This window comes from Ixodes scapularis, unplaced genomic scaffold, assembly GCF_016920785.2.
Source record: "Ixodes scapularis isolate PalLabHiFi unplaced genomic scaffold, ASM1692078v2 PGA_scaffold8__174_contigs__length_109621045, whole genome shotgun sequence".
Taxonomy (NCBI): Eukaryota; Metazoa; Arthropoda; class Arachnida; order Ixodida; family Ixodidae; genus Ixodes; species Ixodes scapularis.
In genome coordinates, this window is record NW_024609883.1 from 98,380,183 (window position 1) to 98,452,271 (window position 72,089).

Here is a 72,089-nt window from a genome sequence, read left to right on the forward strand (position 1 = left end):
GTTCATCTGAAATGCGCAACGAAGGCAAAGCATCGTCACTGCGCACGTCTGTTGGCGTTTAATATCACCGAATAAACAAATCGCGCACATAAAAACAAAGCAACAAATTACGGCGCTTTTTTTTTGTTTTTTTTTTTTTGTTCCTGGCTGCGGTCGGTTTCCATCCGTGACGTCACGACCTTCGGGGATGGGCTCTCCTGTGACGTCACGAGATGTGGTCCTGGCTACTTTATGCGAACGATCATTTTGATAACGTGTTGATTAGGAAGCACGGTGGAGGCTCGGAGACATCGAGCGTTCGTGAACGCAAAACCGTCGAAGGTCGGTCGTCTGACGTTACTCTTATTTCCATCGATGAAAGCGAAATAAGTTAGACAAAATTAGATCGCAGTGAGCTATTAGCCAATCGCGGTGGTCATTCTAGCTCGTAAACTACGTTGGTGGGCTAGTTGGCGCATGTTTAGGTTCACTGTGAAATGGCGCCTGCCCCGTGTACTCTCTTGGCCTTTTTGTCTCTTTTCAGCTATCTTTTTTCTTATAATTCTTTCTTGTTTTTGCGGAGAAAAACAAAAATAAAAACACTTTAAAACTAAAGGTTCGAAAGCGCCCTCGTCCACGTCTCAACACTTCGGATAGTTTTTTTTTTTCTTTTTTACATTTGTTTTAATAAGGAACCGAAGCCTTATTAAATAGCACTTACGCGAGCTAACAACCTGACTTCAGTGAAAGGTGGATTCATTGCTCTACGTATTTAACCTTATATGCTTCCGCAATCAGCGTATGACATTCGATCTCAAGCCAAATAAACAGATGAGTTAACCGATGAGTCGTTTCCTAATAAAGGGACCATGAAATGAATTTTCGGGTGGGATCAATTGGGATCTTACTAATCGGACATCGCTTAGTGCGCCGGAATCAAACCAGTGCACGAGCGTAGAAAGCCTAAAGCCTGCTTTTCGGTACGAAAATTTTAAAATAGAGCTGACTATATCGTACCTCCTTTTCTTCGAAACTCTTCTGGCTTAACGCCTCCGGCGCCCAAACATGTCATGACCATGTGATTTCTGGTTTCGCTTTTGAGTTGAGGATTAAAGCTAAGGAGGAAGGATCATGAAACTAATTTTATGGTCCCTTTAAAGCGTGTACAGGTCGTGCTTCGCTAAAGGCTATGGATAAATCCCAGCCAGTGTGTTATCTAAGCGTAGAATACGATGTGTTCATACAGTGTCGCAGTAGCTTTAACGGTTCGTAATTAACCGATCGAGTAACCTAGCAAAGGCGACGCACCACCTAAATGGCGACGCCGTAGCGCTTAATTTCATGCGTCACGCACTTAGGGCCATCACGGGTCGCAGACTGGACGCACACTAGTGCTACATCATGAGATCGCTTCACTCAAGAAGTGATTCTAATTTTTGCTTGATTGTTTTGTGTGTTTTTTACTTGTTGGTGCGTTTAATTAACGGCATTCGCTGATTTGTGATCTGTTCATGTTCCACAAACGAGTTATTTTTTTTCCTTTATTAACAATAAGTTGCAGTGTCGAGACCGGTTGTAGTGAAGTCAACGGGAATCGGGAATCACTTCGCTATATCTGCGATTTCGTTATAACCGGCTTCGTTATAACCGATCTCCACAGTACCTTCTATAACGCTTCTGCGTCGCAGGTTCCTCTCTTTATAGATAAACGAAGATTGACGTAGCACTCGCGTTCCATCTGTGACCGGCGCTGGCCCTCGCTGGGGATGCGGTAGCGAATTGGGCAGAACAGTCCCGGTCATCCCTGTGGGGTTGCCTCGTTCACGAGGATGACGAATCTCCGCGGGACGACGAGGCCTCGTTCGACACTTTCGGGTGACGCACGGGCTTCACATAGGTTCGCCCTGAGGTCGCCGTACAAACCGGGGGCGCCGAAAGGACCCGGACGTCGAGTTCAGACGAGGCGGACTCATAACCCGCGTTAACTCCCCTCTCGGATAACCCCCAAATAGACCCTCGTAGATAGACCCGAGGACAGCGGGAGTCAGGAGCCTGGTGGTCCCCTCTTTTACAGACATTCTTGGAGGGGGGGAATTCTTGTGGGGGTGAACATTCCTGACCGACAAGCTGCGCACGAACACGTGTTTGGAAGGATAATACAATCGCAAGGACTGACAAAAGTGGGGAGGAAAAATAAGATCTGCTTCTAAAAGTGGTTTGCTGGAATGTTCTTAAGATTACGGCTCGCTGATTTTGACTGGTTCTGTGGCATCTTTTTTTCTGTCTATCTCTCTCGACTCCCGATCGATGCATTTTGGGTGTAGTGTGTCGAGAAACGAGATGTATATGTACACTGCCGAAATGTTGGTGCTGTCTTGCTCGTTGTTGTTCATTATTTGTTGCTTTCTACTCCCACAAGGGATTAAAATGACCCGTAATATCCTCCATTTTAGTCAATAAAATAAGCGTGAACTTCGACGCCGTGCGAAGCGTTTGTGGGTCTTGACGTCACGAACGCGCGTCTAAACGTTTCCGACGTTCACGAAAAGCGTTTGTGCGTAGTGACGTCACGAACGCGCGTTTAAAACGCACTTGGTGCGTTTTGGCATCTGTGTAAACAGTCTCGACAAAAGCGTTTTTTTTTTTGTCGGGAAATTACGTGTTACGTAATTTAATTGATTTATTCTGCGAGTTAAAAAGAAAAGGTTCTGAGTTAAATTTTATCTGGATAACGCTGTTGTAATTTATTCACTTTTATGTGGATGACGTCATTGTTTGTTGTTGTTTTTGTTTGTTCCGAAAGAGCAGTGTTGGCGGCGACTTACGTTTTTGAGCAAAATAATATAAATGCTTACATCCGGGGGAACTGCCCCAACACCCGGTCAAAGCTCCGCAATCGTAGGGCTCGAAACTATGCGTAAAAGTCGCCGTAATTTTGTTTTTGTTTTTTTTCGGCGAAGGAGTTGTGTATTTATACGCCTCCGCAAACAGTGGGGGTGTAACAATAGGAAGTTTTCGTAGACGGCGTTTTCCCCTCCACTAAGCACTCCGCAACGAAGATGCCGCTACTGCGCCTGCGTGCTGCTAGCCTTGACTGAAGAAACCCGAATCTTGTAGCGGGTGGCGCGGAGCGTTGCGGGACGGTGTGGAAACGATCTACGAAAACTCCCCATGTCGTCACGAACACGCAAGAAGCGACAAATGTGAAGTGAAAAGTAATCAATTTTTATTTTCGCACCGTGTGCGAAACTGTGTGAAATGATTTTGCTTGTTTCAGCTTCTCTGTGCAGTTAAAAGAGACGCGATTTGTGGCTGACATGCCGTAAGGAATACGCGTCAAAACGCGATGGTGTGCTATAGCCCCGAAAACGGGGAACGCTGATGGTTCGGGATATCCGATCAAAATAGTCCCGGTCAAAATGGCGTCGATCAAAATGTGCAGGTCAAGAGATGCTTGGCCCCGAGAAAGTACTACAAAACGTTACATTATGCAAAAATATATATATATATATTTGGGACCACTTTGTTTGGGCTCGCAGCTGGAAGATATTTGTCGAGGAGGTTCCTCTTCTTCTCCCCAGCCTCCCTAGTGCTTGCCCTTTCTCCCTCCGCCCAGCGTTGCTTTCGTGGCGTAAAAAGAAAAAAAAAGAAAAGAAAAGAAACGCTGGCAAGTTTTCTTTGGATTTGTTCGACGGCGCTCTTTTGGTACCTTCCTGGTCAAAAACGCCAGATACATCCCGATGGCCCTTTGAGATGCTGTGGCCTAGATGTAGCTCCCCTAAATATGGCTTTTCTCCCCATGGTGGACTATCTTTGGCTTTCAAGTTGGTGCGAAGAAGCCATCTTCCCTCTCTGCTCGGCCAGCAGAAAGAGAAGCAGGGAATCATATTCATTTACTGCCCAACCCATATTTCTGAAAAAAAAAAGTATATATATAGTGATTTCGGTCAAAATAGTAAATAATTGGCTAATTATTCACAATGTATTGTTAGCCGGCAACGGTGTTCCCGCATCTCTTGTGATTTCCGCTATTTTCTTGTTTTCTTAATTCTGACGTTTGTTGGCGTTTTATTTTTATTTTTTATTTTTTTTTTTTTGCTTTTGAAGTTGTGTTTATATTCCGCGACTTCTCAAAAAAACCTCGGGGCGTTTTGTTTTTCCTTGTTTTTATTAGTTCGCTTTTTTTTAAATTAGTAGTATGGTATCCGCGGTGGCTTTGTAAGGCGGAAAATGACGGAACAAGATGATGGCGAACAGAATAACTGTCGACCACAATAGATCGTAGTACGCACGAAATGACCAAAAACTTGTAATTAAAAACTCGGGACTTCCTGGATGCTGAAAAAAATATTATTAGGCAAACCGGCCCTTCTTCCTGGCAGAGCATTGACCGTGGCTTGTTCTGTTGTTTTTTCTTCTTTTTTATCGATGAGTGAAACGAAAATAATGGGCGTCCGAAAACCCGAAGCTAAGAAGACTCTACGACGTCGTTGAATTGTAGAAAGGAATAGTGGAAATGAGTGGAAATAATAATACTCGATTCAATCGCGAATACGCCCCGAAAAAAACAAAATAAGCAGGAAACGAAAAAACACGGTTGCGCTGCTTTTTAATCATCCGATGAAGTATAACGGGAAGTTTCTACGATGGTGGTCGCGCGGTCTTCCAAGTCCCGTCGGCATCAGCCCCGTGAAAAGCTGACAGCGGAAGCGAAAGTGTCGTACTTGCGGAACCAATCAGACGCGTGCTTGGGTCGCCCACGTCACCGTAAAACCGGCGAGCACGTGATGAGCAGTCGAGCCGTTGATTGGCCGAGAGAGTTCGCTAACTTCCAGTCTACTGTCGTCCGGAGAAGATAGTAGGATGGAGTTTGCGGCGACGCGACTCGAATTGACCGGAAAGGGATTAAAAATGGCGGACTCCGTAATTAGTCCGTTCTCGTGTTTTTTGTTTCGTTGTTTCTTTGTTTTGCTTTTTGTAACTTTTTGAGTTGCTCTTAACGGCCGGTTTTTTGTTTTGTTTTGTTCAGCAATAAGCGTCAACTGGCACTAAAGCCGGCTCGGCGTTGTCAGAGAGTCGGATTTTATTTTTCCCGTAATCGAAGAGTTGTTGTTGTTGCCCTGGTCGGCTTTTTTTTTGCGGATCGCTGCTTGTTGTTGTTCGACGACTATTTGAGGCAATGAACGTGTTATTTTCGGAAATAGATTAAATGAGCCCATTTCACGGATGCTTCAGAGAGTAGAAAAAATGAATAAATAAAGGCCCTGCTTAATGAAAAGGCTCGCAGCTACAGGTCGTAGTCATCGCAGATCGCGAAAATTTGAGCGCGTTCTTTGTTATTTTTTTTCTCTCGTCGCGTGAGCACGAGTTTGTTTCATATCATCTGCTCTAAGAAAGGGGAACAAAACAAAAAGAAATAAGTCGACAGTCCCTTGCGTGCCTAAAGTCACCGGGAACCTGGGAAAGTAGCGCCGAGCTCACCGTATGGTTCCATCTTGGTCCGTGAAATGAGCAATTAGTCCTTGACTTCTCCGTTCTTGGTGAGCCGATCTAGATTCGCTGGTGACAGGTTATGACGACGTTTCTTGTTTACCGAGAGTTTGGTATCCACACAACAGCGAAACAAGCGTACATCTTCGTAGCACCAGCACAAGCTGTATCGGTGCTTGGACGCACTGACAAATAATTTGACTGTTTCGAAATACGCAAAAAGAACAATGTAATACAGTAAGTGATTCATAGAGATCGGCATGATTGACAATTTGATTGCAAAGACAGTGCCGAAGACGCTTATATTGGCGAGAAACGCTTCCAGTGCGATGATGCTCCATGGTGATCTTGGCGCGACTGGTTTAGAACGACCCTCTGGAAGATTCGAAGGCTTGAATGGACCGAGATGGCGATTTCCATGGCAACGTAGACAGATTAGCCAAACACCATACGAGGTTTTCGTCGTGTGTATCTTAGTATGCGTTGTGTCCGGCTAGCAGGTAGGGAAGGCAATGGCGATGCTTTTAAAAGATCCAGCGACTTTATACAGACCAACTCTCTGTTTGCAAACTGTGGACAAGCGCGGACTTGTCTGCAAACAGTGAGTTGTTGTTGGCACTTTGAAGCGTTTTCGTAGATGTTGGTGGCACTTTGAAGCACAAGGTATAAATGTTTCGGGGAGTTTTCGTAGATTGTTTCTCAAGCTCTACTGCGCATGCCCGCTGCTAGTCTTGTCTGCAAAGCTCCGAATCTCACAGCGGGAGGCGGAGATTGCTGTTGGATGACGGAAACGATCTACGAAAACTCCCCGTCGGGGAGTTGTAGCATTCCGTTATACAGCAGGCTACCCTATATACAGAACGGTATTGCTGCAGGGAGCTCGCTCGCGCTCTGACTTCGAGGCATGCTCTTCAGCGCGCGCCAGGGGTCAGAGTTTTGTTCAAGGTAAGAGCGAGTGCGTTCCCGGCTACTGATTGGATGAGCCGCCACAACTCGCGCAGAATCAACCGATTTTTGTCCCGTCCGCGGGTTTACAGTCGGGTAATATTTTGCCGAGAACGCCTCACCAACGCAGCGAGAGAGGTCTCGCGGCTTTTGATGTCCTTGCCATGAGTATCCACCAGTCGATGTCAGCCTGTGTACGGCAGCAGAAAAACTCGAGCTATGGAAGCTAGGTGCGAGTTGTCAATGGCTTCGAACGTGAAATAGCAGACGATCACAACGCTCGCTTCGTAGCAGACCATAAACCTTTTTTTGTTTCTATGAGCAGACACTGTACGGTGTTCATTTCCGTCTGCGAATGGCGCTTCGTAGCAGACGAACCGTCTACGAACGCCATCTTGGGCTCGCTTTGCGAGAATGGCAAATTAGATATCGCGAGGCCGTCTATCTTGCGTCGGCATCGTCGACAGAGCTTCTTGCAGCGTCTCACAACGATCGGGACGTTCGCGCGCTGCGATGCCAAGATCGTCGCGTCTTCCACCCTGCGGCGTCTCGTTTGGCGTCTGCTTCTTCACAGGGGGCGGCAGTGACGTCACCACGACGCCGAGCGCTGATTGGTTTTGATTGGAAGGATAGGGGGTAGACCTCAATGCTAGATGCCTTAAGGTCTACCTTCCTTCCGTCCGCCAGAAATGGAAGGAAACAAGAACAGCCGGCAAAATAGGAAAAGCGATATTGCCGGAGCTTTCTGAAACTGTATTCAAAGCTCAACATAAAAAGCGTATTCTGCATTTCAAACATTTTGGAAATTGCTCCTATACGCCAACATGTGTGGCGCTATGTATCTTACGTACACAGCGACTCATGTATGCGAGGTTACGCTAACGCAATCCGCGCATGTGCACGAGCTTCCCTCCTAATATATATATAGCACCTTCTCTTTTGTGCGTGCGTGCGCGTACATGTGTGTGTGCGTGTGTGTTCGTGCGTACATGTGTGTGCGTGCGTGTGTGTGTGCGTGCGTGTGCGTATGCGTGCGTGTGTGCTTGCGCGTGTGTGTGTGCATGGGTCTGTGTGTGTTTGTTTGTTAAGCGCAGGACATGGTGCCGCAAAGAATATAGTTTCCCGGTGAATGAGGATGATGGAGGATGTCCGATTATGGGCGGAAAAAGCTTCTTTAATCAGCGACCGCGCACAATTACTTTTACTTTTTTTCTTCTTTTTTTTTTGTTCTTTCTCAAACAATGTGCTGCTATTTATGTGCGCCGCACGCGCGTTTGGCCGTAACTGGTTCTTTTACGTGGTCCGTCGTATTTTTAACGAGGTTTCGTATCCACGGGGGCGATAGCTTGGCCCTGGCGTTCTTTCTTTCTTGAATGTTATTTTAATACGTTGTTTTACGTTAAACATTGAATGGGTAAGAAAAATAGGCGGGCCTGCCGAAATCTAAAAAAAACAAACAAAGAACTAACTAAACGCGGGAATTCTACCTGCCGGGCGCAGGTAGGTAGCGATGACGGCGAATTTACGTATGGCCGTCGTTGTCGCTACCACCGTCACCACCATCGCTATTGGGCGCTTTGTAAAACGACCACCGGAAGTCAGACGGTGGCATCACCGGCGGCCATTGCTTCCCTTGGCACCGGGCAATATGCAAGTCAATGGGAGGAATGAATGAAAATATTTGAGCCTCTGTAAGGTGTCTTCTGAAGAAACTGTTTTGAGGTTTCGCAGATATAGTTATACAGAATTTGTGATCGTCAGTAACGAGTGAGAATGTTATTAAATCACACAAACAGCGTGGCAATCTCTGTCGTCTGCTGCTATCGACGGAATTCGTCCGCTCGGCTGCTCCGCCATCGTTGTCGTCATCGTTCAAGAACCCCGGTTTTTTGTTTGTTTGTTTTTATTTTGCTGGAAATGATTTGCAACACGAACAGTTTCTCGAGAAGTTACTTTGGCTAGATTTGTCATCAGACATCGTCTGCTTTGATTTGGAAACAAAGACGTTGCCTCAAACGCGACCCGCTACTCTTCCTAAGTAAGAACACAGAAACAAACATGGCACCGAAGCAAACCTTCCTGGCTGCTTGCACGACGACGTGGTTCCCATGCCGCTCGTGGCACCCGTGGAGGAAGTCAAAGTAGGATATCAAATCATTTTTTCCCCTACAACTTTAGTGTAAGGAAGTGTTGACATCACAAAAACGCACAAAAAGAATTTCCTACCATTCCTAGAAAACTTTATCCAAAACATAACACGAATGCGAAGATTTAGGCTAGGTGGCGCAAGTTACCGCCCGTTACAAAGGGTATAGCCATTAGCATCCATCCATCCATCCGTCCGTCCACAACAAGATTTTAAATGGCGAAGCGGCAGACGCGCCGACGATTCGACTGCCGCTTTGCGGAGCGCCCCGTCGAGCTGCAAGGCAAACCTCGTCTTCCAGGTGATATTTATTAAACGCATAGGGTAGTGACCTCCGGTTAGTGTGACACCTACCATTAAAGCGTTTTATTAGATGGCTTTAGTGTTCCGATAACGATAGCGATAGGAGGACGCGTGGGCAACGCGAAGGCGCCGGATCAGTATCGCTGGTCGTTATCGGAATGGGAAGAAAAACGGATCTTCTGAAGCTCCCTAATTATGGCCCCGAAGGCTGGGTTGTCACTGTTTTCAGTTGGAATGGCTCTGTAGCTAAAGCATCCACGACGCCTCCGGGTGGATTAAAAACCCGCGAGATCTGCCAGGGTGGCACTTCTTTTGTCCTCTTATCCGTTCCTAATCCTCCAACCGTCAAATGAACGTGGGGGGAGCGAGGAATCCGCGTCCTTGGACAAGGAAGCCCGGTGATGCCAACCTTGGCTTTCCTTTTTACTTTGTCTAAGCCCACCTCGGCTGAGTTTGGGCCACCTGTGCCCATTGTTGAAAATATGCAGGGTCCCGAAGTGATAAAGGGTGTTGGCTTGGCTTTGAAAATGCAACAACATACAAAGCGAAATAAGCGAAGGAAATATATTAGTAAGAAGTTACACGCCCAAGTAGAAGCGGGTGATAAGCACCAAACTCGAGTCTTCTGGATAAGTGTGACCGCTTTGGCTTCGTTTTTCGTGGCAATCCGCCATATTAGAAGTAACTGGCGCCACCTGGCAGAGAATGGTGTTCGAGGATTCCGAGGATGAAACAATGCGCGGATTAGGAAGGAGCTTCTTGACACGAACATGAGGTCGAAACGCTAAGCCACGGTGGGCACAAAAAAAAGACTTTGGTGGAGCCCAATCTAAGATTTTGCTTCCTCAATCGAGGAGGAGTGGCCGCCCTCGCTTGAGCACGTTCATACGTGTTTTCATACCGGCGATTAGTGACCTTGAGCGACCTTTGAGTTAGGCTCGGCAAGTCGTCGTTAGAGCAGCTTGTCCGAAAAATCCGCGAACTCTTACGGGAGTGTCTTGGCTTTGTATCACGTAGTGAGCATTGTATCCTGTTCCTAAGAACTCGCAATGTTTTCTTTCTTTCTTTTTTTTCGATGTGTTTGGAAGACCTCTTTGTTGCCCACATCCTGTTGGGTTATTCAGGGTTGGGTCGATTCTATTATTCATATTCCTCTACAGCGAAGCCCCCATTCCGGGAATTCAAGATATGTCTCGAACTCTTCATTGTAACAATGGAGAGTTCGAGACCCGCATCCTTTTAGCCCTTAGATTTTTTTTTTTTTTTTTCAGTTTCAGTTTTTGTGTTATTAATGTATATCAGCCAAGTTGCCCGGTTTCTTTTTTTTTTTTCTTTTCTAAGTTTTTTTTTTTTTTTTTTTTTTAAACAGCTTTTCTTTGGTGAAGATATGGCTGCTGTTGATCTCGATCGCTTCGGAATGCGATGGCTACAATGGCGACAACATGCGTTAATGATCTACAGTGCCCGATCAAGAACAACGAAACGCGGATTTTCGGTCCCCAAAAAGAAACAATGCATCGCAGAAATTTGAAACTCCCTTGAGGACGTGACACTGACGATAGTTACAAAAATGCGGAACAATTTTTTTTTTACTTTTTTCCCAGCCGACGTTTATTAATGCCCAGTATCCATCAAGCCAACGGGGAGGAGCATCAGCAGGTTCCACAAGTCAAACACACAGCCGGCGAGAACAATAGACCCCTTTCGAAAGTTCGCACTGAAAAACATTTAGCGGCAAAGCGAAAACCGCGTTCGGGCATTTCATCGAACGCCGTTTCACCGAAGCCGCTTCATCAAAGGACATTTTATCGAAAGTGATTTCATCGAAGCCGTTTGATCGCACACCACCAAGCAATAAGCAGTAGAAATTTTGGATCTAGGGTCTTTTAAAACCAAAAAGAATAGCGGACCTTTATTTTGCTACAGAGAGGAAAACTAATAATAAGAAATTTTATTTCTTCCGCTACACCTATTTTTCTTCTTCTCATAGTAACTAATGACTTGTGCTGCGAATGTAGCCAATAATAAACGGGAACACAGCCTTGACATTTTATGAAACCTGCGGTTATCGGGTGCAGCGACGAAAGTACGTCTCTTCAAGGTCCTAACCACGTCCTAGAGGAGACGTGTTCTGTCTCAAGAGCAAATTCGTCCTTCAAGCAATTACACGTATCTATGTGGCATTTAACGAAAGAAAAAAAAAAAAGGTGTCTTTCTTTGTTTATTTTTCGTTATCGACAGAACCGTGGACTTACCGGAGTTTTGAACTTTTGTGCTTAGAAGCTATTCTCCTAGGATAGAATGAAAACTCGAGCAAATAGATAAATAAAAAAGGCGCGGAGAAGAATAGTTATACGTAGTCCTTTCCGGATCTACCTTTTTGTGTGAACAAATAACAAACAGAAAACACTCATTACTGAGCAGCATTCAAGTTATGTTCTATGATTCAGCAACCAAACTTTTGGTGAAATAGTGACCAGGGTAGTAATTTTATTCCTGGTGATTCGACAGCAGCGTGGAAACAACTGAGACGAGAGAGTAAATAAGCTAAAACGCGCAATAATTCTCCAAAATTCGATGAAATAAAATTATATGAAACGGCGTCAAGATATTCGTTCGATGAAATGGCGTGCGATGAAAGAGTGTTCGATGAAACGGCGTTCGATGAAACGGCATTCGATGAAACGGCGTTCGATGAAATGTCCGGTACCCGTTGATGTCTTTTATTTTTTTAGGACCTTAACAGTTGATTTTATTGGGTACCAGACATTTCATCGAATGCCGTTTCATCGAACATGGTGGCACAACAGTTAGCGTGAATCGAACGTACCGGCGTGTTTCGGCCATTCCAAAGTTTAAAGCGATTTCGAATCGCTTTAACAAATGTCCAGCAGGACGAACAAGAAATATTAAGTAGAGATAGAGAAAAAAAATAAATTACGGTCTCGGAGAGGTTGGAGATATTATAGATAAAGCGAGTAGGCAGAAGAGCTGGTTGATGTTACACATTTTTGAAAAACCGGAGACGACGGACGAAAAAGGGGACAACACACAGAACGTCTCCGGTTTTTCAAACGTGTGGAGATATTATACTTCGTTGAATCGGGTAAAGCCGACGCTACGAGCTAATGGAACCAATTTCGGTTTGCAAATGAACGATGAAATGTAAATAACCCCACGACCAAGAGGCTACATGGTCGCTCCAGCATCTTTGACAGCGTTATGTGCCAATGAAGTGTGTTCACAGTCCTTTCCTTCGATATTGTGCGCTGGCCGGTCGAATCTACGCTGATAATCGTAAAATGAGTCAGAAGCCTGCTGCACAGTATCCGCTCCAATTGACCCGCACTGACGCCTTCCAGATTAGGGTTCGTCATTGACGCCTGCCGGATTCGGCGTTTGAGTCATCGGCAGCTCGCCGCGCGCGCGCTTCTTTCGACGAAAATGTCCTCAATTTTCTGCGCCAGCATGACACGAACGACGAGATTGTGGCGCATGTATCTTCGACGAACTCATTTTTGAGTTAAATAAAATCGCGGTCTATCGACAATCACGACGTTGGAGATTTCTCGCGAGCGCTTGAGTGAACCCGTTAATCATCGTGTAATCACAAACATGAGACGAGGTTTGACGAGCCAAATACGTGAAGGGTGACAGGTTCGGGATACCTTAGTGAAGACATAAATGTCGAGGAATAATGCGATAAACCGACGTACTACACGAGACGTGAAAACAAATTCACAACTCTGCCTTAAAAGTATCGCAAGGTTTCAGACGAAACGACTCGCTAACCTCGTGGCGCGCGACGCCCCGCGTCGCTCCTCCTCGCAATATGCTCGCCAAGAGCAAGAAAACAAAAAAAAAAAAAAAAAACAAAAAAAAACATCATCAAGGGCTTTGATTTTTGTACGACGACGGGCGTAACCCGCGGACCGTTACTCCACCGTCGCTGTACAACAACAACGTCGTTCCCTCCTGGCGTCCTTCACAAGGCAAACTGGCGCTTCGGCGCGACTAGACGTCGCAGCAGCTCCTCCAAGGATATTATCCGCGAGGCCAGCGGTGTTTCCACGTCGCTAGCAAACGGTACAAGTAGCAACGCTTCGTCCAGCGTTGCCGGCCGTACCGCGTAATGCCGGAGATTCGCGCCGCTAATAATTACATCGTACGAAAGTCGGTCTGTGTCGACGCTCTCTGCGGGCGTCTTCGTCGTATGCCGGTATATCGGAACGCCGAAAGTCGAAACGCCGATTCCCCTTTCGAAGGGCCGCCATGTTTTGGAGGTGCATGTGGAACATGACAGCGCACAAAGGACGAGGACAAACGAAAGGAACACGGGAGACACGCAAGGCACGCGAGCGCCGACTCGGAACTGTAATATAATACGCGTAAAAGAACGAAAGAAAGAGCGTGGACGTGCACTTTGAGCACGCTATAATAGAGCCACCGAATAAGCTAAGCTTCGGAGTCAACGACGCTTCGTCCATCTTCTTGCTGCTCTAGAGTTGCTCAAAGCAGTCCGCTACGGAGAACAAAGGGTAGCCGAGTTTCCTCGGCGGCCGCTTGTGCAGTGCACTATGGGCACCAATATGGCGGCGCCCGGCCCCCCTAAAGGCGCATTCACACCGGCGATGTAAGCGTCCGGCGCGTAAACGCGGATCCAGATTTTTTTTTTTTTTTTTTGTGAGGATGTGTTGACGTTGCTTTTCTAATCCCTCTAATCCAATCGAACGCAGAAGGCGCACCGTGACGCTGCAGTTTTAGTTTTGTGCAGGGATTCCACACCTGCTCTCCAACAGGAGAAATCAGACCTTCCAAGCGCCTGCCCGTAGACAAGTTCAGCTAATCTTTTTCAAGGCAGCGAGATCGTCCAGCTTGCAGTCGGATAAGCCACACGGGCACTCAAGATGCCATCAAACCGTTAAAAAAAAAAAAAAATAGAAAACAAACAAGTGCAGCAGATCCAACAAATGCAAAGCTTTGGAAGCTGTAAGCACCTCCTTCAAGCAAGCACGTGTCTTGAGCGTGGTATGGCAGGACGACAGATGTGCACTTAGCAGATAAAGCGAAAAAAGAAAGACCGCAGTATAAGGAAGGAGGACAGGTAGACTAACCTCTTCACTGCACGTGCACTGCGAGTGTTCGTCGTGGTTTCCGCAGTGGGTTTATTTCATTGTTTGCCGTAACTGAGTGTCGCCTCTGTGGCACACGCGACGTGCAATGTAAAGTTGTTGTTGAGAGAGTTTTTTCTTTTTTTTTCCTCCCCTGTTTCCAATTTTTGGAGCTTAGTATGATCATTGCTGCCGGCGTAACCAACGCACACTTGGCACGTTTCGACGTTGATATGTAATACAAGTGTGCCGGAAAACGGATGTTTTTTTTTTTTACTGTAATTTTTTTTGACGTTTGAAGTTTATTAACGATTGCCGCCGTTTGAGCAAACGGGCAATTGCTGCGTGGAATTGTTTGTTCAAAGTCCCCGTCCTGTGTCGGGACATAGTGACGTTCGTGGTCTAGAGGTAATCGTGTGTTGACATGGTTTTTATGGAGATTGTGAGAGATAAGCAGGGCACCGTGTTTTGGGGGGTTTCTTCTTCTTCGAAACGGGAAGCTTGTTTTTCCGGGGCTTAGATTTTTTTTTCTTTTTGGTTTTGGTTCGGTGTTTTTTAATCTCCATTTTCAATGTCGAAAAAAAAAAAAAAATCTCGGTGTTTATGTTGAATAAACAGGGACACGGGCGTCCACTTTTCGTTTTTTTTTTCTTTTTGGAAACATACGCTTGGAAGAAACATACAAAACAAAAACTTGAGTATTATTAAAAGTAGGAGTCGAGGAAGGGGGCGTGGTTCCCAAAGACGCTTAGAATCTCGGTTTATCGGCTTTCCCCCGAGCTTGATAAAACCGGCTGTTCGGGGTTTATCTGTAGCTACCGATAAAACGACGGAACCCTCACTGGTCAGCTATGGTGTGGAATGGGCGTTTTTCGCGCCAAAAAACAAAAAAACTGCAGCAATTTTTCTCACCCGGACGCGCGAGTTCATGCCTTGAACTTCGGAGCGCTCCGGCGACGAAGAGGTTATAAAAGGAAGTTATGTATATAAAAGAAAAAAAGGAAATAACGACATAAAAAGACCTTTCTCTCCATTTCGGGAAAGGGGTATGTCGCATTCTTCGGCGAAAAAGAGGGGTGAGGGGAATTCCGTAGACGCAGAAGCATTCGCGCCGAGAAAACGAGTTCACGGAAAAAGATGCTCGGACGCCGCGAACTGCTGGGAGCCGCTCAGTCAGCTCAGTGACCTTCCCGCGCGCGCGCAAACGGACCGACCCTAGCGCCACATTGCGCCGCCGGGGAGAAGCGCGGGAAATGAACGAAGGAACGAAAGAATACACGAGGAGAAAAAAAAAAAAGAAATAAAAAAGCCCGCGCGCGCGGAGTGCACATAGCGTACATTCCGCAAAGAAGCCCGGCGCGTGAGAGCGCTCCAACGCGCGCCTTTTTCCTACTACGTCACTGTGCGCGGGTTTTTTTGTGTACACCCTCTCCCACCTCTCCATTGGTCGCCGCGACGCGCGCTCCCATTGGCGCCTCGGTGTCGCCGACGTCACGAAGCGCGTGACGTCGCGTTTCCCCGCCAGCCGCAGCACGCAGGCGCTGCTTCCGCGGCGCGTCGCGCGCGCACTTGCTGAAAAGTAGTGCCGACTTTTCATACTTCGCGTTGGGTTCTCCAAGTTAGAAAACGTGTCGACTCAATTCAAAATGGGGAAAGTATTTTGATAATAATAAATTCAACCAGTTATTTGTAGTTTAGACGAGGATAGCGCGTTGTTTCTGCGACGCTTGTCGCTGAAATTCCACACTGGCGTCAGGAGGCGCGGAGGGATACCAGAGCACGAGCCAGACGCCCTTCTCCGTTGATATTTATCAGAAGAGCGCGGGACGCTCACGATTCATAGTGGGCTGCGTTGCGAGTGATGGTGGTTCGTTGCGCTTGCTTCCGCTAAGTCAAAACAAACCCGTCGCTGGTACGCGCGCCCCAAACCTCGCAAGAGGTCGTGTGTGGTGTGGTGTGTTCTCCGCGCACTCGCTTGGATTACCGTCAGCTACCACGGATCTCCGTGCTGTGTTGTGTCCCAGTCAGGATTACACTGCTATGGTCGGACGACGCATAGCCATGCTGCTGGAACGCCATGGTAAATACAACGGCCGCCTCTTTGCGCGCGCTGTTTTTGTCCGGTGCTACGTTCGCTCGAGAACAAGCTGCTTTCCCACGATCCCTGGATGCTTATCGTGGACTTGCTACGCGTTTACGCAGGCCACGCAGGCACAGAGAAGTCCAACTCCTTCGAGAAGAACTATCGGGTCGGAGCGCTCTTGGGCAAGGGCGGCTTCGGTACCGTCTACGCTGGGACGCGAAACAGAGACAATTTGGCGGTGAGTTTTTCTCTTCCCTCTCAAGCCAAGTTTTGTTCTTCGGAGAGAATTTTAGTTCCTTTTCGACGAACAATCAAGTTCGTTGGCGTGTATCTTTGGGGCAGCGAGCCCAAACACAATTCGTGAGAGCTCTTCCTTCCCGTAGCGACGCGCTCGGAGCTCGCCCCGCTCTCCGGGCCGAAGCGGAACTGGCGTCGGTTGGGGGAAGGAGGGGCTCTGTTTTGAAAGTGCGGAATTCGACCGTTGCTGGTCGGGGCCGTTCACCCGTCTGATCTTTTCGGGGGTTGCCCCTGTTTTTGTCTTTGCAGGTCGCCATCAAACACGTCTCTCGGGAGAAGGTGACCGAATGGGCCACGGTGAGTTTTCATTCCGATCGTATATTTCGCGAACGGTTCCCTGTTTTGGCGGCGCGTCTGTGTTTTGGAAGCGAGCTCTACTTTCCGTTGTAGCAGACGACGGAGCGTGAGATTGTTTTGGTTTCGCCGCGCTGGCCGACCAATAGCGTCGGCCCGTAGCAGACTATGCTGGAGCGCGCAGAAAAAGCAGACGACGAGGCGAGCGGCGCGTTGTGTTGCGAGGGTAAAGACTCCGCATAAAAACAAAACGAAAAAAAGCGCATGAGAAGAAAAAAAAAAATGTCGGCGGTCGGTCGGTTTTGTCGGGTCGACGAAGTTCCCGGGCGTCCGTTGGCTTCGCCGTGGAATGCCGCCGACCTGGTTAGAGGCGCCCGTTCTTTTTGGGGGAGGAAGGCTGGAGAAGGCCGTCGCCGGCGCTAAAGCGGCGACGGCTTCCTTTTATTATACATCTTTTCTCTATGCCTTCTCTCCCGCTACGCTCTCTGCAGCAACCTAGATGCACTCTCCGACTCTCTGCGTGCCGCCATGTTGTGCCGCCGCCGCCACCACCGCGTCCTTTTTTTTTTTCTCCGCGTCCCCTCCGTCCGCGCACGCGGCGTTATGTCGGGGTTCGCTACGAATGGCTTCCCAATCGTGGACGGGCTGTGCGTTGCGAGCGCGCGAGGAGGGCGCGCATTGTTCGTTTGCTCGGCAGAAAAAAAGACGTCTGTTCAAGGGCCGCCGTAGCGGCGCCTCCGTTGCGGCCGATTGTCTAGGAGGACGCCACTGGAATCGATGCGTACTCTAACGTCTGATGCCCGCGCGCGCCTTGTGCGTTGTTTCCGCGCAATACGTCGCGCGACGGCGGAACCAAAACAATGACGTATTGTGTCTTCCTGTGTGTGCGCAGCTGAACGGTCAGCGGGTGCCGCTCGAGATCAACCTGCTGCTCAAGGTGTCCCACGTACCCGGCGTCATCCGTCTCCTCGACTGGTACGAGCGGCCCGATTCCTTTATCCTCATCATGGAGCGGCCAGAGTCCGTCAAGGACCTTTTCGACTACATCACCGAGAAGGGAGTGCTCGAGGAGACGCTGTCCAGGCTCTTCTTCAAACAAATCGTTGAGTGCGTGCTGGCCTGTCACGAAGCCGGAGTCATCCACCGCGACATCAAGGACGAGAACATTCTCGTGAACCTCAAGACTCTCTCCGTGAACCTGATCGACTTCGGCTCCGGTCACTACCTCCGCGACGGGCTCTACACAGACTTTGACGGTGAGTCTTCTCGCAGTTCTCTCTCTGGCGTCCGTGTGAACTGTAACCGCTCCGTATCGTGTTGTCATTTCGTTCCGCCAGTCTTCGCTGACGTCGGTGTTCCGCCTAGAGGTTTTTGCGCCAGATTCAAACGTTACCCGTTGGAGGCTCGGGTGGTGACTTTCTGTGGAATGCATCGCAGCCGCCGCGCTATGACATTCACTATGAATGCCAGCTTCGGGTCGATCTATTATCGATTCGTCGGCGTTTACGGAAATGTGCTCGCTTGTTTGGCGTTTTAAGGTGCGGGTTTTCTGGACAAGAGCTAGTTATTGGTGTGAGACCGAAAAAAAAAAATGCGCCTGGTATTGAACTCATTTCCAGTGGAGCACTCTACCACCTGAGCCACCAGTCTAAGAAAAGGGGAAAAGCTTGCAATTTTAAGGTTATGGAGGGCTGTTCGCGCCTGTGTGTAATCTGTTTTTAACTTGCCGAAACGTGCTTTTTTTCACAAATACAAGAAAGGTCTTCCACGTGGTTTCGAACGCACGTGGTACGCCTCCTGGCATGGGTGCATTTTCTTTTTTCTTTGTTTGAGGTGACGCAATCTGGAAGGAGCGTCCCGCATTTTAAACGGGACGATTGCGCAAGGCGAGACGAGCACCACGCCGTTTTCCTTCCACGTGTTCCCGGATATTCGGAACTTTTCACGGTAGCGTCGCCTGTAACTTCGCCTGTCTCACGCTATATTCACTGAATGAATGGAGGATGCTAACGGCTATACCCTCATAACGGACAATAGCTGGTGCCAAAAATCTGAAGAACAAAAAAAAATACCGACAGTATGGGAACTGCGGAAGGGTCCATTGGGTCCGCCTCCAGCGCTGGCTTCGCGCCTTCATAACGCATTATGTAACCAGCACGAATCTTGTTTATATAAATACATTGAAGTATTATCACAGCAGATAGCGACCATTATCTCGGAATTTTCAAAAGGGACAACCTGCTGTTGTCAGGAGTGGTAACCTTTATGCGTTAGTATATGGTTGCGAATTAATATGTCGGTGGTGTAATTCATCCCTATGTAATTGCAAAGGATGCTAAGGAGCGAATCGTGTTTTAGTCGAAATTGCGAGCTTTTCCCGCAGTGACAGCACTACTCTTGACAGACGATAGTGGTGAAAGTAACAGCAGACGACGGAAATTAAGCAAGAAGGGTGAATTTTCCGTTTTGGCGAGGACTCTCGTCTGCTGTTCACGAAAACCATAGCAGACGGCTGTTACAAATTTTGTGTTTCGGCAATTGTTGCTACAACGGCAGACGACGGAACTTACCTGGCAGACAAGCTATTGTTAGGACACATTGCAAAAGGTAGAAAGTTAAAACATTTAGGTTTCGGCTTCTATGTTTTCCAGCTCAGACAATCGCAGACGACGCAAGTTGCCGGAGACGCCGACTCTTGCTTTAGACACATTTCAGAAAGTAGGGGGTTCTTTGTTTTCAGCTACTACAATAGATTGCAGCTTAGAAACGGTAGCAGACGGCACAAGTTGCCGACCGAGCCTGTCAACATTTCCAGAAGTGGGCTAAGCACGAGTTTAGCGGCCATGAGAGTCGTCTGCTTACAGGGACAATAGCAGACGACACAAGTTGCCGAGAGTCGTCTGCTATGCTTTAGACGCAATCTTTTTACAAAGGGGATGTAAAAGAAAAGCCCCTTGTTTTGAGCTCCGGTTGATGCCGGCCGGGCGACCTCTGTGCCCGCCGCGGGTCGGTTGACGACGCCGGCATGTCGGGGACTATTTGGAGGGTCGCGCGGAGCCGTCTGCCGCCGCTCCGGCCGGAGAGTCACCCGAAATAGCGGGGGAATCTCGGCGCCAGTCTCCGGTACGGCTGGGTGACTCGCGGCTTCACTTGTACCAGAAGGAGGAGGTTCCGTTATCCGACCCGCATTCCCCTCCATGCTGACTTGGAAAGCAAAACAGTTGGAAAAAGCGTCGGCGTCTTCTTTCTCGAAAACTTGTGATTTCAATTACCGAATCGGGGGAAACCACTGCTATAGTAACAAATTGGTCGCAATTTTTTTGTTTTTACCCATGTATGCAGCCTGTAGTGTGATAACCAATATGGCTGGGTAATAGATCTTTCGGTTTCTGACGAACGGTGTGGCGTTTTGTGTGCAGGCACCCGCGTGTACAGTCCTCCGGAATGGATCCAGCGCAGCCGTTACAACGGCCGTGCCGCCACAGTCTGGTCCCTTGGCATCCTCCTGTACGACATGGTGTGCGGAGATATCCCCTTCGAGCGCGACGAGCAGATCCTCCGTGCTGAGGTCCACTTCCGCCGGAAGCTCTCGCCCAGTGAGTACACTCTCTACCCCCTTTTGTAGAGCCTCTGTACAACCGTACGCACGTAGGATGGACTTGTATTGTTGGGGGATCCCAGATCTGGTGTCTACGGCTGTGCGAGACTAGCAGTTGTGCCCCTTCATACCTTTTTCTACAACAAGGCGAATGGGGTTGTGCACAGTGCCTGAACGGTTTCCCCCCTCTCGCCCCGCAGTGTGCGAGGACCTGATCCGCCGGTGCCTGTCGCTTTCGCCGTCTGCGCGCCCCACCCTGGAGGAGATCCTCGAGCACGAGTGGATGCTTGCGGACGACCTCAAGAGCACGGTTTCGGACGGCATCCCCGTACGGTGCGCCCGCGGGGAGCAGACCTCGGTGGACCAGAACTCCACAGGAAGCCACGACAGCATTTGATGATCACGCCCCCCTAGAAGCACCAATTTTTTCATCCACTCCTCCCCCGCCTCACCATTTCATCGAGAGAGAGAACCATTTGCCCGGGACCGCACGGCTGCCGGGCGCCAAACACCCGGCAACGCCTTTCCAAACGTCTGAATGTGTCTTCTCGTCGGTCGGCGGACTCGGGCCTGTGTCGGTGGTGCAGACACGACGCAACAGTCTTCCCCGACGGATGCTGCAGCACAACCACTACCACGAAGCCATCAATGCAACTTTCTTAGAATCTCTTTTTTTTTTATTATTACACAAAGTGTGTGTGGACAGACTGACGTTGAAAGGAACCGCGGAACACTGGGAAACTTTTCGACGATGGACGAGGAGCGAGGAGGCAAAGCAACCCCCTTGCCGAGGACTGCCTCTCGTAGCTGTGATATGACGAACGTGTCTGAAAATACCAGCCTGCCCGTGTTGCTGCTTCCGGCGAGTGTCTTCTCCCGCGTTTGCCGTGCGGTCTCTCGTTCCCGTGTATTTATTTCTCTGCATGTACATAGGTTTCCCCACCCACCCTCGAACTCTGCCCTTATCCCCCAACATCCCACCATTACGAGCATTTGAAGTGCCAGCATTTTGCCGGGAACGGCCACATTCAGTGTACATAGCAGTGGCATCATTTGCATTCGTTCTGTTCGACGGAGGCCATTAGTTTTGCGTGTGCGTGCGATTTCATTGCCCTCACACATACGTATGCACACGTGCAAGCTTTTGGAAGGTATTTACAGAGGGGTGTCTTCTCTTAAGTTATTGTTCCACCAAGGTGGCTAGAACCACCGCTGGGTAAACTTTCCAAACCCCCTTCTCTCATATGTGGCCGCGATGTTTTCCTAATTTATGTTTTTGCGTTGGCATCATTTTTTTTTTTCAAAGTCTTGTGTTTTTTTAGTGTTTTAATGTTCTTTTTTTAGTTTTGAAGTGTACATTGCTTGTACAGTCAGTCACACCAGAGAAGAGGTATTTTTATATAAAAAAGATTTAAAATAAAATCTTGTACTGGCAATTTCACTTGTGTGTTTCCTGCTTTGGCCTGCCCAGGCCTTGGCTACACTTCAGTTTTGCAAGTCCAAACATTGGAAAGTTGCAGCCCTTGAATTAGTCATTTAGGGGGTTGTGTACCGGGCCACCTTCTTATATAAGCAGCTGTGGTGCAGTTTATTTTATTGGTTTCACAGATGCAAAAGTGAATGGATAAATGCATTCTTCCAGAGGTTCGTCCTTGAAGAAAAGGTCATAGTCCCATTTTCACAGGGACAAAGCTTTTAGGTGCTGGGGCAATACCTCCAGATCCTAGTGTTAATTCTGCCGATAATGTGTCGAGTGCGATCACTTCTAGCTGCTAAGCTAATCCAAGGTAAAGGGCAGGAAGAAAAAAAGTGCACAACACTTTTCCTGAGCAAGCACGGCACCGCCAGTGCACCGTTTCCCTACCTTGCAGATATTTATCCGCAGCCAAGTTTTTGGTAGCAACGCCATCTGCAAAAGTGCGCTATCCGGAAATACTAGACAGCAGAAGGTCAATCTCGGGTTTTCGAAGCCCCGGACAGGAAGGGAGCGAAAGGGAATAAAGCCATGGGCGCCATGAAACCGAGACGACAGATCGATAATGCCCGGTGGTAGGGGGGAGCGCCCACCGCGCATGCGCGCCGCTCTCCTCCTCTCCCCTTCGGTTTCGTCTGCTACCGGTCTGCCGTGTCGGGGGTTGGTGGCGACCCTGGCGGCGGCGTCCTCAACGACGGACGGACGGCGAGGCGTGGCATACCTTCTTCGCAGACCATAGCCGCCTCTGCGGCACGGCTGGTCGCATTCGCCCGGGCGAGAAGCGACGGCGTACGGTTACCGCTCATTCACACTGTAAGCGGATCCGCGTTCGCAAAGCGGTTGCGATCGCGGATCCGCTTCCAGTGCGAATGAACGGTTAGACGTGCAATATGCGAGCTGCTTTCATGAAGCGCGCCACCGAAGAATGGGCCGACGTTCCTGAAGCGCCTTTCGCATCGAGGCAGTCTACAGGGCATTTCTGAGCGGTATTCTGGCCTAAAAAGTTTACTATCAATAAACCGATGAAGTGAGTGAGATCAAACTCTTCAGAAAGGTGTCTAGGAGGTGCATTTACCAAACCAAAACTTTATAAATTTAAACTGAAGAAAAAGAAAAACCGTCTGGTTGACGCAGTTACAGATGGCACAACACTAGGCAAAAATGTGAAAGCTTCTTTGAGATTAACAGTCGAAAACAGATCCAGTAGATCCGAGCGTGGGTGGTTCCATCTGTGCGTAGCAACATTCATCCAGAGCGCGTTTGCCGTTTTGCTCCTCGTACAGAGTAAAAAAAAAGAAAAGTATTTTTGAGGCTTAATATTGTTCCCCTGAAATTCACACTTATGAAATTTGAGTATGATAAACTCACCACTTACGGTCACCTTTGTGAAAAGTTTCGATGCGCTTCGTTCATCTTTTTATTTATACGACCTTTTTTTACGGCCGAACAGCGCTCGGAAACACACTGTCGGTTGTAGGGTGTGCACACATATGCAACGCTGTACAAATAGGGGAGGGCCGTACGTCGAGGGGTACGTAGTTAAGTTGTAAAACTGTAATGATGAACCGCACTTTTGGCCAGCAGTCTCGTTATTTAATGATGCTGAAGGGCCCTTGCCACCGATAGTCTAAACTGCGTTCATCGCCTGCGGATGCAGGTGCAAAGGGTAGCGCCCCGGGAGGCAGTTTGAATTCTTCCGGCCGACTCCGCCGGTAAAAAGCAGCTGACACTGCCAACGTAGGGGTCTATAACCGCTCGAGAATCCTCTTCTAGAGAAGACTCGCATCGCTGTAAGGTCTAAGCAGTCCTGGCATGCCAGAAGGAGAAGGGGGGATGGTGCCAAGCAACCTTCTTCCGAAATCTCCGGTCTCAAGTGTTTGGGCAGAGAACGTGCGTGGACACTATGGAGGCTGGCACGAGCCCATCGCTCGAGAGCCTGCTATGGTTTCCAGTATGTTCATTATGACTTCAGAACCTCTGGAAACTAGGGTGCCTCAATGACCTTCTGTTTAGAGTGATGCCACCCTTTGTAGTACCCGATGCCGACAGCACGCGCTCACGGGGAAAATACAAAGAAATCGACGAAAACAAAATGTCGCCATAGCACAGTCAGCGCCACAGACGCGTGCAGGGACACGCTCTTTCACGCGCTTCTGAACAAAAAATAAATGTAAAAGTGGGAACAAAATGGCGAGATGTCTCCACCCTAAGCAAAGCGCACATGAAGGCACCCTACTGGAAACATGGTTTCGAGAAGAGGCGGAGTAGATATGCTTGTTTTGTTCTTGCTGAGCTGACGATGTTGCTCGTGCGGATGGTCGAGGAGGTGTCGAGTTGGAGGAGCGTGATGGACGCTTCGTGATACCAACAGTGCAAACTGTTCATTTACAGCGAAGTATGCACACGAATACTTTACTACAAGCGATGCATTTGATTCTCTATGTACGAAGCAAGGGGTTTCCCGGTGGACTCGTTTCGGGGTCAAGATCCCAGCCGTAAAGACGCCCTTTCTCGCCTTCCTCTGCTTTCCCCTAACGACACTTTTTCATTGTTGTCAGTAGATACTTTTACCTTAAAAAACAAAATAACCCCCCCCCCCCCTAAAAAAAAAAAAAAAAAGATTAAAGCTGTTTAAAACTTCCTATAAAGCGCGAGACAAATGGACGGCAGAATCGTCCGATCCGACCTCCGATCCGACAGTCTGAACGCCGCTCCGAATCGCCACACGCGACAGTTTGAGACACGCTTCCGACCTTGCATGCGACACGACGATCCGTTCGGCTCCGCCCAGGAGATCCAAGCACTCCAGCGGAGGTCCGCGTTCACAGATCTCTGGTCCCAGATTGACGGTTAAGCGCCGTTCACACTCTTTCAACCGAGTACGACCGAGAGAGACGAGACCGGTTTTTAATCCTCTTGCGACTTCTTAGGACCAGCTCCGCAGCAGCGCGAACGGTCCTAAGAAGTCGCAAGAGGATTAAAAACCGGTCTGGTCTCTCTCGGTCGTACTCGGTCGCAAGAGTGTGAACGGGCCTTGAGGCTCACACGAGCGAAGTTAGAAGCTCGTTCGCGTTAGCGCGTCCATTCTTTGCCGGGGCCATCTTTCTCGAATGGGTCAGCGGGATCCACGCGTCCGGCTTCCCGTCGCCCGTCCCGTCTTGTTCGTCCCGACAGACCCGGTACGTCATCATGACGTTCGCGCTAGCTGTGCTGTCATTGGCTGGACGCATCCGACAATCCGTCCGCCGTGCGAAACTATCTGGCGCGTTGGACGCACGTCGGATCGCCGATCCGACGTCTGAAGCGACCAAATTTTTCGGATCAGGCAGTCGTACTGCCGGATCGGACGTCGGATCGGATGGTTTTTACGCGCATGTGTCTCGCGCTTAACGCCGAATTAGAGCGCAGCTCTTGAGGAGGAGGAGGAGAAGGTACGGAGAGGGGGCTATGCCCCTCCTGCTCGCCCCCATTTAGAGAAAAATTTTAATCTAAAATTAGCGGAAAATTTTTCGCTAAATTTAGCGGGGAAAATTTTCCGCTAGATTTAGCGGGAAAAATTCCGCTAGAGGAAATTTTTCCGCTAAATTTGGCGGGGAAAATTTCCGATAAATTTAGCGGGGAAATTTACCCATCACGCACCGCGCGGCTACGCCGATGCCGCTCAAGCCGGAAACGGGCGCCTAGGAGCTGCTCTCTAAAATTAATTCATTAACCTCGGAAAAGAATATATATTTTGGCCAAATATTTGGGTTACTATTTCAGCGGCGTTCGTTGGTGTGTTTAGCAAATTTCCAGGCAAATCGGGGACTATGAAGGAAACGCCGGAGTACACGTTAAAGTTTGATTTGTTTCCCGGGAGGTGATATCAGAAAGATCGCTGAGAAGCATGAAATGTCTGTGCCGAGGACAGGGTGAATTATTTCTTTTCCTCGGCGTCTCGCTTGAGTCGGTAGTAGATGTACGCTGTCACTTTAATATATCTAGTGGTTCTCCGTGTCTACCGACAAAAAGAAACAGCTAACCAACTAAAACAATAAGAACTAAGCCCTGGATGGATGGATGTTATTGGCTATACCCTTTGTAGCGGGCGGTAGCTTGCGCCACCTACCAGCGTACCCGCCAACGTTGTCCCTGGATGCTTACGAAAGAAGGCGTCTACGCGGCAAAAGACATTAGGGGCAAAATGAGGCGGAGAATCACGGCTCACGTTGTGTACAGACTTTCACGTACATATTTTAACGGCTTCTATATAATTTTAAACGATACTGCGTTTCACGCAGGACTTTAAAGATAAAGATCTCTGCCAACTTTCTTTAAAATGCTGTTTGCGATTGCACTTTTTTCCATGTTGTCCTTTTAGTACGCACGGCCACGCGACTCTATCGCAAGGGTCAGCGACGTCGGCCAGCATGATGCAGCGTCTCGCGCTGCGATGCGTCAACCTCCCAGCGAGCACGGGACCGCGGTGGCGCGTCGGAGGGGGGCCCATTTTCGCGATTCCCGCGTCACGCGCCCACAGCCGTATCCGTCGCTCCGCGGGTCGCCTCTCTCCGTTCGGCGACAAGTCACCCAAGACCCGGCGCCGGCGGCGGCCTCCGCACGCGTTGACGCCGCCAACGAGTCTCTTTGGACCCGGGCCTACTTGGCACCGCGCAGACCTGTCTGTCTCGAAAACGAGAACGGGAAGAGGAGGGGGGGGGACAAGTGCACGATGGCCTCCCTCCCCGCTTCCTCCTCCCTTGGAGTCCCTGACACTGGCTCAGCACTTGTACACTCTGCTCTGCAGGGCGTCCTTCTTTCGACGAGCGCGGGAGAGCCGGCTAACCTTTGTTCCACTCGGTCTTTAACACATTGGGAGTCCTTGAGGACTCAAACGCAGTTCTACTCTCCGACCGGTGGTGCTCAAGACTGGAGCAGTGACTCCCTTTGGGTGCAGGTTAAGGCGATGACCATTGTCCCTTTTGCATAGACGCTTTACACACGCGCCAAATTACAGCCGCCATTGCTGACCTTCTCTTGTCTTACCGAGATGCCGAGCAACTGAAAGGGTAGTTGACGATCCTCTAGAAAGGCCGATGCTTTGGAAAAGGACACAGTTGAATCTAATGTGGCAATAACCTGGCCTGCTATGGTAAAGATGAAGTGAAATAAACGAAATAAGAGGAAACAAAAACGGAAGGTCAGTTATGGCGGCGTCCATACACAGCTGCTGCAAAGCGTCTATAGGTCTACCGGGCCTGGCGTCTTCTCCATGTTGCTTGTGGTGTCTCGTCTATTTTAGCGCTGTTACGATTTTTTTTATCATTGAAACATCTGTAGCAAGTTGTAGGTACGGCACTGGTAATAAAGGAACTATTTATTTACATTAGTTACAGTAGCTATGAATGAACGTTGTCACCTTCGCTGGGACGCCACCAGACGAGAATCAAGCGCGCCGCTTCTCCTTGTTCTTCATCCGTGGTTGCTGCGGTTGCCACACAAAGGGCATTCGTCGACTAATTACGCGGACAACGTTCGCTAAACGACAGTTACCACACGATACTCGAGGACAGCTGAACCAGAAGAGGTGAAGAGCGCGCGTGCGCAGGTTTGATGGGCGTTCAAGATGCACACGTGCGCTTTGACCTGACAGCCACAGAAACTTGTCCAAAGGTGAGTGTGGTAAATGTGGCTGCAGTTAAGCCTGCTCGTGTAACGATGCTATATTGGTTTTCTGGCAGCCACAGAAGAACTTAATTCTCGAGACTTTGATAATTTTATAAATATAGTGTCGAGAGATGTTGTATAGACATGTCGATGCCACTGTCTGCAAAACTCTCGCTGAGTAATCGTTACAGGTCTTTAGAAAGTTTCAGTATATCGTTCCGATCACACACTATCGACGCCTTTGCGCATGCACCGTGTACTCATCGGATATCGTAATCGGAAGTAGGTATCGGAGCGATCTGCTAAAACACTATTTTGTTAGAATAAAACGTTCGAAGGCAGTATACCGTTACGCATGGGTTGAAGCTCCATTTGGAACTGCACTCTCTGCCGGTTGCCTCAGCTAACGTCAGTAGGGGAGCTTTTTGGGGACGTGTAACATATATGCTAGCAACATGGCTTAGTATACAGGGTGTTCTTTTTAAGCTTTACAGATTTGTTAAGGAAAAAGCCGTGAAAACTACACTTATGTGGTTTGTGCAGGTGAGTTATATACGGCCAGGTGGACATAGTATAGGAGGCTAATCGTAATGATCAGTCGGCTAATTAAGAAAAATTTGTTCATTAACTTTTTAATCAGTGAAAATAGACATATGGTTTCAATTAAAAGCTGGATGAGTCATCGAACACCATTGAATCAGCTCTTCTTAGAAGGATATGGCAGATGCAGCATTTTACGGCGTTCTGGAAAAAACGCTCACTTTGGCCGCGGTTCTAGGTTTCGGTTTCTTATCGGAGCGCATCTTTGCGCCCGCGGTCCTGCTCCCTGGTGGTTGCGGCGCGAGCCACACCCCTACCTCCCTCGTAGGATGGAGGGAAGTAGGGCACACGTATTTGCGTGTTGCGCGTCTCGGCCACTGGGGAGAAGGACTGCGGGCGCAGAGCACGTGTCGTAGAGATGCGCTCCGATACGAAACCGAAACTTCAAAACCGGTCCAAGTTGCGCGTTTTTACGGAACGCCGTAAAATGCTGCCCCTGCTGCCTTATATCCTTCTAACAAGGGTTGATTAAGTAGTTTTCGATTACACCCAGCAAGTTTCTAATTGGAGCCTTATGTCTTTTTTCACAAATAAAAAGTTAACGAAGAAATAATACTTAATTAGTCGACTGATCGTTGTGATTAGCCCTTCTACTATGTCCCCTTGGCCGTATAACTCACCTGCACAAACCGCATGTATGTAGCTTTCATATCTCTTACTAAACAAATCTGTTAAGATAAAAAAAAATAGCCAGTATATTGCCGCTTATTTGATACTGTGGTTACATATCTCATCATCGTTGAAGTTATACGCGCTTGAACCGACATACAGGTGAATACCAGCGTCGCGCCATTTCTTTCTGTCTTGCGCAACCGTGCGATTTTGCAGCTTTTCATCGGAATCTGGGTTGGGCCGCACAACATTGCAGACATCAAATGGCCGTGTTATCAACCGCGGGTACACAATGCGGGGAGCAAGTCGTCTGCTTCCTGCGCAAAAGTCGCGGTGAGGCCAGTACGACGCCAAGCTTTGAATGGTGTTGATTGAAAGGATAGCGGGTAGACAACAAAGCAGACGCCTTGAGGTAGCTACTCACAATTTTTTTTTCTTTAATCAGCCAATCAGAGCTTAGCGTTGTGACGTCATCGCATCCCCTGTGCAGGAAGCAGACGCAGACGACACAAGGTGCCGTCTGCTGAAAGCAGACAGCAGACGACACAAGGTGCCGTCTGCTGAAAGAAGACAGCAGACGACACAAGGTGCCGTCTGCTGAAAGAAGACAGCAGACGACACAAGGTGCCGTCTGCTGTCTGCTTTTAGCTCGAGCACAGCGTTTGCTCGAGCTAAAAGCATTGATCTCTTTTGTAATAGGTTGGATAGCGTATCGGGAGTCCGACGGTGACACTGCCGGCGGCCATTGCTTGACACCATGTAAAGGCCCGACCACACTAGCGCGAACGGCGCCGCCGGGCGGCGCCGCCGGGCGGCACCGCCGTCCGGCGTCCCAACGCGAGGAGTCCACATTGGCCTCCGTTTTGCAGGCGTCACGTGACAGCACTAGATCCCGCGATCGCGCCTCCCGTCGGATTTCCCGCTCTTTCGTCGTCTGCTCTTCGTTAGATTCTTCCGTTCCGCACTCGCTGTCTAGACGGTAGGAGTTCATAATGACCTGGTGATCAGCGTGAATGTGATTATCCTAGCCTGCTCGTTGATCTTGCGACGTCGCCGCGCTCTGAAGGGAAGGAGGTGCAGGTTTAGGGTCCGGCCGAGTTGGTTCTACCGAAGGACAGTACAGGTCTGGCGCGCCGACGTGGCTTTGCTGCCCCGGAGGCGCGCCAGAGATGAAGGCTACTCTCGAAAGCGTCACCAAATCAACACGACATCCGTCACAACAGAGACGACATGCAACAAGTGCCACGGAGAAACTCACTTGTAATTCCGAATTCCTCTCCTATAATTTCCCAGCGGTTAGTTTCAAGGAACCGCTCCGTTGGGGAAGGCATCGGGGGGAAATAGGGGGAGCAGACGACACGAAACACGTCCTTCGCTTCGAGACGCGCCGAGGACCGGCTTGAGCGTTGCCATGGCATCGCGACGTCACTATCTACGCCACATCCCATTGGCTCCTCGCTTCTGCGGCGTGCGGCGTTCAGCTCTGAACCGCGCAAGGAGCGGTTGGGTGTGCGGCGCCGCACGTCGTGACGTTGAAGCCGAAAACTGGTTTCCGCCGGCAACCGGCAGCGACGACCGTCGCGCCGCAGGCCTCCGAAACGCCAATGTGGTCGTGCCTTAAGACATGGAAGTCTATGGAAGGAATGAACAAAAATGAACATTTTGAAGTTCTTGTGAAGTTTATCATAGAGAAACTTTTGAGGTTTCCCAGAAATAGTAAGACAGAATTTGTGATCGTCAGTAACTCTTGAGAATGTCATTAAATTACACAAACAGCTTACTAATCTCTGTTGTCTGCTGCCTTTGACGGAATTCGTCTGCTCCACTGTTTCCCATCGTTGTCGTCATGCTTCGAAACCCCCGTTTTTGCTTAAGATGACTCGGAACAGGAACACGGGTTCTTATGAGAATATTCTAAATATGCGGAGGGCAAGTTCGTCTGTTTCTTGCGCAGGGGGTAGCGGTGACGTCAGAACGCCGAGCCCTGATTGGCTGATCGCGACCCCCTATCTGAGCGTCGTCTGCTCCTTTGCAACGTCGTCTGCTCGCAACGTCGTCTAAGTCTGTCTCACCTTTCCTGCGACTTTCGGAAGTGCAGAGACCAGAGGCCAGATTCTCAAAGCGAACTTACGACGAAAAAAATGCGTACGACAAATTTGAGAGAAAATCCGTATTCTCGAAACGAAATTGTCGTAACTTTTGCGCAGGTTACGGCAAAATCCTACGACAGCTCCGAAGCTGTCTTACGCACTTTCTACGATCAAATTAACATGGCCGACAACGTCGCTCGGTCGCGACGACCCAATGGACATTTATTTTTCTACCTGCTCTTCTTGCGCGTCCCGACTTCAAGCAGCAAGAAAAAAATGAAGAAGTACTTGAAACCGACCACGACGAACATGAACGCTGGATCCACAGACACCCGAAAAAGGCAACAAAGGCGACTATCCCACCGACCAAGCGAGCTCGGCAGAATATATAGGCCTAGCAGGCACTCCGACCCGTTCCGGCGCAGCATTGCTCAGACGGTCCTTGGCCAAGACCGTCTGCCCACGACCGGCTGGCTTGCTGAATGGAATATGCCCGCGCGACCCTTGTGGACCCTCCCCGTATGAATAGTTTGATAGCTGAACTAAATTTCAGAGGTCAACCGATTCCCCTTATCATCACGATCACCTTGTTTTCCCAGGCAGCGGTGACGAACGCTGTCGTCGAAAAGGGACTCCTCGATTCTATCTCCTTGTTTTGTGTGATATAGAGCTCGAATAAACGCCGTAAGGATTACCTTCGGAACACGGTATGTACACTTTGTTATTAGTATGCCATTTTTAACTGTCGAGCTGTGTCAGTTTGTGGGAGCTACGCGATGCCGGTCCAACCTTTCTTTGCCGAGTGTCACGTTAGTATCGAGTTGCAATCGTAGAAGATCGGTCCCGAAGCGCTCACCAAAACGCAGTCTGAATCCAGCACTTCGATCAAACGCACGCGTCCGCTCCGAGTGTGAACAGGTATTTACGCGACTCTTGCTGACACTCTCGTAGTTCAAACGTATCTTTTTTAACGTAGGCTCACTCCTGCATTTCCGAGGCCGCGAGAAACGCCGCGGCGGTTTGTTTCCTTCTACGTCGCTTTGCAAACGACTGGCACGGGGCTTTTACCAACGATGATAGTTGTGTTGACTTCGTAGCGATCGAGTTTGTAGCAGTCAACGAAGCGTTTAAATCGTGTTAGCGTCAATATACCACTGCACGGACACGAACCCCAGACAAGCGGTGGTGGAAAGGTCGCCCGTGTTTATGAGAATCAGCTTGAACACTACACATTTACACACAGACAGGACAGGACATACACAGAGCTGTCTGTCAACGAGACGTTAGCCTGTGTTTGTTATTAAATATCCACGTGCTCCGAACTATATGCCTAGCTCTCTAATTGGTTGTTCGTTCTGCCGAAGACGCCGTTGGCATAGCAACAGCACCGGAAGTCATCGTTTCTCCGTAAGGAGTCGTAACTTTCCTCCTCTCACTTAAGAACGCGTTTGTGAATACCGTTTTCGCCTCATCTTACGATGATCGTAACTTTACGAACTTCTTAGTTAAGTTGTCGTAGGTAAGAGGTTTTTTATGAATCTGGCCTCAGATTCACAAAACAATCTTACGCCAAAAATGTGCGTAAGACAAAACTTAAGAACAAATTTGTATTCACGAAACGAAATTTTCGTAAGTTTCGCGCAGGTTACGACGAAATCCTACGGCAGCTCCGAAGCTGTCTTTGATCAAATCAGCATGGCCGACAGCGTCGCGGTCGCGACGACCCACGGACGTTTATTTTTCTACCTGCGCTTCTGACGCGTCCCGACTTCAAGCAGCAACAAAAAATTAAGAAGTACTTGAAACAGACCACGACGAACAAGAACGCTGGATCCACACACACCCGGGAAAAGCTCCAACGACCACGATTCCACCGAACGCGACCAAACGAGCTGGGCAGTTAGGCCTAGCAGGCACTCCGCGACTCGGCGACCGTCTACCCACGACCGGCTGGCGTGCTGAATGGAATATGCCCGCGCGACCCTTGTGAACCTTTCCCGTATTATACTTTGATCGCTAACCTCAATTTTAGATTAAGAGGTCAATTTCTACCTCTTGTTATCTCCTTGCTTCCCGAGGCAACGGTGACTCTCGCCGGTGAAAAAGCGGTGAATTTCCTACAGACGCAGGAAAGGTAAAGCAGTCATCGCTTTGACTAGCAGACGACGTTAACTGCGCCAACCCGCCGACGCCGTTAAAGAGTGAGGGGTCTCGCCGCTCACGAATGGTGGGGAAAAGTATTTGGGAGGGAACTTGCGGACACTAACACACTCACTCTCGGTTCTAAGCAAACAAACCTCGGCGCCCCGGGACACCTCGCCAGTGAGTCCTTTGACTTCCCTCTTTGATCCGCGTCTGCTAGTTGTTATACAGAAACAACGTACTGCTCGAATTATTTCGTCTGCCCTCTCTTAAAGGCGAAGTCGAGTTCGCTCCGAAAGTCGTAGGAAAGGCAAGACAGACGCAGACGACGTTGCGAGCAGACGACGTTGCAAAGGAGCAGACGACGCTCAGATAGGGGGTCGCGATCAGCCAATCAGGGCTCGGCGTTCTGACGTCACCGCTTATTCCTTTCTCATGCGCAGAAGACGAAAATGAGCCCACTTGCGAGGCGTATAGAAGTTGCTCTAGCGAGCAAGAGTAGATTCGACATCGTCTGCTTTGATTTGGAAACAAAGATGATGTTTCAAACGCTATCTGTAACCCTTCGTAAGTAAAAATGTAGAAGTGAGCGTGGCATCGAAGCAAACCTTTCTGGCTGCTTGCATGACGGCGTGGCTCCCATTGGCTGCTCGTGGGGATCGTGGAAGAACTCAAGGGAGGATAGAAAGTTTCCTCTAACACTTTAGTCTAGAAAGTATTGACATCACAACCCAAAATTTTTTCGCCATTCCTAGAAGACTTGATCTAAGTTTCGTCGTCCAAAATAGATAACAAATGAGAGAAATGTCACCCTTTCACGTTTTCACCATAGGGTCCAACGAGTTTGCTGGTATCAAGCAATGGCCGCCAGTGGTCCAGCTCGACCCCAGCAAAACAAGCCTCGATCCGCGGTCCAATATACATCTGTGGTTAAAACTAAAAAGTTGGGAAATTGGGCCGAATGATGACGACGATGATGATTTATTACTAATAACCACTTTATTTTAGATGAAAACACGTGCTGGCCAACAAAAGCAAGGTTGCTTGTATCTGTGACCAGGACACCAGGAAGCGATATACGCATTATTATACAATCTAATGTAAACAAATCAATATAAGCGAAACAAATCACGAAAAAAGGGAACGACAACAATGGGCTTACGTAATCATCAATGCGAAAACAATGGACGCCATTCTCGTAGATACGTTTTAGTAATGATGATAATGATCATGATGACGATGATTATGACGATGATTAAATCATGACGCTCTCCCAGAGTCGTTTTGGGTCAAAGTTACTATGGTGCCTTGAACGCGTTTCCGACCGGTATGTTTGTTCTAAAAAGTGGTCCCTCGATTTGCACCTGATGACGTCACAGAAGTGGGCTGCAGTCGTCGCGCCGCGACCCTGGCGGCGTCCCAGCAGTGGTGGTGGATGCAACAGACGCCTGCTCTGCCGCATGTGGCTCTAGCGTGACGCTCCACGGAAGCTTCGGCAATCACGAGTTGGGACACCGCGACGACAGCGACACTCGCGTTCACTCATACTTTTTGCCAGAACGTTTACACCCAACCGACAGGATCGCGACGTCCAACGTCATTTGGTGCCTACCTCAGGACCACTTTGGGCAGAATAGGACGCTACATTCTCCAGTCAGAGACGCGTTCTCAGGCGCCCGCAAAAAGTACACACGAAAACCCTAATCGGTGTATCTTTTTCTTTTTTTCAATCGGTTCGCTTTTTTTCCTTCTTTTTTTTTTTCTTGGCAGATACGGTTATCGGTGTTTCTACGCTTAAAACAGGCGATTGCAGCGTCCGCGTATTTAAGCAACACCGCCGAGTCCGTGTAGTTTTGATATACGACACCCGTAATTGGTTTACGAGGGTCAGGATGTCGAACCCGACGCCGTGGGTGTCGTCTGCTCCTCGGCCAGCAGACGACACCGGCGTCGTCTGCTCCCCTCGGCTCGCAGACGACACCAGCGTCGCCTGCTACTGAACTCGCAGACGACACAAGGTGCCGTCTGCTGTCGCAATGCCACATAGAAGACAAGGCACGTTCGTGACGTCATCATTAGTGGCTACCCAACCCGCCCCAAAGCCTGTCTTCTTGATGGTACTGGCTGGCGCCGTCTGCGAGAGCGACGGCGCTTTTTCGGCGAGCTCTGCGATGAATGAAAGCGCCTCGTACGCATGTTATCAGTGAGAGCCAACGGAGCCGATAGTAAACCGAGACCCAGTGACTGGCGGAGGGACTTGCCCCCGGGGTTTTTCCACGGGAGGCTCCCTCGCGAACCGGATGTACGAACGATAACTTTAAAAAAAAAAAAAGAAAAAAAAAGTGTTGCTTGCTTAGACAGCCGGGTGACTTCTTCCTTAGCTGTAGATGATAAATTTAGCCAGTGCAGTGCAACCACAAACCTGGGGTCTTTAACGTGCATCACGCAGTAGTGACTACACGAACGGGTGCCCGGTACGAAACTCATCTAGATCGAAACGGCAGGGGGTGGGGTTCGAACCCGGGAGGTTCTGCAGCGCTAGCTTTCGCGCCACGCTCCGAGCTGAGACGCGCTAGCCCACTCGGCCACCGTCTCGGCGCATAGGTGTGTAGACCACTAAAGCAAATTTCATATTGAAAACAAAAAAAAAATCCTGTACTAGCTAGTCACCATCCAATACATAGCATGCACGTGAAAAAAGAAAAAAGAAAAATATATATATGCAGGATGGATGGGTCTATAATTATATACCCTTCATTCTAACTGCCTTCATTTCTGGACAGAAACCGGGGACAGAAAAAAACTCGCCAACAGCATAAGGTAGGCTACGTGATTGTCACCCAACGAAGCCTGTCAGCTGTTTTTACTGTCAGGTTTCGGGATGGATGCATTGTGAAGGGCCAGTGTATCTTCAGAGATAGGGCGGAAACATGTTCGCTTCCGAAAGGTTGTACACAAATGCGAAACGTTTTCTGCGTGACAGGCTGTAAGTGGGGAAGTGTGCGAGCGACACTCGTAATTCTGTTCTAAGTCTGGGGCTCGGTTTACTTTTTCATGTGCAAACTATTTCTGATTCCGAGCCGCCCGAGTTCCTTCACCGCACATGATTTTTCTGATTGAAAGAGGGGAGATAGAAACGTTCGTGCACATGATAACAGTGAAAACAGTGCTCTCTGACGATATTGCTGGATCGCTCTAATTTTCGACGCAATCTGCTCAGTTTCCTTACAATAGCTAAATATCCCAGCGGTGTAGCAGGGGCGGAGGCAGGATGCTTATTAGCCAAGGGTTTCGATATTTCTTAATCCAGCCCTGTTTCCAGCTAGTGAGTGAGATATGTTCGGCTGACGTACTTGAGCACCGTGGATGCATATCACAGTGATAAGGCGAAGAGCTTTCGAAGGAGAGGAAATAAGAAATAGTACGCTATAATAAAAAAAAAGAAAAAAAAAATCGTATTGAGAGGCAGGTTTTTGGCTTTCTACTTTCATGCACTGATTTTCTTTTAAAGGAATGGTGAACCGAAATTCGGATTTCAAAAAATTAATGCGGGAGATGTAGGCGGGACGTCACAATCCCTACAACACTACTCGCAAGGCGATATCTCGTTTGGATGGCCGTATTTTCGGCAATAAGAGGTCGAGTTTCAACCAGGCCGGTCGACGAGGAGCGTGACGTCAAAATATCTCGTTTCCTCCTATTTTCGTTTCGCCCCCTCAAGGCGGCGAGGCGGAGAAGACGCGAGGCCGTTCCCTCTCCTTTTCGGAGAAGCATGACGTGAACATTTCTGTCAAATGCGCCTCCTTTTTTTTTTTTTTTAAATACGGTCATCCGTTCGAGGTGTCGCTGTATGAGTGATGTTTTGGTGTTTGTGGCATCCCGTTGCACGCTTTTGACCGTCGTGTTTTGTGGAATCTAGATTTCGGTTCAGCGTCAAACGGCACGGTCGCCATTTTAGTTCATGGAATAAGCAGTTTTTCATTGACCTCTCCCTTCTTGGTGAGCCGATCTGAATTCCCGATGACAGGCTGCTTTACGAAAGATATTTCTCGAATACCGAAAATTTTGTTATCCTGGTACAGGCGAAACAAGGGCACATGTTCGCACCGCTACCACATGCGGCGTATATAGGTGCTTGGCGGCATTGGAGAATAATTTTCCTGTTTTGAAATACGCTAAAACGACAATACCATTGTGCGAGAAATCTGTCTAAATTAAGCATAATCTATAAGTCGATTCCGTGCACGAAGCCAAAGACGCTTAGATTGGCGAGGAACGCTTTGATGATGCTCCATGGCGATCCTGGCGCGACTGCAGATTCAGAACGAACCTTTCGAGGTTTCGAAGATTTGAACGGACCGAAATGGCGATTGTCATGGCAACTGAGAACGATCAGCCAAGGGATCGCTATGGCGCTACCTTCCCAGGATCTGGTGATGTCGGTCTTCTTTTGTCCCAATAAACGATACGCGGTAAGTAAAATCCTAATATAAAATCATTCATCGAAACCCAAGAATTAGTTTCACTAGTTAACATGGTCTGTTATTAAAAAATTCCAGCATGTTGATCAGAATATAATCTATCTAAAAAATATACTTGTATTATCCGTGAAGAAAAAAAGAAAAAGAAACTTGTGTAAATTTGTGGGTTATGGTCCGGAAAATGCTATACTTTGTAAAGTACGCACCCTCATTCATAGCCTCCTGCAAACTGACAAATCCTTGCAGATCGCCGCGAGACGCGGCCGCCGAAATCGAAAAGGTAGAGCGGCAGACAGCGGATGAGAGGAGAGGTAGGTGACGGGCGCCCCGCTGCGGCGAGACGCCGAAACACACTTGTCCCGAGCGATGGAATGTCCGCTCGTGCTCCTCGCGTTCCTCGCGCTACCGCTTCTTTTCTCGACGTGTTTGAAAACCATGTTTCGGGTCCTCGCCGCTGCAAAAGCTGTGCGCTGACGACCATGTTCCCCGAGATATGCTCTCTGCTACCAGATCCTCGCGCTCCAAATCTGCGACCGGACACTCTATGGCTCCGTCGTTGAACTGCCAGGATTGTCCTCATTATAAGATGCTCTTTTTTTCTCCCTCAATTTAGGTTATTTTTTTTCGTTGCTCTCCGGAACCAGTTTGTCGAAGAACAAAAAATCGCAGGTCGAGTACACCAATTAAAATATCTGCACGGGCTTCGTTATTGAGATTTGCAAACTTTGCAACTAGCAAAATTAAAAAAAAAAAAATCCACTTTGGCTTTTTTTCTTGATATGGGCCGGCTTATTAGAAACAGCGTCTCAGCTGAGACTGTGTGAAAGAAAGCACTGCCACAATCAGCCCACGGCCTGAGCGGGACTCAAACCGCGTCTCAAAACGCTCGCGCGCCCCAGCCTTTCCACTGTTTTCTTTCAGCCAGTCTCAACACAGACGCTGTTCTAGCAAGCCGGCCCAGGTCTTCAAAACGAGGGGCACAACCTCTGACTTGTCTCGTCTCACTCAATGTCATTTTTTACGGATTTACTTTTACCTGGAAGTAAGATCATTTAGTCGCCATCTATAACTTATGAGCAACGATCCAGGATCGTTTTCAGAATGACGTCAACGTAATATATCCACACAAGTTGTTGTAACGAAGCCCAAGGAGATATGGCGAACACAATCGGAACAAAATTATTACCATTCTTCTACACTCGTATTCACCTATACAAAAAAAAAAAAAAAGAAAAAAAAAGTTTTGCGGGTTTTGTGCACGACGCGCGAATGTTTGGATGTAGGAAAAAGAAGAGGTGCTTTTGGCGTTTGGCGCGTCTACGTCTTGATAAGTTAACATATATGTAGTCTAAACTGTACCTACATGTATCTCAATTCTTTATATAAAGGGGTATAGGAATGCTCTACGAGGAGCCGGTCTTTTTTAGAGCGCAGCTCTTAGGGGCCCGTTTCCAGCCTGAGCGGCGTCGGCGTCGGCGTCGGCGTAACCGAGGGGGGGGGGTTCACGTGACCCCCCAAGGTCACGTGACCCCCTCGAGGCCACGTGACTCCCCGAGGTCACGTGACCCCCCCCCCCCGAAGTCACGTGATCCCCCCGAGGTCACGTGACCCCCCTCCCCCGAGATCACGTGACCCCCCCGGGGGTCACGTGACTACCCGCAGGTGACGTGACCCCCCTCAGTACCCTTCCCTACTCCTCCTCAAGAGCTGCGCTCCGATTCGGCGTTACAGGGATTTGTAAACGGCTTTCATTTTTTTATAACGGTTATTGCGGTGAAAACGAGTATAGTAATCTACAAAAGTAAAGCAAATTAGCTGTTAGATGTTTGCCATTGAGGTATGGCGACACAGGCTCACGCTCCAGATGAGTAATTAAGCCGGCGAAGCACGACTGCTAACAAGGGCTCTCTAATGTGTACACCACGTATACAACCTTGTACGCAACTTCAACCTTTACCTCGGGAAAAAAGTTACATACCTCATCAACTAACATACACTTTATGCCTAATTAAAAAAATTTCAACATATACAATACTATTAAAGCTAATAATTGCTGCACAAAAAGCGCAAAAAACTAGTACCGCCTACAGTTTATCCGGGAATAAATATCGCTCCCCATTCGTTTCATCAATTGCGCCCGCCCCCCCCCCCCCCCCCCCCTGCCTCTTTTTTTTTTTTCTTTGTTTCCCCCAGAAACACATAGTTTACCCACCTTGCACGCTTGATTTATTTCGCATTATGTGCCGCGCTATAGGTTTAGATAGCAACTAATCTGCGCATCTTTGTCATTTCACTCTGTGTCGTAATGTTTCTGTCAAATATTTCGCCATCTTTTTTCCCTCTCCTTTTTGCGTTGTTAGAAGAAAAAAAGAAAAAAAGCTAATTTTTTTTTTGCTTACTTTCGAGCAAAGCACTCGGAGAATTCAGTCACATACAGTCTATAGTAATAATAATAATAATAATAATAATTTTCACTTTACAAACACAGAAATAGTGCATGAGATACAAAAGCAGCATCCTGCTTGTATGTAGGGCCAGAGAACGCTGCAAAATACATACCAATGTAGCAAGAATAATACAACGAATATGATTATGGCCATTGAAACCAAGAGCAATACATAGGTTGCACTGACGTCACGTCGCATATTTTTGGCCTCCATGTAAGAGGAGGAAAGGGAAGCTGCTTTTGTAAGAATTTTGAGGGACGGGCTAATCTTCTCTAATCTTCTGGGGGGAGAATAGCGACGACTGGGCAAATCCGGGCGGCACAAAAGGGGGCCCTGATAAAAGCCGAGCTTCTTCTCGCCCTCCTCTCTGGTGGTCATCGTAGCGCTCTTTGAATGACGTCACGTGCAAACTATGTATACAAAACAATACCCAAATTCGGCAGAACAGAAACAAATAAATCGAGAATCAATGAAGGCATCAAATGTTCAGCAAGCACAAAAAGGAAAATCAAGAAATGGCAAGACAATAATGTAGACGGTTGAAAGTGTCGGTTAATAATATACGATAATGAAATAGGGACATGATGGCGATCAAAGTCGCCAAATATTTTTATCTATATTATATTATTACACAATCAGCATGACTATAACTCGGCACCGCGGGCCATTATTCTACAGGCTGTTGCCTTTCTGCAGTGCTGCGGATCTCCTGAGCGAATAACGATTATTGTCTTGTCTTGTGGAAAACAGCACTTGTTGTACCCGTACATAAGTCCGGTTTAAGAACAAGCGTCTCAAACTACAGGCCTATATCTCTTCTTTGTACATTTTCAAAACTCTTCGAAACAGCTTTACACAAAATATTGTCGTTTAAGCTCAAACATTCTCTCATCCCTAGCCAACATGGTTTTATGGCGGGTCGCTCAACCACGACTAACCTCACTTGTTTCATGTCAACTGCTGCTCAGGTCGTCTCTAATAGAGGCCAACTTGATGTAATCTACTTTGATCTAAGCAAAGCGTTTGATCTTGTAAATCACGACATGTTGCTGGCAAAGCTGTCAAGGCTTGATGTCCACAGGTCGTTACTTTTATTGCTCAAAAGTTACCTGCGTGATAGACTGTGCTTTGTCAGCTCGAATGGTAATTCGTCTGCTGCTTATCAGGCTACGACGGGTGTACCTCAAGGTTCCGTTCTTGGCCCCCTTCTGTTTTCAGTTTTTGTGAATGATGTTTCGGCTGTGATCCGTCACTCTTCCTTTCTACAATATGCAGATGACATTAAGATGTTTATAGAGGTACGGGACGAACGCGACTGTGTTCTGCTACAAAATGATGTATATGCATTCGAAAACTGGTGCAATCAGAATGCCCTAAAACTAAATAGTTCGAAAACTAAAGTCATGTCCTACACTCGAAAGACACATAATATTATATTCTCTTATGACATTCAGTCAGTTCTTTTGACACGTGTGAATGAAATCAAAGACCTTGGAGTTGTATTTGATAGTACATTACGCTTTTCGAGTCATGTTGACCATATTGTGAGCTCAGCTTTACGTACGCTTGGTATCACGTGCCGCATTACTATAGAGTTTAATAACCCTAGTACTTTTGTCACACTGTACAGTGCTTTATGTCGACCACACGTCGAGTATGCCTCTGTTGTATGGAATGGAATATGCGCGACAACCTCGGCTAGAATCGAACGTGTTCAGAATAAGTTCTTATGTATCTACAGACATCGTTTCTCGTCGCGCAATGCGTCTACCTCAAACGATGATCCAGCAGTCCCAGTCCAACATAGCTTGGCATTGCCCACCCTGCGGCGTAGGAGAGAACATGCCGACATCCTATTTCTGTACAAACTTATTCATGGCATCACTGACTGCACATCATTGATATCAAATGTGCGTTTGAAAATTCCCGTAAAAACTACAAGGCAAAATGCATCCTTCTACAATGCTTCCGTAACAAATCTTCACGACCCCGTGTCGAGAATTGGGCACACCTACAATTCCTCTTTTACAGACTCTATTGATATATTTAACAATAACACACCGGAGTTCATCAGAGCGCTGAAGTTCCTCACCTAAATTTGACTTCCTTTTTTTTTTTTTTTTGCACCTGATTAAGTTTCTCAGAACCAATTTTTATACTCTCGCTTTCCTTTCCTTTCGCTATCGTGGTGGTATAGCCTAGCAAGTTTATGTGACACATGTGGTCTTTTTTAAGTGTTTTATTGTTTACTGTTTGTTTGTTGTGTGTAGTGTTGATTTCCATGTTTCCTGAGTGCACCTGTACTAAGACCGCAAGGTTGTTCCTGGGCACTTCAATAAAAACATTGATTGATTGATTGATTGATTATTATTATTATTATTATTATTATTATTATTATTATTATTATTATTATTATTATTATTATTATTAATACTTTCTAATACATTTCTTGGCGGGCAGTTGAGAGTGTACCAGAGCTAATTGATCATACTGACTGGTGCTCCAGAGTACATAATGTTTGTATGTAAAACATTTGACATTCTGTGTTGCAGTACCAACCTCTGAAACTTCACGAACTTTTCTCAAGACTGTGACAAAGCTGACTTTTTTTTTTTTCATTTGTACACTTACTGTTACTGCGACGCTCAAGCTTTTTATGTTCTTTTCTTCACTTTTTTTTTTCTAATACTTTTCTTGATGCTACTGTGATGCTTAACATTTTTGTTCTTAATACTTCACTCCATGTCACTTCAGCTTAGGTTCTGTCCCACAAGCCCTCGGTTGGCTTTGACGAACCTGCCTTAATTTCGACTAGTATTAAAGAGGAGCAATAAACTTTATTATTATTATTATTAAGTATTGTAACGTTTAAGGAGTAGATGAGTGGCACAAATGTTTAGCTCTTTTTAGTACTTGCATAGAATTTATTCTTATTAAAGGTCCACCAAGCTCATTAAATAAGGTGGGAATAAAGTGATTACTACATCTTTTTCTATACCTTGTATAAATTCTGGGGATCTTGCACCTTTCTGTACGCCTTAGCATCTTGTACACGTAGAATCGTAGTAATCAGGCACGCAGCCAGGATTTTGATTTGGGGGGGGGGGGGGGGGGGGGGGGGCGCCCAAAACAAAATACTGTACGAGAGGGAGAGGACGCCCCAGCAAAATGGAAAATTTCGGGGGGGGGGGGGGGGGGCGGGACTCATGGTGCCCCCCCCCCCCTACCTGGCTACGTGCCTGGTAGTAATAATTGATAAACATAACATATCTATGGTTGTAAAGCAATTAATGCATTTAATGCGTTTGTCCTTTGTCCCCTTTGTTCCCCTTGTCCACAAACTATTATTGACATATCTACAAAACATTTTTTTTTTTTGAAAAATAAGATATGGCAGGAGCTTCTTTGCTTTATCTTACATAATAGTAATAATTGGGGTTGTGGGGATATTTAGGAAGCATGTAGTTGGTCAGCCATTTCAAAGATCAGACGAGTCACTCGCTATAGATGAGAAATTTAGCCACTGCAGTACAGCCGCTAGCCTGGGGTCTGTAACGTGCATCACGCAGTAGTGATACACGACCGCACCCCGGTACGATGCTCATCCAGATCGGAACGAGCAGGGGTGGGGATTAGCCAGAGTGGTTGTACCGCACTGGCTAAATTGCTCATCTACAGCTAAGACACCAGACGCCCACTGAAGCAGACAAACTTCCGGCTGTATAAACATACACACAACAATTTTTTGCATGGCCTATTTCTCCAATAAAGGGGTGATAAAACGATATAGGATTGGAATGTTCATGATTTTACAGACGCGTACTGGTCCTTGCCTGGCCCAATTATTGTCGCACGGACCGCCACTGATTGGGAGACTTCTTTGGCGCGGTGAAATTGCGAGGATAAAAGGGAACTATTTCTTTCAGTTCAGGTTTCGCAAAGATTGATTACGTAATAGACAGATCTCACTAAGTGCTCGGCGCATGCGCGCCGCCGCCACAACTTTAGTTTACAGCAGGCAGACGGCCGTGCTTGCGAGGGTCGTGCCGTTTCGTGCTCCACACGCGCAGAGCTCCAGCGAAGTTGTCGCATGTGCAAAAAGACTAAAGTTCCCTCGATGCATTGCGGCAGCGGTGGCGTAGTCAAACTGGCTGGTGACATCGGTCTATTGTGGGATCGAAACCACCCGCCTGGCGATAGTCGAGCGCGGCTCATGGATTGGACACGAGAAATGCGTGACAACTCGACTTCGGCTCGTAACAATCAATGCCTCGGCGGACACTTGGGTAGTGGCTCGTGTCCAACCACTGCGTTAATGACAATAGCCGAACTCTAACAATGCCTGGAGCTCAGCACACGTTTTCTCTACTTTGTCAACCCCAGCGCATGGCTATGATTAACGTTAGCGGGATAGGATAGGCACCAGGTCACGTGGCCACTTGTTCTGGCTTCGAGTGAAGGGGATGAATAATGCTCATATTTCTGGAATTTAGTTGCGGACTGTCATTACTTAGAAAGAAAAACTAAGGCAAGTTTATTCGGCTATTAACGAGAAAGTAGAAAAATCGTTTCATGGTCCATTTAAAGGGATATTGAACCAGAATTTCGAGCTTACAAAGCAGGGCTTTGTGAGCTCGAAGGTAGGTAGGTAGGGCGCTGCAGAACCCCAGAACACCACTCACGCAGCAATATCTCTAACGGATGGCCGTATTTATGGAAAAGAAATGCGCGACTGAGCATGGCCGACGAGGCCGACGAGACAAGGGACGTCACGATTCTCATTCCCTCTCCTCCTCGCTACGTCCAGTCGAGCTGGTGAACCGAAACGAGGAGGGAAGAAGCGAGGCCGCTTCCCCTCATTCTCAACATTTCCAGGAGGATCGTGACGTCAGAGTCCTCGCTGGATCGCACCCTTCTTTTCCAAAAAAAAAATACGGCCATCCGTTTGAGATATTGATGCATGAGTGATGTTTTGGAGTTTGAAGCATCCCGTTCAACGCTTCTGCGGAGGAGGTCGACTTTTCTCCAGTGTTCGCTTTGCTAAAGTGGAAAGAGGTCGGGTAGCTTCCACTTCACTCTTACATCTGTCGCACAGTCAAACTGATACTGGAAAAAAAATCGAACGTGCACATGATTTTACCTGAATCAAAAGATATAAAAGCAAACAAAAAAAAGGATCAATGGTACCTCCTAAGCCTAATATTAATCAAACATATTTTAGATTGTAGCCGCCTATAGCGTTTATTTAAGTAAAGAAAAAAAAAAAAACATTGCCGGCAAGAAAGCAGACATTACGGAATTTCTCCCTTGCCTTTCTCGGTGTCTTTTGTATGATATGCGAGCGGTGTGACTGCAATAGGCAATGCGCATGCGCAGGATCGAGCCCGTTCTTCGAAGATCGTACCGTGTGCGTGCACACGCTGCTCCAGAAAACCAAGCGCCCTGAAGCGATGCGGCATTAAGAAACATAAGATCCTGCAGGAAGCGAAACGGCATATTGGCGATGCCCTTTAGTCGAAGAATGAGACGACTAGGACAGAGAAACAGTAACATTACGATCGTTCTGCATCTGGCGTGGCGTCGGCGAGTCGACTTGGGTCGGACAGGCCTATGGGCGAGTTTGAGGAAGACGGATCAGGCAACAAAATAGCAACTGCCCTACTGCCGGACAAAGGAAAACGTTCTGCCAGACCCAGACTATCTTACACACCGGCAGTTTCGTATTTATCTGTCTATTCAAGGCAGTGTTGCGGAACGAGAACTCCCGTTCTATTCCAACCCTGTACCGGGGAATTGGAGCTTCCCGATGATTCCATTCCTTCAAACTCATATAGACTTTTTCCGCTTACTCTCGCCCCCGACCGCCAAGTAGGCATATCCAGTATGGGCGACGGAAAAATATCAAAACGTTTCAACCTGCAAGTAGTAAAACAATAGAGGGGAGAGAAAACGAGAATGAGTGACGGTTACGCTTTTCTCCTAAATGAATTCTATTGGCGTGGCTACGGCAAAACAATGTTTTCGCCCATACTGGAAGTGACGACAATTCAAGATGGCGGCGCCCTTGAAGAAAAGGTCTGTAGGTATGGAGACACCGGGACGAATCCCCCCCCCCCCCCCCCCCCCCTTCTGGAATGGCTGAACTGAACCGTTCTATTCCCCCGATTCCCAAACGCGAAGAAATGACGCCTTGACAGCTATATTGCCCAACCAAAAAAAAAAAAAAAAAAAAATAGTTTGAAAGTTGACATTATCAAACGCAAGGACAACAGCGGAAGTATTTTCTATGACGTCATCAGGCGGACCTAATGCTGCGATCTCATTGGCTGTCGAGCTATAATTAGATGGACGGGACTCATCACGCCCTCCGTTTCTTTGTTTGTCAGTTATATATACGTACACCAAAGCAGGTCTCGTTGATATGTTCACTGACTGCGCTGGCTCCTCCCACCTCATTCAAGATCCGGACGTAGATCTTACATAACGGAAACCATACACGTAACTCGAACACTTTTTGCTATTGGGGAGGAGATAAACTATAGAGGGCGCTCTGTCCAGTTTGTCTTCCGCCCTAAAGCTCGGTGTTTACCAAACACAAGGTCCGTGGACACGAATATTTACGTAATCTTCCTGGATGGAGCGCGGGCGTATGTGTAACGTAAGACGTGTTGACAACAAACCGAGTGACGTTGGCGGGACTCAGCAAGCCGGAACTCTGTCGAAAGCAGCCGTCAGAGGATGCGAGCTTGACCCATTTCGGTCTTCGTGCCGAGCAGGTGCCAGACAGATGCATGCTGCATTGTTCGCGCAGTCTCGGAGTGGCTACAAAAGAGTCCCTCCTCAGACGACAGGAGAACAGGAGCCTTAACCAAACGCTGCGTCATTGTTTTTTTCCCCCCGATGTGTGCACTTCTAAAGTTAGCCTCTAGGGGCGCGGCGGTTGGATCTCCTTGGCAATAAGCGCTTGCAAAACTAACGTTACGTCGAAAAGCGTCTTTCACAAAAGCGCGTCCATAAACAGACACGTTCATGCAAGCTCGTTACGAACGCGACCAGATCGACGTCGTATTTGCGCGGGTAAACGGACAGGAGTGATTCGCTACTATATTCCTGTCGAAATGGCTGTCATCTGGCTGATCGCTGTCGAACAGCAGGACGAGGTTGGTTGTGCGACGGGTAGGTAATTCTTATTTCGTGAGATACAAGCGATGTAAGCGCCGTACCTATTCCTTCAACTCAGGAAGGGGTAAGCAAGCACCTTCGTTCGGAAGCCGATCATCCGGGAGCTAGGGAACGCGATTCTCACACTGCGGTAGCATCATCGCTGAGTGTTGCGAATTACGCGCTCGAAGCATCTTTTGCAGTTTGCACCATGCAACCGTCCGGTTGCTTCTGTTAGCAGTTTGTCGCGGCGACGTCCATGGTACCACACTTACAGTGGGAGAATGGTCTATTTTAGCCCTACCGATGAACTACGTTCAGTCATTTATGGTAATATATAAGATTATTACGCAGATCTATAGATTGATACTCAAACAATACACTAGACAGCACAACGATTATACAGTGTCAAAACAACTTAGCGCTGAATAACATGAAAGCCGAACAGGCATTCTAAAAACAACAACAATGTTGACGTCGTTTTTTGTTTTGTTTTTGTGAGCTTTCCTAGCTTTCATTTCGCACCATCCACCTTCTTTTGTAAGCCGTCGGCGACAAGTTGTAGTGCTCCCCATATCCCAACATTGGACGTCACGTTTTTAGTGTTGACAGCATATAGAGCCTCTCAGCTACTGAGACCAAATCTAAAACTTCAAAAACTTTGTGAGAAAAGAAAGATTATGACTGTTAACTTTGGTTACTAGTTGAGATGTGTCTAGTAATACTTTTACCCATTTTTGAGGCAAACCGGTGACCAACAAAATTTCGCCGGAGCTGTGGTTTTAAGCATGCATTTGAACGCAAAGGATATTTATGTATCAATAACCTTCGCACTCTTCGTCGATTTGGGAGAAAATAGAGATTGTGGGAACTATAGGTGTGAAAAAGAGTCCTGATCGAGTGTTTCAGCTTATACTGTCCCGGGGGTGAACGAATATAAGTTTGCTTGCACGCAGTCTTTGTTGGCGGACAAGGTGTCCGCGAACAGTGTTTGCTGCAACTCTTTGTCGCCCTGGTAGGATGCATCCACGGGGCGGACGAGACCGTTGAGGCTATTCAGGACAGAATACTCGAGACTTTGCACAAGTCTTGTAGGGTGAACCCGTTCGACGTGCCTTCAGTGCACAGTTCTTTTTCGGTATCAACGAAACGGTGCCAATCGGGCCGTCTGGCCACTCACTGTGGCACATGTTGTCGTGTACCGGAAACAGCTGAAACAAAAAAAGTTTGAAACAGCTGGAGAAAAATTTTTTTTTGAGCCGTTATCCGCAAAGGGACAACAACTGTGCCAGTGCGCGGTCATCGCACTTTTCATATAAGGGAAATTAAGTTTATCGTATCGTATCGTAGAAAAAAACAAACAATGTATGAGAAATTGCTAGGCAGTTGTGTTGCATACGCAAGACGTTCTATTGCCTGCCAAACGTTTATCGATACTTCGAGTTTCACCGTGTACGCAATAGTAGTTCCTCGAACGAAGCGAAACTGCCCCTAATCGGGCCGATAAACCTGGCGATCTTCCAGAGCCTTCCTTGCTCGCGAGATCCTCAACCTCAGTGCGCGCAGGTGGTGGAGTTCCTACCTCACTCATCCTCTCCTGCCCCTCTGGTCACGTGACCTCCCCCGTTCACCAATCAGCATCGAGCTTTGCGGACACGTTTACGCTTGACTTATCAGGTTTTAACGCGGAGCGACTAGCCAAGTAACCTTTCACGTTAAAAATAAAGTTCCTTAGGCTGCAGTCGCGCTGCTCGTGCGTCATGCGAAAGACACGGTCTGCATACATGGGTTTGGATTTATTTCGTCGCCCTAGCCTACATCATAGTATATACGGATCCGTGTTTTCAAATAAAAAAAAAAAAAAAAAAACCTCTGAAAAATTCTGATTTATTTAGAGATAAATAAAACTCCGAAAAACGTCCTCCTAAATTCACGAGATATAAACGGACTCCGTTTCTTTTCTTTTGGAAGTTTAAAAAAAATTGGGAACACGGTCAAAATAAACTCTCTATCTCGGAGAACTGGGAACCTAAGAAAAATAAACTCCGATAAACCCCGATTTTTTTACGCGATAAATAAATTTCGAAACACACGCTCCGAATTTCACGAGGGAGAAACTCCGGAAACACGGAATCCTAATTCGTATATAGACAAAGAGCACGACACGCTCACGTACGCCGGGTTATCTTTGGAACTGCCTGTCGCGCGCTAGACGTTTTTACGACGGAGATATTGATCGCGCTCCGTGAATAATGGCGACAATAATTATCGGTTCTTTCAAATTGTCCCCAGAAGCACCCTTATTCCACCCCCCTTTTCTTTCTGCCTTGCAGGCATTCCAACGGTTTTTGCAGACGGCGTCGCCACCGCAAGCAAGCACATTCACCCCGATACGATCGGAGCTACTTCTGCGATGTTTCCTGACGGATTTGATTTATTCTCGGAGAGTGTCGCCGTCTTTGTTTGTTTCTTTTCCTGGTGACAAGCGAATTTCTTTAGTCCCCAACAGTTATCTGATTGATAGCACGTATGAAAACGCCCCGAGACGCCGACTTTCCAAAACGCGTAAAAACATAAAGAAAACAACAACAACACGTAAAAACTGCTAGATGCGGGCGACGAAAAAAACAAAAAAACAAAATACATGCGAGCGACCATTGAGGTATTTGGCATCAATTTTCCCGCTACGTTTAGCGGGAAAATTGATGCCACGTGACCAATAGACCAATTCAGTTTCCCCGCTAAATTTGGCGGGAAAATTGACATCACGGCCCCCCTCGTCACCTGACCTATATATATATATAATTGATGCCATGTCTCCAATACTATAGAAGACCGTACGCAGCCTTCCAAACAAATTAAACTGATCGCTTCTTTAATACTGCATTTCATGAAATACAGGGCCTTGAAGGTAAAGTATGCTGCCAATTTTTTCCATAGGCTTACGTGTTTTCCTTCCCAAGTTGCATGTGACCTATTCTCACAAAAACTCGAGGAGAGGAGATGAGGGCGTGATCTGACGTCAGTACGCCGAGCATTCTGATTGGAGGGACTATTGGGGAGACGCGAAGGCTATCTGCCTCTGTCCCTACACTCACTACTCGAACGCGTTCGAGAGTCAAACGCCGGCGTCCGGCATTCGAACAGGAGACATTCCGAGAGGAGTACACGATGCTCTCGTTCGCTCTGATTGGAGGAAGACTAGAGAAGAAGGTGGCGTGCCCTTGACTCTACCCCCTAATCCCTCCAATCAGAGCTCGCCCCTCTCTCCTCCCCTCCTCTCCCTCAGCATCTATTCGTAGTTTTCGCACATACCAAACAGCAATGGATGAATGAACGGATAAACGCTTCGACACCACGGTTGGCAGACGAGAAGGCTGTAGGCGTTCGCAGACTGCGGAACCAACGCGCGTCACGATTGGTCGTCGTCGTCGATCACGTGATCACCTCCGCCCACTTGCAACCCCCCGAACGGAAGTTCTGAGATGCACGGCAGATTATCGAATGTTTATTTTTTATATACTTTTTTATGTTTTTTTTCCCCAGCTGTGCGAATAAAACGCACGAACCTAGCGGTAATAAAAAAAGACGTCGAAAGAGGAATATAATCGCTTTGAGCGGAAAATAAGCTCGCGGATCATTACCGGTCTGTTATTGCTCCCCCCGTCCCATTTCGCACGTCATGTAGACGGGTTAACGCAGTGTTTTGTTCGTCGTCGGCCTCGGTCGCACACTTTTGGCTGACGCAGGAGTTTAGACCGATAACAAAGCCGCAGCTGGGGCCGGTATACGATGCTAAAGCTCTGCAGCGTAGAGTAACTGCCGTTCTGGCTTCGGTAGGTTGGAAACAAAAACACCGGAAGCCGTCGCCGCAGTTCGTGGCGCGGCCCCATCCAAAATCTGCAATATTTGTGCTCTTTCAGGTTTTGTTTCTGCACAATAAAAAAAAAGAGCAATTAATTTTTTTATGCGTCTGTATCTCTGAAAATAGAAAAAAGAAGAAATTAAACGAGTTAGTAGCGAATGAACTTTATTAAACGATTTTATTACCTTCATTAAATACGGCCACCCATATGGATCGTTGACGTTATAAAGAATTGTAGACACGTGTACGAGAAAATTGAGAAAAACAACTCGCGAGGTTGGCAGTCAGAAAGAACAAGCGGTCACGTGACCCGTATGCTGTTAATGTTCGCCACAGCCACGTGTGGGGCTAAAGAAACATTGAAACTCCCCCCCCCCCCCCCAAAAAAAAAAAAAAAAATGTTTGTATTTTTAGAGGATTTATAATGGTGACAGTAGACTGACCCATCAATATTTGGTACAGCGTCACGTATATTTAAAAAAAAAACGCAGCTTCTCCGAACCGAAACCGAAACTGGACTGGGTAGGATAAAGAAATGTAGACGAGATAGATACCAAAAATCGCGTGGCTGTGCTACTTTTTTTTTTTTTTTAATTAACGTATTTGCAGCTTTCTAGAGATCGCCAAAAACGGCTACAATATTTTTTTTTTCTATGTTTAGTATTGAGTGCGTGCCTTCGATGACCCACGACTGAGATTATCTTTGGTGGTTGTGTCTAAACCATGGAAAACGGCACGTGACCACGGAGAAGAGAGCGAGTGCGACTCCAACGGACCAAGGTCTCGATCCGCGGTTTTCGGGCGGATAGAAAAGTAATTTCGACACGCAAATTGTGTCCTGGGTAGTTGGGCTCTCATATGTCATGTACAAATAAAAACCTTGGCGAGTATAAATACCCTGTGAGTGTCCCTCTAACGATGTGTGCAGGGCACACGCTGTGTCCGGGGTTTTGCTATTAGCGCCGAGAGGTTTCGGTGGCGCCCTCTTGTGAGTTTCGTTCATGACGTCACAACGGCCAGGATTTGCCTCGCCTTGACATCACGAGTTGTAAACCTGACTACTCATTCATCATTTGCGAATTACAAATAGAGATATACGATAATGCGTGTAAAAAGAAAAGAAAAAAGAGCGACGGAAGTTTGGAGTGATTGCATTCGTAAACGATCACGAAGTTTGGCAGTGGGCAGTACGACGGTGTGGACCAAAGGGCGGCGTCTTTCGTACACCAGCGCTTAGCGGCGGTTCCGACTAACATCAGGGTCACACGTCGCTCGGCGTCAGTCGGCATCATTCGGCGTCGCTCGGCGTCACCCGAAATCACTCGGCGTCGCTCGGCATCATTCGGCATCGCTCGGCGTCGCTCGGCATCATGACCAGTCGGCGCTGGCTCAGAGTTTGCACTCTCACTGCTCAGGAGGCCGGGGGTGGTCGCTAGTTTGTGACGACTCCGCCAAATTGCTTTCCTGAAAAAAAAAAAAAAAAAAAAAAGTGTTTCGTTAGGTGCTTTGACCGACCTGTATCATTCTCCTGCTGAAATTTCGGTCAGTTTTAGATCAATACATTCATTGATCCTTGGTGTCATTCATTAATAATAGACTCGCTTAGACTGACATTCATCTACATAACCGCTCGTTGTACGATTCGTGATGCCGTTCATGGTTCCATTATTTCGCTTCATCTTCGGTCAGCTTGATGTCCATTCATTCATTCATTCGTCTACCCCAAACATTGATTTCTTAATATAAATAATGGGGAGATGATATTTCTATGACCCTTACCAGCACGCTCGCCATTCCTAGTTGACTTAACTTGTTTTTCTATATATTTTTTTTTTGTATTTTGGGAGTTAGTAAACAAACATTTCCTTAAAACCACCGGCTGGACGAGGTGGTGGCTGGCTCTCGAAGTCAAGTAAACTCTCGCATATTCGTCCCGTCGCAGAAGGGGTTTCACATGCGCGCCAAACCAATATCACCCATACTCATTTTTCACCCTCAAAAAAGAAAAAAAAAAGTTTTGGGTATTGCGCATTTTCCGCGCGAAATAGTTCTTAGAAGATTTGGCTGTCAGAGGAATATAAGAGATGCGCTTGTATTATGAAACGTGTACGGCTTGGTGAAGTAACGTACATTCAATCTAAAACGCACCTACACATTCATTAAGAGGGAGGGGGGGAATAAAGGAATTTGTTTTGTGGTATTGGCATATCACCCTTCGCGACCGAGACCTGTTAAATCTAGTAAGTCGGCCGAAGAATTGCGCACAATGTGCGGTGCGGCTTTCAGCGGGAGATTTTAAATTTGGGGTCGATACTTAGAAAGAAAAAAAAAATAGATAAGAACAAATTTAATAATATCCCAAACTTACGGTGGCGTGCCCGACAATTTATGAACGGTTCTGTAAATATTTTTTTGCTTTTCCTTTGAGAACGGAAGTCGCAATATGGCGAACTTCCTTTCCCGTGTACTCTATGCCGGAGAGAGTCGCTGTAAAAGAGCAACGATTACGTAGACTCGGTCCGCTCCGAGCCGCATCAACACGTCTCACCAACTGGCGTATCAATCTTGGACGGAACCTTTGGCATCGGCAAGCTCTATGTAGTTAACACAAGCTTGCGGCGCCGCGCAACACAACAACGCTGACCTGCGCAACAGAGAGGACAGCACGTCCAAACACTCTAAAGACTGAAGAAAAAAGAAAAAAAGAATGATCAACAGGATTGAGTTTTCGCAGATCCCGCAGACGTCGAGAATAGCCCCGCCGTGCGCCGCGCAAAAGTGTCATGTGAAGCTCCAGAATTGCTTTTGAACGTTTTAAAGAATGCAATATCAAAGGTGGCTCGAAGGTGCGCGCCATTCAATAGAAACATCACTCACAAAAACGTCATTCGCCTTTCTAGACTAAATCAACCATTGTTACTCGGCATCCACGAGAACTATACCATCCGTCTGCTCGAATCCTACTCGCTCCTTCAGAGAGAGCGCCCGCGAGGGGGCGCCACCGAAACAGCTCGTGAAGAAGGGTGTCTGCTCGAAGCGTCGCGTGTTCCTTCCTGTCCACGTTCTTTTTTAGTGTAGCACAACCATATATTTCCGATTTCGTGTTTAAGCTCATTGTGCTCGAAAGCGCCCCCATTTCCTTGGATACTTAGAGTAAGGTGCCCGTAGGAAGGCGTCTCCGACTAGTGTGTTTACCGCGTCCCAAAAAGTGGTCCCTCCATTTCCGTCTTATGACGTCATAGGAGTGTCATGTTGTCGCCGGTCGCGATCCTGGCGGCGTCCCAGCAGCGAAAATGTGTGTGGCAGACGCCTGTACTGCTGCAGGTCACTCTCCAGTGTGGCAGTCCACTAGAAGTTGGAACGCCGCTACGACAGCGACACTCGCATTCGCTCGTGATTTTCGCCAGCATTTCTACGACCAACCGCCAGGATCGCGACGTCCGACAGCGTGACACTCCGGCTTCTGTGACGCCATTTGTTGCCACTTTGGGACCACTTCTGATGTATGGGCTAGATAGAAGGCTAAACACACCAGTCGGAGGCGGGCTTCAGGCACCACAGTTAGAGAGCCCAGATTCGAGAGACAGGGTGCAACGCAGACCACAGAGAGTTCTGGCATCTAATGGCGGACGCCTCTCGCTCAGATTGGTGTGCACCACTGATCTCTATGTCTATTTGCTGGATCGCGTTTGACCAGCTCCTCCTATGGACCGGAATGCGGTCACTGGCGGCCATCTTTAGGTAGAGTTATATCATCTCTAGCCATCATAGTAATATGGCGGACAGCGCAATGGCGGCAATCTGCCATAAAAATAGCCGTAGATCTAGTACACTGTACCGTGGGTGACATTTCGTGCTTGATTGAAGTTGTTCGACGAAGCAGATTCTTGAAACCCGGCGTGAACGGTAGCCTCATCTTTGAGGACCTGGCAAAAGTTCTACGAAAGCGCAGCACCGGGGGAAAGCAGCGCAGCTCGCATCAAAAGCAGACTCCGTACCGTCGTCTGCTTTCGATGCTTCTTTCGATGCGACTTTCGGTACGTGCTGTGCTGCTTTTCTCCCGGTGCTGCGATTTCGTGAAACTTTTACCAGGTCCTCAAAAACCGGACTACTGTTCACGCCGGGTTTCAAAAACATGTTTCGTCAAATAATTTTAATCAAGCACGCAATATCACCCACGCTATTTTGACCGCAGTCTGCCAACCCACCTGCCGAAACGCTATCTGCCATGGATGGATGATAGCGGCTGCAGCAGCCTACATTGGCTAGAGGTGATATAACTCTACCTAAAGATGGCCGCCAGTGACCGCATTCGCGGAGCGGGCAAACGCGATCCAGCAATTGTCATAGAGATCAGTGGTGTGCACTATGGGCATGTGTTGTGTTGTCGCGGTGCGAGGAGGGAAGGACGCATGCAGACGATCAACCCTTTCAAGAAACGTCCATGTGGTCAGTCTTCCACGATTAGCTAAACGCCAACTATATTACGTCTTGAGAATTATGACTTTCATTCATGAAATAACAGCGATTTCAGACTCTCAACTACGATGGTGTTGCATGGTTTAAGGATGCGATAACTCCAGGCTCACAGCGTGCTTTTTACAAACACCATCAACATTGCCGCTCGCAGCTGATAATCCTCGTCTTGATGTCATAGATTGGAACCATAAAAAAAAAAAAGGAGGCCATCGAAACAGGTCGTCACCTAGCGGTGCATGGTTCAGGCAAAACCAAAGACAAGGCCTTTTCCCCCAAACGTCATCACTGGTGGTCCACGCAGCGCCGCCTGGCGTCAAGACGGTCCCGTCTGCCGCATTGTGACGACTCTGGCGTGTCCACGCCGCTTGGGACTATTTGCGGATCCACTAACAATGACGTCACGTCCAGGCCTCGTGTCTTCTAGGATGGTATTTGTTCACGTATACCTTTTAGGCAAACAGGGCCTATGTGTAGCTTTTGCACGCGACGTCAAGGCACCACGCTGGTGGTCATTCCTACTTGTTTGGGGATAAAGACAGATTCAGGCGTGCGAAATGAACACTGCATGCTCACAGCAGAAAGACCACGACAATGGCGGCTGACGTGAGGTCAGTGCGAGCCACTCGTGGGATGTGTTCCTTAAGGCAGGCTGTCAAAGTCGGGGATCGACGCTAGGCAAGTAACCGCCGATAAATGAAACACGACAGAAGACGTACCCTTGTCCTTCTTAATAATTATCGCGTCCCTCGACTCGGCTCTGCTTCTAGACCCCGATCGTATCAATCGGCTCGATAACGTAAAGTGTCTGTCCGGGTCTCCCCGTCTCTTTACACAGTGCAGGCACGTAGCCAGGGAGGGGGGGGCGTGGGGCCTGGGCCCGCTCCCCGAGATCTTCCATTTTCCTGGGACCTCCTCTCCCCCTCCCCCTCATACAGCATTTTGTCATGGATGCCCCCCCCCCCCTCAATAAAATCCTGACTACGTGCCTGACACAGTGCCTCATGTATAATTGCATCAGCAGTGTTCAACGACGCCGGGTGTACCAAGCACACCCACGCTTTAAAAAACGATCAAAGATATTAAAAAAAGAAAAAGAAGACAATCTCCTTTACATCGCAAATTAGCACACAGGCGGAATCGTACGCACACGCGCAACACACGTGTGCAATCACATGCTAACAAAACCGAAAAAAAAAAAAAGAAAATACGACGGCTGGTTTTTCTGCTGGGGCTACAGGAACCGTTTCCCAGCCCAGATTGATAAGAGGGGACGGCAGCTAAGATTAATGCGCCGTTCATGGATATTTCCCCAGAATTACCCCTGTGTTTTGCCGTTACGATAAAAGCCGCCGATAAGCTGTTCGTATTGGGTTGGGCTGCTTTCAGAAGGACGTTACATATTTAAAGGCTGCAGTGTCAGCATTCGCTGAAGTACGGTCCTTCCTGATTAGCTTTACCTGCGATATATAGGCAACCTGCAATGCTGTTTGGTTCGGCGCCATCTAGCGACTGAAACAAGAAATATTGGGTACCCCTGGGAGTGGCGGCTGCATTGTTCAAACGTGAACTTTTACTCCGGTGGCGCCGCTTAGCCTAGTGTCTGAAGCAAGAAATACTGGGTATCCTAGGGAGCCGTGATCGCGTAACGTGCCAGTAGAGCGGAAGCTACGGCCCTGGCGGGCCAATCGGAACGTGACTGCGTATCACCGGAGCGCGCCTCAACTCCGGACAAGTATCAGGCTTTTCGCTGCGTCATGCTCCAATATGTGTGCGTTGCGCTCGTATACATCGCGCATTTCGAAGCCTTCGGCACGCAATGTGGGGCTTATCGTTCACTCTTTGCCAAGTTACAACGAGACAGGGTATAACCGTGCGCTCTCACTCTGCTGGCGCCGCCTGGCCGTTGCCGGTTGGCTATAACCTTCATGGACTTAGTTTAATCGGTTCGGTAGGTTATTACGTTGCTTCGGCGCAATAGGGTTTAAACCATATTCAGTGTTGAAGGATTGATCGGGTTAAGTTAGGCCAAGTCGTGCCACAGCTCCGGCACGGTTACGTATGAAAGTGTTGTTCCTGGTTAGGTGAACACGGGCTGCTACTAGGGACTGTTAGGTCAGGCCAGTTGGCGAAAGTCAGCCCAGACTAAGTGACAAACGATCTGGTTAGAAAGAGTGAGAGAGAAACAAGTTCGGGGTCGAGTGGGGTCAGGTCGGGTCAGGCCGGGTCGGATTGAGTTGGGCCGGGTTGGGTCGGGTCGGTCAGAAAAGGTCCGATCAGGTCGGGTCGGCTTGGTATGGGTAGGGTCAGATATTGATTTAGGCCGGGTTGTTGCGGGTAGGACTGGGTTGAGTGGGGTCGGTCAGATGAGGTCGGGTCGGGTCGGGTAAGGTGGGGTCGGGTCGGGTTGAATGGTTCGCTCAGATCCGGGTCGGGTCGGGTAAGGTAGGGTCGGGTTGTGTGTCCGTCAGATCGGGTTGGGTTGAATGGTTCGCTCAGATCAAGTCGGGTCCGGTCGGGCTAGAGGGATTTCTTTTAATCGGTGACATGTTCCACTACTCGGAAATAATTACATATGCTTATTCTCATTGCGTGGACATCGTTTTGCGGCAGAGTGGTCAGTAAATGCCCAGAGCGCAGCGATGCGCTCTTTCGATGGCACGTTGGGTTGTGAATGTGAAGCCTCCAGACCCACTTCTATTGAGAACATCCCACAACTCTATCGACGGTGAACGAACGGGCACAAGGTCGTGGGAGGAAAAAGATCCCCACCGGCTGTGCAGCCCAATCGACAGCGTCCCGTGACATCCATCTGGCAGGTGTCGACAGCGATAAGAACGCCCCTCACAATAGGCCCTCCTTCGATAACGGCCAACAAAGAAAGAAGAAAATAAAGACACACACACAAAAATGACAAGCTCGCGGGTAATCGGCGTTGTCACGGGAAATCTATGATCAAACGAGTCAGATGATGCGCGACCCTTTCTCTTTGCCAGAAATTTCCGGAACTGGACGTTGCGAGACAGATCGCAACCAGCGCAGAAGTCAAGAACACACGTGGCGATGCCGAGACAGATTGTTTGTGCGCGAGGCATCAGCGTCTCCGCTTGTTGCCAAATCGTTGTCGGTGTACCGGATGGCGGAGCTATACGTCACCAGGATGTCGGTTTCGAATGAGACGATTGAGCGCGCGGTTTCGACAAGGACTCTGCATGCTCTTATCTATTAAGCGCCACTTGAGGCTATCTGCGCGACTCCGCCGCCAAGTTAATTGTTTGTCCGATCATTCCTTCGGGATCTTTATTGAACATGTAACGTGTTTATTTCAACTGGGGAGAAAAAATAACGCAATTTGTAAAAAAGACGAAAAAAAGTGAAAGCCGTTTACAACTCCCTGTAGCGCCGAATTAGAGCGCAGCTCTTGAGGAGGAGGAGGGAAGGATACTGAAGGTGGGAGGGAGGTCATGTGACCTCGGGGGGGGGGGGGGGGAGGGGGGGGGGGGTCACGGACGCCTATGAGCTGCGCTCTAAAAAAAAGAAAGCGGTACAGAGAACGTTTTAGGACGTTGCGTATCCCTCTTTTTCTTTCTTTCTTTCTAATTTTATCTTCGTGTTCCACCGCAGTCACAGGGTTTATTATCATGTTCAATATAGACGCTTATCTGCTCTTCAAGCAGTTTTGGTGAACAGTTCTTATGCTTTGGCCCTCAAGTTTCACCTTCGGAAGTGGCAAAGAGCGGGTCGCGTGTTTTTAAAGGTTGTTTCATGACAGACTCTAAACACCGAACGATAAACCGTCGAGCGGGCAATTCATTCCTGCGGGTCTTATCACGTTGAAAAAACACAAAGCCTTTGTCTAACTGGTCGAATGCGTTCGCACATTGAATAGAGACAGAGGCAGCTAGCTTTGCCTCTAGCCGCTCAACATTCCAATCTGGGTGCGGACATGGCGGTCCTACGAGTTCTCATCTCCTACTCTCCCTCAGTAAGTGCATTCAATTTACTTACACCTCCTTCACCGGTGCAGAAAAGTCCAGGGCAGTCTACTTCCGGTATGTGTATTTAGATACGACCAGAAGTACACCGCCCTACACTTTTCTGCAACAGTGCAGGAGGTGTAAGTAAATCGAACGCGGCTAGTGTCTATCCGTATATATGGACCAGGGGACGGTGCCCTGCTAAAATGGCGACAGCGGTGTGTCTGCTCTGTTCCGGGGGCGCCGCCATGTTTGTTTACGAAGACGCCATGACACAGTGGGGGGGGGGGGGGGGGGGGGGGGGCTGCGTTTTTTACGAGAGCTTCCAGGAGCTCGTGTCGCAGAAAAGCCGGCGTCGGTGGCGTGACGGGAAAATCCTGATTGGTCGATAGGGTCATGACATCACAGCCACATGACCTCGAGTGGGGATTTCAAATAACCCACAACCCTCACGTGAAACCTGACGTCAGGCTGCATTGAAAGCGATTAAAACAAGCCATGCAATGCGAACTAAAGGCCACCGCAAGTTTTCGTTTCCTTAAGGCAAGTGGATTACTTTATAAAGTAATCCACTTGCCTTAAAGAGGAAAAAATATTCAAGAAGTTTAGCCGGAGGCGGTATTCGAACTCACGACCCTTCGCTTGCGAGGCAGACACGCTACCGACAACAGACACGCAGACACTTTTTTTAAAATTTATTTTCTTTCGTACATGGAAATACTATCAAGACGACAGTCAAGGCTACAACGTGATACGGTTATCACGGAAGAGCTCCTATTCCATATAATTTCTTATCTACACGCTCGCACGGCTTGGAGACGAGCTGGATTTGTATGTTTAGGAATCTCGTTTCACTCTTAAAGGTGAAGCTTAAGCGTCCTCCTGTAATGTTTAGAAACCTTCTCACTTCTCATATATCGTATAGTGCAAGAACGTCAGAAATGCATAGTCACGAAGCTTCAAGAACAACAACACCAATGCCCCAGAATGCTGTAAAAAAAAAAAAAAAAAAAAATTTATGCGCAGCATTTTTTTTTTTTTTGCACAAGAGCCTGCGTTTGGGAATTCCTACAATAGCAGGGCGGTCCTGGAGGCATATAAAGCACTACCTTTCGCGCACGCACAATCACTGTACTCTCTGTACACCCTCTCACACGCATAAACGAGCTCGCGACAGGTGTGTCGTCCAGAATCACCATTAAAACGCCGCGGCGATGTAGTACGGAGCTTATGAAGTCGTTAAACTTGTACTAGCATGGGAGCTTTTTGCGATCGTCTCCCGGCTGTTCCTGCGGCGAGACAATGAACACTTTTTGTTAGCCCCTCGAGTCAAACGACTCGTGCAGTTTATGCAAGCTAATTTTGGGGGTCGGTCCCCGAGTGAAAGGGACTCCTCCCGCTTCACACGCCGCGGGCTGGGAGCATAATGTTGGCCGTTATTTTGACTACGCAAAACAAAACCAAACTCGCTTTTGTTGTTGTTGTTGTTGTTGTTGTTGTCGTCGAGCTTTGACCCGTCTCGGGAAGGTTTCACCAAACCCGAACAAGACAGAAACACAAGAGAAACAAAGGCTTAAATTTGCTCTCTTTCTCTTTTGGTTAGTTTCCAGTCAAACGCGTGCGATCGTAGAATGCGTTCACAGGTGTTACAATGTCACGTGACACCACAACAAAACAACCCCCCCCCCTCCCCCCCCCCCTTTCCCCCCCCCCCCCCCCCCCCCCCCCCCGTCCTCCGCTAAATTTAGCAAAATAGAGATGCCCGCTTCATCTCTCACGTTGCGTAGACGTTACCTCTTGAGCAGCAACAAGATAAAGTATCGCACACTAGAAAACATGTTAAAACGTCGAAGCTATATGGGCAACCTCGTAAACCTTCAAAATCCTAAGAACACACACGAAAAAGAGAAGAGAACTGAGAGCAGGGAACTAAGAGCAACTGACAACTGAAAATATTACAATATTTTCTCGTCGCGGGTTTAGCCGCAATAGGGAGTTATCGTAGGTTCCTACTCCGCTACGCTCTCCTCAACGAAGACGCCGCTGGCCCCAACTTCAGAGTTCCGGATATTGTAGGAATTGCGGAGAGCATTGCGGGACGGAAGAAACGATCTACAAAAACTGCCCTAACGTTGACAGAAAACGTCATCGCACACCGTGAATAGTTCCAACGTGTCAGTTGTGTTTATGGCGTTTCGAGGCTCTCTTAATCCGCGGGTGTACAAAAAACAGTCTGCGGACGACACTGTTAGACGCGTTTCTTGCTCGTTCACTCTAAAAAAAAAGGGTGTCATGGGGTACACCCATAGGGGGTGTAAGTGCTTGTCACATATACTACACCCTTTGGGGGAATACAAGTGCACCCCAGATATGGGAGTACGTGTACACCCGTTGGTGTGGTGCACATGTACACCCTTTTCTACAGAAATCTCACTCGAAGGGAACACAGGTGCACCCCATTCAATGGTGTACGGCTACACCTCTTTCTACACCCAATGAGATGAAAGGGAGCACAGATGCACCCCATTCGATGGTGTATCATTGCACCGCTTCATACACCCGCCTCACTCAAAGGGAACACAGATGCACCCCACTCAATAGTGTACCATTACTCCCCTTTCTACACCTACTGCTCTCAAAGGGAACACAGGAGCACCCCGTTCAGTAGTGTACTGTTACACCTCTTTCTACACTCACTGAATTCGGAGAGAACACAGATGCACCCGATTCAAAGGTGCATGGTCGCAGCACTTTATGCACCCGTTTCATAACTTCATAAACCTATTTAAGACATCATCGAAAACAGTAAAAAATGTATGCGCCCCGGTGATTGCAAAACGGCAGGAAAACGGACACACGGTATTGTTTTCAAATCTCATAGAAGTTTATTAGACGGCCTATTTCGTGAACAAGTACAAACTTGCAAGCAATCTCTCATATCTGAAGACGTACAAAGAAGCTTTTACACAACTGAAATGATTACTATGCAAACAAGAACCGGGGGTGAGTCTTAGGTAGTGTCCATTCTGCCAGCAGCCGGTAAAATTATTTCCACAAAATTCCACCGGCAGTCGCCATTAATTCATCGAACGACGTTTTGTCGACAGCTCAGATTAGCTTTTCTATATTAGCTTCTCTCCTTTCTTTTCTTGTAATGAGCCGCCCCAGAATGCATCCGCGAAGTGACGTGTATGGGTGGGACAGGTGGGCTAACATTTTCGTAATGAGCCGCCGCAGACTGTCGCCACGAAGTAGCGCGAACGGGTCGGCTGGGTCGGTGAGCACGCGCCTCAGAGATACACGCGCGACAAAATGTCCCTACAGCGTGCATTTTGCGTAGCAAGTGACGATGAAACGTTAAGGCCCGTTCACACTCTTGCGACCGAGTACGATTGAGAAATACCAGACCGGTTTTTAAGCCTCTTGCGATCTCTTAGGACCAGCTCGGCAGCATCGCATCCGGTCCTAAGAAGTCGCAAATGCTTAAAAGCCGGTCTGATCTCTCTCGGTCTTACTTGGTCGTAAGAGTGTGAATGGCGATGTAGTGTCGATGAAACGTGTCCACAAAACGTGTATCGGCAAAAACGTGTTTTCACAAAACGCCAGGAGAATAAGAAAGTCAGTATTATACCTGCGGTTGTAACATGATTGTAGTCAGCTAATGGCAGGCGACTGCCATAGAATATCGGGGAAATTATTCTCCCGGCTGCTAGAAAATAGACACTGCCTAATTCTAGAAGTAATCCGGAACGGAACTGTCAATTGACCTTTTTCAGAGTTCGTTGAATCGACCGTGGCGCACCCTCGTGGAGATAATTCAAAACGTTTGCGGGCTCAGTCCGTCCTCCCGTCACCCCGTTCGCTTCCTAGACGCGATCGTTTTGGTGCGTTCGTTGTGGAAAGTTTTTCTCGCTGTTTTCCGGCTGTCGTTCTCTACAAATGGCTGATGACGATCCCGGAGGATCGAGTAAAGCAACCGTCTTCGACACTTCGGACTTTATCCGTCTGTACGCTTTTTAAGACGGATGGACTGCCGATGCTGCATCGGTACCGGTCGTCAACACAGCGTACGTCGATCGGTACTTGGCGAAGGACTGCAGACAACTCCGGAAAGGATGGGCCTTTAAAGAAGCCTACGTCAAGAAGGTCATGGTGAACAACTTTGATCCCGACCACACCGTTCACCTTGTAAGGAGCACGTGTGCACCGTCTATGAAGCCGGGACATTACAGGCAACTGATATCGCTTTCCAAGAGCGCCGATATCGTTCAAGCGTCTTGCGACTGCGTTGCAGTGTGAGTCTATTTCTTCGGTAAAACCCGTGGCGATGTAATAATGTGTCTTAAGGATTACAAGATGTGTCAATATTTGTAAGGCGTGAGCCCCATAGTCGCTATCCTTTCGGCAGATTTGTATCAAGATTGAATAAAAGGTTAAAAAGCGCGAACAAACGAGAACAATAAAGAAACACGGACGACAGGACAGGCGCTTCACTCTCAACTGGCTTTTATTAACACCATTGTCACCTATATATACACATTGCCCATACCACATCGGATTCAATCGCGACAATCAGAGCCAACCTTCCAGAGACACCATCTCACTCTGGAGCAAATACAAAGACGGAGCGCTGACGCAATTGTTTTCTTTCTTTTTTATGTAGAATGCCTCTATAATCTCTTTCCGTTTTTTCCTTTGCCTTTCTTAAATACTTTGTGCCAGTCAGGTCAGGTTTACATCCACATCGCCTACAATGGTCAGCGAGATGGCCCCCCGCGTTGTTGCGCACACACAAATTATGTTCACGTGCTCTATCATTCTATCTATCAAGATCCGTGTGAGCCAGTCCTTTGATCATATTTTATGCGTGACGCGATAAGTTATCTAAAAAAACAAAACAAAAAACAATATTTGTCGTCTTCGTCTTTTTTGTGGTACTTCAGCCTGCAACTAAAAAGGGCCAAGCTATGTCATCGGTCTACTTATCGAACTAGGTGACGTGCTGATATAAAATTCTGTAGTAGGACATTTTTTTATTCAATATTTTAATGAGTTTCAAGCGTAAATATATACTTTGCAGGTTGAGCGGAACATGCCAGCACATAGCTGGCCTGCTCTTTACACTATGCGACAGTGCAAAGATCTGTTTTCTGTGACAACGGCTTGGCGACCCGCCTCTTCGCTGCCCTGCTGTTCCGTGCAAGCAAACTCGGTGCGGAGGCAGTTGTCGGCTTCTATGTAAACAAGGAGGGAGCGAAGTCTGGGTGATTCCGGTCTTGTGAAGATACCCCTGCGTCGTAAAAATCAGGAACAAAAACCTTGCTATGAATGACTAGCCTGCACGGAGTATGACGGGTATATCCTTAGTTTAAACAAATATGAATGAACTAACCTCCAATGAAGTGGGCGCTGCAAACACGCGAGTTCGCAGATGGCTGCCAAGGCGTCCAGTCGGAGTTCTGGCGTCGCAGCGCTGGAATCCATTTTTTCTCTCTTCTTGAGGTGCGCGGTAGCTTTCGGGAATCTAAAGAAGCTCACGTTCGGCGTGTTTTTCTTGCTGTTTGTACATCCAACAGCCGAGCAGCGGTGAGGCATTGCGACAGTGCCGGACAGACGCGCCTAGCAATGCGAGCGAAGCCAGGCAGCGTACCAGGAGAGCCCGCAAAGATGGCGCCTTTCCCTTTCCTACTCTCTCCTCAAGTTCGGGCATGCGCACAAAATTCTCCGAAAAAGGTCAATTGTTGCAAAGGAGTAGGTTGCAGAGCACTTACGATGAAAACGCCGAACTCGAAATATGTAATCCGAAATATATGTCGACCCGGGAACTGCAGAACAACACAAAAACGAAAGGAAAGGGGTCCGTGAAGATCCAACACAATGTAGCAGAAGCAGTAGTTCGCCGAACCGAACACTAAACTCATCAGAAGAATTCCTTGGGCTTTTCTGAAGAACTCGCTTGTTGCCGATATACTCGTAGGACTTCTCAAACACCAAAAATCTTGGCACACTCGAATACATCGTCGCGGACGAAATCTACGGCAGCCCCGCTGGTCGCGGCACAGCGCACAAGAAACTAGGCCGGGAAGCACCGAGATAAAAAAAAAAAAAAGATACTAAGTCATCCATGGAACCTTTACCTTCTTCCATGCTTTCAGCTTATGGAGAGAAAGAAAAAGAAAGGAGTATGAAAGTTGCAGCTCCTTCAAGGCCAAAAGGGGGTGCCCTCGCAAAGGCTTATCTTCAGGGGCAACCCCACAATGAACACAACGAAAGGATTATTCACTTATATCCTCTTGAAAGTTCGACCCAAAGTTAATAGTGCAGTGGATGCTATCCGTGGCCTTGGCCTTCAGGCAGGTGCCGTGCTCTGCCTTATCTCTAGCTTGGAGACTATAGTCACGTGATACTACCCGGAGACCCAATTCGCCTAAAACAAGCATAGCGCCCACTCTACTGTCAATACCGAGTGAATGGGATAGCTCCATACTTCCTACGAAACTGCCAAACCCAACAAGTGACCCCCAAAGGGGAATCCAAGCGCAAGCTGATCGGGACGCGCGGCTAGCGTGGGGGTGCACTGATACACCTAGAGGTTTTTAAGGGAGAGGAGGATGCTCATTGTCGGTGTACAAGTACACTGGCTGGGAAACGCAGGGTGCATCTTTTAGGAGAAGGGTGCATGTGCGCCCGATGCACCCGACTACACCCTTTTTTTCTTAGAGTGTTGTATGAGTCATACAAAAAACCGTCTGTAGACATGTGCATGAAGCATGTATGAAGCAAACATGCTCCTGAGATGCTCGAAGCGTTCCCACGGGTAATTATGTCATCCTGTCCGCAGACCGTGCCTTTTGTCCGATGTTCGGGCAGCCTGACCGTGGCTTTACACCCCTAAAGTGCACCACGGTGGACGCTGGTGGTGATTCGGACCAATCAGGCACCGGGGACGTGGCACGCGACCGGAAGCACCGCGCATGCACATCTCCGCCCGACCGCTGGGCCGGGTCACGTGGTGCGCCCGCCGCGCCCTGATTGGTTCCCCAGGCTCGCACCGTTAGGACGCGTTCCGCCTCAAGACGAACCGGAACTGCTGGACGTACGCGTCATTCAAGTGGTTCCAAAACAGCAAAGCTTTTGACCGGCGCCATCATGAAACAAAACAAAATTGTATTCTGCTGTCGCGGGATACATTATGCGGATACATTGTGCGCCATTTTTTTATATCTTATGTTTGAAGGCCAAAATAGCGCCAAATGCTTTCTACCTTCAATTTATGCCTTGTACCTTAATTTTTTTATTTTTGTCTCTTTTTGTTGCCAATTGGTTCAGTTGTACCAATCTTTGTATCACGTTGCCCTTATGTAACTCCCGAAAGGGCCTTTAGGGTTAAATAAATAAATAAGCGCAGCAGTGCCCGTGAAATCCTACACAATGTCGGTGATTATAGTTTTTACTTTTTGAAAAATATAAAAATAAAACCTAAACCTCGCAGTTTCCGACTATTACGAAATATTTATATCAAAACGAAAAGGACCTTTACGAAACCTTCTTCAGTCGCATAAACGGATACGTTGATTGTTGTATAAAGAACGGCCGCTTACAAGGCACACACGACGCGAATCTCGCCGCGTTGCTCTCTGGCTTACAAAAGAACGGCAGAAACAGACCACCGGTTTACGCAACACTCGCCAGAGAAAGCACGTGCCCGCGACCCAGACCTTGCAACAAGTTCAAAATGGCGTCGTGCTTTTTTTCGTCGTTTATTTATTATTATTAATTTTTGCTTTCTTTGTCTCGGGGTTTTAAATTATGACGACGTTTGGAGCGGAGGCAGAGCTGTAATAGGAGCTTTGGTAAACACAAGCTGGAACTCGGGTTACGGCTCTTGCTCCTGTTTGCGCGGATGTAGACCAACCGCGCATGCGCGCGTGCCTTGTTTCTCCACAGCACATGTCCAGGTTTCGGGACTCTGAACGTCACACTGACGTCCGTGACGTCAGTGTGACGTCAGAGACTGTGTGCGTGCGTCTCTCGTATAGTCAGTCGTTTCAGCTACGCTCAGACTATCGGCATTTCGATCCCGGATTTTCTTGCGGGAGCCGCCATTGTTGTGCTCAGTGGAGGACGGGCGTAATAGACCACTTTCGAAACTTCATAGAGGAACATTGACCGCCGCCATTTCTCGGGCACGAAGCATAGAGTTAAGAACTACAAAGACTGCTAACGTGTTAGAATGAGAAAGCATTCGTATACGTATTCGTCCAAGTTGCGCGCCGCGCTGAGCCCGACCGGGCGACCTGGATCTCTAAACTCGTCAAACACAAAGTTGGGGCCGAAATTGACGAAGCGCACCGATTTATCACGACCGCGACTTCGCCCTTTCTTCGCCTACGTCCAATCGGCGCGCTCCACGAAGTTTCGGTTCCAACTTTCTGTTTGACGAGCTTAGGGCGCCTGTGCGAATGCTGCCCGGGCCGGGCTTTTCGGCCGGCCGCTCTGCAGAGCCCGGCCACCCTCTCCCTCTTACGGGCAGCCGGGCCGCTGCGCCATGGTAGTGGGGTGGCGTTCCTTGGAACTATGCCGCGCGCCAGCCAATGGGAGACTACGGGCTTCGCTCCATCGGACAGGGGAGTTTAGATGCCGTTTGGCGCCGCTTCAAAAGCTGATGACGCCGCTTCGCTCCAGTTCATGCTCTAGCATTAAAATAATCTGGAACTGGAGTCTCCAAGCTTTTTGGCTAAAGTACTGGATTGAAAACCGTCTCAGCCTGTTCGACGGTTCCCAATCCAGAAAAAAGCCGGATGACAAATAAGACAAGATAAACAAAAAATACTAAATAAATAAAACTCTATAAGCATTTAGATAAAAAAAGAAAAACTTAAACGAGTACAAACATATAAAACAATATAAGGTGGATAAATACAAATACGTTTTAAATTCAATATGCTGATAATTATCACATTAAAAATATTGTGGTCCACAAAACTCACCAGGAATAAATTCATGCGCGCAGGAACTTTTGGAATTTTCACACAGGCCAGAAAACTAATGATAATGGTAGATCTAATGATAATAACATGCGACATTTATCACGCAAGAGACTTAGCATGATATAACTACATGAGAGTAGAAATGCATTTTTCCCATAGTTGGACACGAAAGAGGGCACACGAATATGAATGCTGACAATGACTAATAAATAATATTATATATTATTTATTAGTTTATTAGTCAGATAAATAATATGACGGGAATACTCGCGTTTATGAGTAGTGTTCTCTCATTCCTTTTTTTTTTAAATTTTTTTATTACATCTTTGTTTGCCCTTTTTGTACGCGTTAAGGCGCCGTTATGATTTGTTTTTGATTTTTTGCTTTTGTGTCGGTATACCAGCGGTCCGCAGACCGGACGTGTTGGTGTTTACCTGGAGCCTGCAACGGGACACCGCTAACCTCCCCCCCCCCCCCCCCCTTCTTTTTATTGTTATTTTACGCTCGCTTATCCAGTCACTGACCGCCCGTTCGCTCAACCCGCACAGACAGAACGTCGCCTCGACAAAAGAAGTGTCCTCCTCATATCACATAATGCGTCTACAGTCGCTCGTCTCGGGGCTACGATGCCCTTGAAATAGAAAGCTATATATCCACCCAAGCTGTTTATGCGAGCGAAAAAAAAAAATAAATAAATAAATACTTGATGTATGATCGGCTTTGGCGTCCAGTGGCCACTAACCTTTTTTTTTTTTTTTTTCCTTTTTTTTAAAGGACGACACATACGTTATTGACAAACAAGAGCCTGGAGGGCGTGGGGGTGGACGTCCGAAGTTAGGCTGCCCTCTGTATCTCCACTGCACTCGTCGAAAGCGTTCGAACGCGAAAATTAAACGCCGGACGCTGCGGGGTTCAATATTTTGTTGTTCTCTGTCTTATTTTCTCTATATTGCTTTTTGTTCTTCGATATTTCTTTCATGAGACTACAAGGCATCACCGCAATAAAGATAGATTTTAATATTCCATCTCTTGGACATCGTAGGAAAAAAAAAAAGTCCAGACTGGATAAATTGAACAATTATTTAACTTAATATTGAATACAACGTAAACATTCAATACCTTTGCGAGAAAGAAAAAAATGTTTTGACCTATAGTTTTGGGTACGACTGTAGATGTGTCTATTAATCTGTGGAACCAATATCGAGGCAGCCAAAATTTCGCGTAAACATTCAATAGCAAAAAAGAAAACGCATGAAAGAAGTGTTTTTATACCGAAAAGGGCGCGCGTTCGATCGTCACGTTCGCGAAGGAACGTTCAAAGCTCCAAGCCATCCGAAGCGCGATATATTATACGTTGCCTCCCCCCTCCCCTCGTCGTCAGTCTCGGCACTAGTCAAAATGGGACCCCAAGCATCGCGGCCCGTTTTAGCAGAGCACGCGCGCGCGAGCAAATGAGATCGTCCGCTAGAGGCGGCACGACTTCAAAAGGAGCCGCGGCGAAGCCTCTGCAATTATCTGCGTCACTTCCGCACAATCACAACTCGTTCGCGTGGAACAATTAAAATAAGAAAAAATAAAGAAATTTCTACCTTTTTTTCTTACGCCGCCGTCTGTGCTTGTAGAGCCAACAACAGGACCTCGGTAAAATAATAAGAATTAAAAAAAAAGCCGGAATGGTAAATCTTTAATTTCCCCTAAAGCAGCACTGCAATCCGGCTGCTCGGTACATGATAGAGGCAGGGTGATCGCTGGAGACATGATTGACAGAAGAATCTAAAAAGACAGTCTGTTTGAGCATAGCCTCCTCCGTACTCACAAAGCCTGGCAGAATTCGACGACGAAGCCATGAAGTGCCCGGTCGCAGATTTGGAGCGCGAGGATCTGGTAGCACAGAACAGTGAAGAGCCATTTCTCGCTTAGGGGAAACTAGACGTCAGCGCATAGCTTTTGCAGCGGCGAGGACCCGAAACACACTTGTTCGCTCGGGACGAGTGTGTTTCGGCGTCTCGCCGCAGCGGGGCGCCAGTCACGTGGCTCTCCTCTCATGCGTTGTCTGCCGCTCCACCTTTTCCATTTCGGCGGCCGCTTCTCGTGGTGATCTGCGAGGCTTTGTCAGTATGGAGGAGGCTACGGTATATGACTCTTGTGACCTTTATAGAAGGGGGAAAGGCGTCTCAGACATTGTCTGCATACTCTATTTTTCTGTACGATGTGTCAGCAGTGTGACACGGATCGGACAAGAGCGTCGCGTCAAAGTTCATCTGAGACCTTTTTTCTAGATCGTTTTTTCTGGGGTTAAAAAAAAAAAGTGAGGAGGAAGACATAAGTGACCCTTTCGTTGTACTTTCATGGGCGAAAACGCTGGCCATCAGTTGGTGTTTCCAGCCGTTGTGATATACCCGAGATTGTTTACTTTTTGTTTTTGTTGTTGTTGCAACGCACCGCGACGTTTTCACAGACGCGCGTATGAGTTTAACAAGGAACGATGAAGTCATTATAGCAATTGTGAAACAAAAGCAGGAGTAATAACGGCATCCTAATTTACGCGCTCAAGACAAACATACGCACACACAGACGCACGCACACACGAAGGTATAAAAAAAGAAATGCCGGAAGACTCTGAAGTCCGTGCGGCGGAAACTTATTTCTTCAGGGATGAAAGGCGACGCGACAAAGTGCGCAGTTAGACGCGGCCATTAAAAGCACAGAGAAATAATTGACGCGCCCAACAAAGTAGATGCCATATTACGGGCAGGTGAAACAGACCATAAAATAATGCGGGAGAAAAAAAAGAAAAGAAAGGAAACAAAACAGAACCCTCAACAACAATGGTGGATTATTACAACGTGCATACATAGATTTTTTTTAATGTTTTCTTTTGAAAAGAGTTAGATTACGTTTTATGGAAATGTTCAGCTGTATACGTCAGAATGTACGCTGAACGTTGCTTATGCGGTGCAAATATCCGTAGTCTCCCTTTATTCTAGTTTTGCTGCATGCGACATCGGTTTGTTGAAGAACCGCGCCGAATGCGATATGCATAAAGTTTTTTTGGAACGCGGTTTTTATTACGTGTAAAGGGCGATTCACACACTTGCGCGATTAGGACCGAGTGCGGCTACAACTGCTTGCGATGTTAATCATTTTACCGGTTGCTATGGCGACGGGATTTTAATCCCTACGAGACACGTTGTTGGGGTACGTGCCCTCAAGTTGTACCATCTAGCTTCAAATATATATGACAAGGAGCAGCCGGCGCTGCAGAGGCACGGAGCCAGTGACCACGACAAAGTCATCAGCAATCCGAGCCAATCCAGCTCTCCACAGGCGTTTGACCACGTGACCATGAAATAATAAGTGACGTGCCATTTTAACGGCACCGTATTGGTCGAGAGGCTTCAGTCGCGTTCGGCGCGGGACACACTGAAAAGGCCAGAAACAAAGTGTAGAAAGTCTCGGTTCAAAGAAAGACTCTATAGTCGTCCTACTTACAGTGACGGCGACTGTAGTTTCGTCTTTTTGAACAAAAGGCACCAGAATTGGTTAGAGTTTAGAGATGACGTACGGAACCTCGTAGGTCTTGCGAAAAACGTTATTGTTCATGGTCACGCGTAGATGCACTTGTTTCTAACCAAGGGTTCGGTCCATACGAATACATCGATCGTATATTCTTACCCCTGGAGAATAGTTTTCGTAGCTTTCCTTTTTCGCTCCGCTAAGAATGTATCTGCTCTCTGCTCTTTTTTTCTCCCGATTTTCGCGTGGGTGATCGCCACCTTCTCTGTTCTGAAGGTTCTCGCAGAATGGGATCGGGGCTTTGGAATGACCCTGCAATGATTTAACGCGAAAAAAAGTCGCACCAGTAGATCCCGATTTTCTCGC

The 72,089-nt window shown here is 47.9% G+C and overlaps 1 protein-coding gene across 1 annotated transcript; it reads left to right on the forward strand.

The window, feature by feature from the left end:
• Nucleotides 1-15,497: 15,497 nt before the first annotated feature.
• On the forward strand, nucleotides 15,498-21,682 carry LOC8028983 (serine/threonine-protein kinase pim-3). Its single transcript, XM_029982715.4, has 6 exons — nucleotides 15,498-16,054; nucleotides 16,177-16,295; nucleotides 16,604-16,651; nucleotides 17,541-17,904; nucleotides 20,068-20,244; nucleotides 20,447-21,682. Exons 1-6 carry the CDS (start codon nucleotides 16,015-16,017, stop codon nucleotides 20,641-20,643), a joined length of 945 nt encoding a protein of 314 aa, XP_029838575.1. The 5' UTR covers nucleotides 15,498-16,014; the 3' UTR covers nucleotides 20,644-21,682.
• Nucleotides 21,683-72,089: the final 50,407 nt, after the last annotated feature.

Coding starts and splice junctions, on each gene's coding strand:
- LOC8028983 (XM_029982715.4), top strand. CDS start 16,015: ATGGTCGGACGACGCATAGCCATGCTGCTGGAACGCCATG. Junction 16,055..16,176: donor CATGCTGCTGGAACGCCATG/GTAAATACAACG, acceptor GCGTTTACGCAG/GCCACGCAGGCACAGAGAAG. Junction 16,296..16,603: donor GAAACAGAGACAATTTGGCG/GTGAGTTTTTCT, acceptor TTGTCTTTGCAG/GTCGCCATCAAACACGTCTC.